The sequence below is a fragment of the Salmo trutta genome, chromosome 8 (genome assembly GCF_901001165.1).
Source record: "Salmo trutta chromosome 8, fSalTru1.1, whole genome shotgun sequence".
NCBI classification, from domain to species: domain Eukaryota; kingdom Metazoa; phylum Chordata; class Actinopteri; order Salmoniformes; family Salmonidae; genus Salmo; species Salmo trutta.
The window spans coordinates 44994251-45066339 of NC_042964.1; the positions used below are offsets into that span (position 1 = coordinate 44994251).

Consider the following 72089-nt stretch of genomic DNA (forward strand, 5'->3'; position numbering starts at 1 on the left):
AGACCATTCATTACAGAGCAGGTGTGAGCTTACTTTTTTTCAGCCCAAAATAAACTTCCTTGAATTTTAATTGCAGCAATTTTATTTTTGGCTACTGAAGCAGGGCCAAATCTGCCTCTGAATGTTCTGTTCATCATAAATGTATTCATTGCATACAGTTAGGGTTTTACCTGTTACTTCATTCTCTTTCCCTCTATATGTTACTTCCATCTAGTGGTCAAACATCCAAACACATTCCCCAGATCTGTGCCTCGACACAATCCTGTGTCAGAGCTCATGGCTTGGTTTTTGCTCTGACATGCTCTGTCAACTGTAGACCTTATATAGACAGGTGTGTGCCTTTCCAAATCATGTCCAATCAATTGAATTTACCACAGGTGGACTCCAATCAAGTTGTAGAAACATCTCAAGGATGATCAATGGAAACAGGACGCAACTGAGCTCGAGTCTCATAGCAAAGGGTCTGAATTCAGTTTTTTATTTGTAATACATTTGCAAAAATGTCTAAAAACTTGTTTTCACTCTGTTATTATGGGATATTGTGTGTAGATTGTTGAGGAAAATAATGAATTGAATCAATTTTAGAATAAGGCTTTAATGTAACAAAATGTGGAAAAAGTCAAGGGGTCTGAATACTTTCTCGAATGCACTGTATCAACATCCAATCATGGATACATTTGCAATGTACAGCAGTTATCCATCATTGCTACAGGGTAAAACATTACCTAATCAAGAAACTCTGACTTGAATGTGGTGTTCACCCAGGAAGGTTGATAATTTTGGTGCAGTTAATCACCAGACATGGCTGTAAACACATTTTATATAAAAAACATCTCTTATTAACTTGTTTACAGGAAGTGGAGAGAACGCTTTATAATGGAAACACTTGGACTGGAGAGGTCATTATGAGGCATGAGAAAAACAAGTGGTGCCCTTGAAAAATGGCTGCCAAAGTTTGAAAACATGTTTCTATCCAACAATAACCAGCAGCCAAGCCAAGGATTTGGTGTACAGCACTGCCAAGCTCTTACCCAGAAAATAAACTTGCCTTCAGATAAACACATTTCAGCTTAAATAACGATAGGCAATCAAATATTACCCCTGCCCTCTTATGAAAAGTATCTGGAGGTGGTTTTGGAAATTAATAAAGGGCTTTTGGAGAATAATTTTGCAGCAGGCAGACATTTTTCCTAGACTGTGCTATTGTTTCTTGCCTGTATTAGGCCAACGTGAGTTGAAATGGAGTTGCTTTTGTTGAAAAGGCTTTGCCATTTACTCGCCAATTCACACTCTTCCAGAAAAGAGACTCATCCAGACCACTAATGGCACTTTAATTTAAATCACATGACAACATTAAATAGAAACACATTTAGCTAACAATTGTTCCAATGATAAGATTGCTAAGATACAGCTGACAGTCACATAAAGTTGAAGTTGGAAGTTACGTACACTTAGGTTGTAGTCATTTTCAGCCACTCCACAAATTTCTTGTTAACAAACTATAGTTTTGGCAAGTCGGTTAGGGCATCTACTTTGTGCATGACACAAGTCATTTTTCCAACAATTGTTTACAGAAAGATTATTTCACTTATAATTCACTGTATCGCAATTCCAGTGGGTCAGACGTTTACATACACTAAGTTGACTGTGCCTTTAAACAACTTGAAAATTCCAGAAAATGTCATGGTTTTAGAAGCTTCTGATAATTTGAGTCAATTGGAGGTGTAGCTGTGGATGTATTTCAAGGCCTACCTTCAAACTCAGTGCCTCTTTGCTTGACATCATGGGAAAATCAAAATAAATCAGCCAAGACCTCAGAAAAATAATTGTAGACCTCCACAAGTCTGGTTCATCCTTGGGAGCAATTTCCAAACGCCTGAAGGTATCACGTTCATCTGTACAAACAATAGTACGCAAGTATAAACACCATGGGACCACACAGCGATCATACCGCTCAGGAAAGAGACGCGTTCTGTCTCCTAGAGATGAACGTACTTTGGTGCAAAAAGTGCAAATCAATCCCAGAACAACAGCAAAGGACCTTGTGAAGATGCTGTAGGAAACAGGTACAAAAGTATCTATATCCACTGTAAAACGAGTCCTATATCGACATAACCTGAATGGCCACTCAGCAAGGAAGTAGCCACTGCTCCAAAACTGCCATAAAAAAGCCAGACTACGGCTTGCAACTGCACATTGGGACCAAGATCATACTTTTTGGAGAAATGTCCTTTGGTCCGATGAAACAAAAATAGAACTGTTTGGCCACAATGACCATCGTTATGTTTGGAGGAAAAAGGGGGAGGCTTGCAAGCCGAAGAACACCATCCCAACTGTGAAGAACGGGGGTGGCAGCAGGGAAATTATGTGGATATATTGAAGCAACATCTCAAGACATCGGTCAGGAAGTTAAAGCTTGGTCGCTAATGGGTCTTCCAAATGGACAATGACCCCAAGCATACTTCCAAAGTTGTGGCAAAATGGCTTAAGGACAACAAAGTCAAGGTGTTGGAGTGGCCACAAAGCCCTGACCTCAATCCCATAGAAAATTTGTCTGCAGAACTGAAAAGGTGTGTGCGAGCAAGGAGGCCTACAAACCTGACTCAGTTACACCAGCTCTGTCAGGAGGAATGGGCCAAAATTCACCCAATTTATTGTGGGAAGCTTGTGAAAGGCTACCTGAAACGTTTGCCCCAAGTTAAACAATTTAAAGGCAATGCTATCAAATACTAATTGAGTGTATGTAAACTTCTGATCCACTGAGAATGTGATGAAAGAAATAAAAGCTGAAATAAATCATTCTCTCTATGGATTATTCTGACGTTTCACATTCTTAAAATAGTGGTGATCCTAACTGACCTAAGACAGAGAATTTTTACTAGGATTAAATGTCATGAATTGTGAAAAACTGAGTTTAAATGTATTTGGCTAAGGTGCATGTAAACTTCCGACTTCAACTGTATGTGGCATCATTGACCTTTAAGTAGGCCATAGTCTTTCAACACAGACTTCATGGGAGCGGTTCAAATAAGTATTTTCTCGGAACACTTATCACGGCTTCCATCAATCACAGCTTTACCCAAAGCAACGACATACAGTACAGTATAGCTATCCACATTGAGATCCAAGTTCACTCAACTGGCCATCTTGCATTGTTATCTTGTAATGTTGAATCAAAATCAGCTTCCGACATGATGTCGGTTTCTCTATGTGTATTGCAGATCATTTTACCGCCATGTTGGAGCCCAACAGACTTTCAGGTTGAGCAGAAAAAACACTGCAATTGGTTTCAGTTGTGGGATTGTCTATAATCTATATTTGCAGTATGACTGTCCTGCAGGATTCTATAGACTGCAGCTCAGTAGAAGTGTACCACCTGGAAGCCTCTGAGGCAGTGGAAGGCTTTTGCGTCCAGGTGGCCCAGGTCTATGAGGTTGTGCTCCAGCTGCACCAGCACCAGGCTGCTGAGGCCGGGGTCTGAACCCCCCCAGCAGAAGGCATCGCGGGGCACTGAGTGGATCTTGTTGTGTGTGAGTGCCACTGAGTGTAGCCCCCGGGGCAGCTGCCTGGGTACCTGGCTCAGGGCGTTGTGACACAGGTCCAGTTGGTGCAGGACGGGCAGCACCCTGAAGGCCCCCGAGGCCACCCTTGCTATCTTGTTCCTGGCCAGGCCCAGGTGCTCCAAGTGGGGGAGGTGGAGGAAGGAGGCTTTGCCCACGGAGGAGATGAGGTTGCCCTCCAGGTTGAGGGTTTTGAGGGAAGAGGGGAGGTGGCGGGGTACCTTCTTGAGCTGGTTGCCCTCTAAGTTGAGGCTCTCCAGGTGGGTGGCGTTGACGAGGGACTCCCTGAGCAGGCCATGGTTGGTTAGCCGGTTAACGCTCAGATCCAGAATCACCAGCTCTGAGGTACCCATAAAGGCCTCCCCTGGGAACTTCTGGATAAGGTTGCCACGGAGGTACAACTCCCTGATAGATAGCGGTAAGCCCAGAGGCACCGAGGCCAGCCGGTTGCGGTCCAGGCTGAGGGTGCGCAGGCTGCCCAGAGGTGAGAGCACACTGGTGGGGAGAGTATTGTTCCCATTCCCCAGGCTGTTGTTGCTGAGGCTGAGGACCAGCAGGCTGGGGCAGTGGGCCCAGGCCCCCTCCGACATCACGTTCAGCCGGTTGTTATCCAGACGCAACTCTTCCAGGGAGGCAGGCAGGTCTGTGGGCACACTCTCCAGTAGGTTCCAGTCCAGGTAGAGCCGCCTCAGGGCCAGGATGCCCTCGAAGGCCCCCTCGATGGAGCCGTCTGTCAGCCGGTTGTTGCTGAGCACCAGGAACTCCATGGACAGGTACTCATTGAGCAGGTCCAGCTGAATGCTGTCGATGCGGTTGTTCATCAGGAGGACGTAGCGGGAGTTATAAGGGATGCCGTACGGAACCTTCTCCACCCCCTTGTCGGAACACTGGACCACTCTGGGAAAGGGGACAATAGAAAACATTGGAGTAATGAATGTGGACCTGTAAAGATGCATTCATTATGCACGCAACAAACATTACTGTACAAAATGGTTTGGGTGATTAAATAAGACTGTGACAATATGGAAATAGCATAATGATCAAATATAATTAATTACAAATGGGCAATAGTACGCCTGATTTAGTCAGAGAACATCTCACCGTCCATAGCAGGCACACTCCGGGGGACAGTAGTTGTCTTTGAAGTAGGGGAAGTACGCCGGATTTGTGCCCTCCTTCTTCTCCTGTTTTGTCTCTTTGGTTTTGTTGTCCTTTTTCAGAGGTTTACCTTTCCTCTCATTTATTTTGTCTTTCTTTTGATGTTTCCCTGTCTTTGTCTTGAAACTCTTGGTGGTCTGTGTCAGCTTCATTGTGTGTTTTGGCACGGCTGGTTTGGCTGTAGGTTTTGTCTGTTGTGTTTTGGGTGTACGTTTTGTCTGTAGTGTTTTGTGTGTAGGTTTTGCCTGTAGTGTTTGGGGTGTAGGTTTTGTCAGTTGTGTTTCAAGTGTAGGTTTGGTCTGTTGTGTTTTGGGTGTATGGTTTGTCTGTTGTGTTTTGGGTGTGGAGTTTGTCTGTACCGTCACTTTGAGTTTGGCTGTTGGTTTTGTCATCTCTTTTGGTTTGGCTGTAGGTTGCGGTTCCTTGGCTGTAGGTTTTGTCCTCTCTTTTGGTTTGGCTGTAGGTTGCAGTTCCTTTGCTGTAGGTTTTGTCCTCTCTTTTGGTTTGGCTGTAGGTTGCAGTTCCTTGGCTGTTGGTTTTGCTTGTTTTGGTTTGGCTGTAGACTTTAGCTGCTTGACTGTATTTTTTGTCTCTTTGAGAAAGACAATGCTGGTCCTCTCAGTCTGATTGTGGTTGATTGAAACCTTGATAATTGGGACAACATTGACCTCCATTGCCTGCGAAATAAAACTCTCCCACTCCCTGAGGTTGGTCTGGGGGCTGTCAGTCACACTCTGAACCATAATGAGCTCACTGTCCACCAATAAGATGGCCTCTTCTGCCTCTGGAGCCGGGTCTTGGATATGACTGGCAGGTTGAGCGAGAGCATGAGTGGCAGACTCTGGAACTTGAGAGGGGGTAGAGGGTGTAACTGGTGGAGGGCCATGTTGAGTGGCAGGTGGAGGAGTGACATCATAAAGTGGAACAGGCATAGCTGCAGGGGGAGGGGACATGGGTTCGTTGATAGCTTGATTGACAGGTTGAGTGTCCATTGCTTTTTCTACAGGAGAGGAGGAAGTGCTGGTTGGAGAGGGGAGGTCTATGTGTGTAACGACTAAGTAGTCTCCCTCGCTTTGATCTACACTGGGTTCTTTAACTTCCCCAACTATCAGGTCTTCCTCTCGTTTATCCTCTCCTCCATATACTCTCTGTTCCTTACCATCTCTCTCCTCATCATCTGATCTAATCCCTTCTTCATGTCTCCCCTCTCCATTATCTCTTCTCTCCTCCTCCTTTTCATCTTCCTCATCAGCTTCTATCTCCCAATTTTCAAATCTCTTTTTCTCTCTGTAATCAAGCCCTCCAACCAGCGTTCTCTCTTCCTCCATCCCTTGCTCTTCCTCATGGCCCTCCTGCTCTGCTGCCCCCTTCTCCTCCTCTATTCTCCACTTCTCAGAGTCAGTCTCTGGAGTTAGTCCTTCCTCGCTCCTCCCCTCTTCCTCCCTCCTCTCTTCAGGGTGGGTTGCAGTGAGTTCTTCACCCTCCTCTTTGTCTGCTGTTGGGGTCTCCCTCAGTCTCTCAGGTCTCCAGTCTGACCAGGGATCTGTTTCTCTGACCGAGTCTTCTATGCGGATCATTTCCACTCCTAGACACACACAGCACTATCTTAGTATTGACACTCAAGATTAGGCATCGCTACAAAATTACAGACAATGTGGGCCATATTGACAGAGATTTTACAAAGTTTGCAGTTGTTATTTTCATAAAAGAATAGAAGCATAATAAAATAAAACCACTTCTTACAGTACTTTGAATGAATTACCAAAATTTGGCAAATGTCTCCGGTTCTATTCAAACCTGTGACTAGGTTGCCTGAATAAGTCTGGGATATGACTTGGTTTGTTTAAAAAAAACATTATTCCTATGCAGTGTGGAAACATCTGAATTCAAGTGTACTTAGGTTCCTTTGCTGCACACATACATACATACATACATACATACATACATACATACATACATACATACATACATACATATGATGCATTTTCCAAACTGATCAGACAATTAGGAGGATCAGAAAATTAAGCTATTGTAAATTAGAAATTGTTGAATTAGTTTTTCAAGTTTGTGAATGTAAAATCAGTGTGTAGATCCTGTGGATGATGAAAGTTCATAGGCACTTACTGGGCTGAAGTACAAATGATTGAAGAGGAACTATCAGGAGCCAGAGTAGCAGAGTGAGTTCTTCCATGGTCTTCTATCTTAAAGACAAGAACCTTAGTCCAACAACTTAAGAGACAGTATCATGTATAACAACAACAGTTTCTAATTGAGTCTCTCCTATTTTGTTATCAAAAGCAGCAAAAAAATAAACTATCTGAAATTAACTTTATAGATCTTCCCACTAGCACAAGTGAGTTTTCAAAAATGATTTTCATGGGCCTTTTCTGTCTAGAATGCATTGCAAGAGCAAAAGGTAACTACTATAGATAAGGCAGGTGTCCTCTTAATGTCCAACATAGATCTCGAGTAATAGAGCAGGTAGTATCTGAAGTTCTATCTATTAGATGTATGGGTGTCAGTCTTGCTTACCTGCTGTGCCCTTAGACGTCAGAGCCAATATCATGCATCTGTGTATGTTGTCCAGTGGGAGTCATACCAAACTCTCTCAATGCAAGGAGAAAAGCTGCTGAACCAAGCAGTCTTCTAGGAATGAGGACCCCCAAATAGTATGACATGACACACACACACACACACACACACACACACACACACACACACACACACACACACACACACACACACACACACACACACACACACACACACACACACACACACACCGACTAAACTGGGGGCTAATGGGTGACTTTAATGACCTATTTAAGAGTCCCCTCTCTGTGGGGAGTTTTCACACACACACTCCGGGCCGGGAGCCGGCAGCGGGTAATGACTCTGAATACTCATATCTCAAAGGGAATTTTCACACCGACCCTCCAGGATAGTGGAATCTGGGAAGATCAATAGCAGGAAAGGTTAAAAAAAAAACGTGAGATGAGGGGGTCAATGTATGGATGGGAGGTCAAAGGGGAGAGGTGGTTTTAGAGGGGATTCTGTTTGCCCTTGTTCCAGAGGGGCATTAGCAGCCCGGCGGATGACACCGTGGTGGCAAGTGGCTCCGGGGGAATTGCCTGACCTTTGACCCATAGCGGTTGCATTGATAGTACATTGGGTTAGGGGAGAGGGGGGTAGGTTGAGTCATTTGTTAAATTTAACTTGGCAAGTCAGTTAGGAACAAATTCTTATTTACAATGACGGCCTACACCGGCCAACCCTGGACAACGCTGGGCCAACAGTATTCTTTCTACAAAGATACAGGTATCTACATATATTTCAGGATGTTGTGTTTCCCTGGAAATAATCAGATTTCATGTAAACATAACAGGTTTGAAAACATAGCTTGTCCAACCAAAGTGGTCTCTTGGCACAACTTATCCCAGATATAAAGTAAGTTGAGCATAGGGACGGGGTAAGTTGAGCAGCCTTGGGGTAAGTGGGTGATGGTGTCCTGTGACAGTGGGTGATAGTTGAATTCATGGAATGGGGTTGTGGTATATTGTAGATCTTAAATGTATGCCTACATTCAGATATAGATTTTTCTGTTCAATATAACTTACCCTTCTATTTCTTGACCAGTTGTCTGGGACAGGGGTGTTATTTCGATGTACCAATTCGTAGGCAAGCTCTCTGCATTTGAGGCTACTTAGTGAGATGTTTGATATGTTTATCAAGCTCAGACTCCATGTCATCAGATAAGACCTTGTGTGGCTCTGTTAATCTGTCATAGCCTCTCTTTCACACAGGTTCATGTTTTGTTTTCTTTTTAGTCAATGTACCTCTTCAATGTAATTCAGTCTATTTTTCATCTCTTGCTGCTGCTCAAATGGACTTCTTCCCTTCTCTCACTTCCTTGGCTGCTCTCTCAAGAACCTCAAGGGGGGGCTAGACCCCTGCTTGTTTTACGTTTGTATACACAGGGCATGATGATGTCTGCTCTGTAACAAGAAACATGCACTCAAGTCCACATGCATGACACATTGCATACTGGGCATAAAACTGACTAAATGTAATCATTATTTATATGGGATATGGTGGCCATTGGCTCAACTTACTCCAAGGCAAACATTTTGACTATATTAGCCCACACAGCTACAAGGATGCAATTTCGTGCTAGGTTTAAGACATCCTATTGCAGCTTATAGAGACCCTAACTGATGTACAAAACAATCTTAAAAATATCTACTTTGGTTTAGATACAAGCATCGTGAAACCCATAACACAGGGATCATCAGCTAGATTCAGCAGTGGGCATATTTTTTATTGAGCGGATTGTCGGTGGGCCGGAACATAATTACAAATAATTTGCAGACTGCAAATTGACTGCAAGAAGCCCAAGCAGATATAATGTTTGACTAAAACATAATCATTTCAAACCTTGCTTACATTTGCATACGACCACGTCATTCTATTGTGCATGGGAATAATTGGGAACAGACTTCTTACATTAAAATCACTTGGATCTGATTTCCTGGGGGGGAAAACATTTTTATGCTCAGAAAACTTGGGGTGCCAAATAAAACCACAGCCATTTGGGGAACCCTGCTATAACACAATCAATTAATTAGACTTTGTGAAAAACAGTTTTTTGGAGCTAACTTTTCTATGTGGTTTCTTCCTTCACAGACTCCATGAAATGATGAACTCTTCCTACATTTTTGGTCACATGATTCATTTTGTTTTTGTTTTCCCAGAAAAAAGGGGTTGCTCAACTTACCCTTTGGATCAACTTACCCCACTTTCCCCTACAGTGTTCTTTTGTTCCACAATGTTCAGACTTCAAAGTAGGGCCTACCCTGGTCTCCATACATTGGTTAGTGTTTTAAGTTTGATGTCTGGCCAAAATGTATACTGTATCTTCCTTTAAAACCTATATTTGGACGCCATGTTTTCAGCAAAGACTCGTCAAAATAGATATTTCCCATTAAATGTACATCTCATGTTGTGTGGCATTCAAAACATCTAATGTCTTGAGAAAACAGGATTTATCCGATGTCTACATTTTTCTGTTTGGAAGAGAACAGCTGTACTGTAGTAAAAAACAGGAAGTAAAATAGAGACATTCTGCTGGGTCTTATTCATTGGGGCACACCGAAGTAAAACATTTTGCAACGGACAATGAAAACGGCTTCTTATTGCAGTGTTTCACTCCTCTCTTTTAGCCACTCCTTATTCTCGGCGTTCGTAACCTTGGTGTTTCTCATCTATCATCTACAGTGTAGTAAACGGAGCCAAACATTCCCGAAGGATTTATCGGAATAGTTTGTTTTCAACACGATATGGGTTGGGAAAGGTTTATGAACGTTGAACAATTTCACAATTCAGTTCAGTATAACTTGTGTACAGATTTGTGATCGTACAGCACAAACAATGGCCTGTTGTTTACAAGCAACAGAGCTGGGGATGGTTAGAAACACACATTCATACACGTACATAGACGTGCGCCACACACACACTTGTTACAGCATTACATCACTACCTAGTGATGAACTCTTGCTACATTTTTGGTCACATGATTCATTTTGTTTTTGGTTTCCCAGAAAAAAGGGGTTGCTCAACTTATCCTTTGGATCAACTTACCCCACTTTCCCCTACAGTGTTCTACCTAGTGATGTAATGTGTGTTAATAAACTGCTAGCCCACACAGTGTTAATAAACTGTGTTAATAAACTGCTTTCTAGTCTGATCACTTGTCTAATCGCCTGAGTATCACACAGTAAAGTAAAGAGAATCCTGTTAATTCACTGTTTAGGAGTTACTGTAAGACCCTGGGACCAGTGGCCTGTCCTTGCATTGCTGACGTGCTCCTTCAGAGACTCCAAATAAAACCCAGCTGTCACCGTCTAACTAGAGAATTACAATACCCACTGTCCCAATAAATAACACAGAGACACAGTAACAGAGACTGATAGATAAACAAAACAGTATTATATGAAGGATTAGATGGATGGAGGGAGGGAGGGAGGGAAAATGGCATGCTGGGATATGGACTGTATAGACAGTGTGTAAGGTCACCTAGACTACCTGGCCTAATGACTCCTTGCTGTCCACCTGGTCGTGCTGCTGCTCCAGTTTCAAATGTTCTGCCTGTGGCTATGGAACCCTAATCTGTTCACCGGACGTGCTACCTGTCCCAGACCTGCTGTTTTCAACTCTCTTGAGTTGATCCGCTATGAAAAGCCAACTGACATTTACTCCTGAGGTGCTGACCTGTTGCACCCTCGACAACCACTGTGATTATTATTATTTGACCCTGTTGGTCATCTATGAACATTTGAACATCTTGGCCATGTTCTGTTATAATCTCCATCCGGCACAGCCAGAAGAGGACTGGCCACACCTCATAGCCAAATCAAATCAAATCAAATTGTATTGGTCAAATACACATGGTTAGCAGATGTTAATGCGAGTGTAGCGAAATGCTTCTAGTTTCGACTGTGCAGTAATATCTAACAAGTAATCTAACAATTTCACAACTACCTTATACACACAAGTGTAAAGGAGTTAATAACAATATGTACATATAAATAGATGGATGACAAATGCCGGTTTGCCTGAGGCTGATGCCGTGCAGGTGTTTGTACACATGCATATACACACACTCTCATTCAAATAAACACATACAAGAACACACACATACATGTAATAGTGCCAGACATGCACACAAACATATACGGTTGGCATTGCTGTTATGATTTCAGTTGTCCTTGATGTCCTTTGTTTTAAATGTATTATATATATATATATATATATATATATAAAAAATGGCATTGTTGTTTGCTGTTTTCTTCTATCTTTTCCTTTTTTCTCTTTAGTTCATTCTCTTGGTTGTTAGTGCATTGGGGGGTTCTTGGGGGTGGGGAATGGATAATTCTTTTTTATTCCGGGGGGGACTGTGGGCGGGGTCTCGAATGGTTGAGGGACAGCTATTTGGGAACTGTGGGGGGGATCTTGGAGAGTTCGGGTTTCACAAGATTGTGATCATGAAAAAGGAAACTATGACATATATTTTATATCACTATCATGCACACGCACCCTCAGGATGGCTCTGTTGCGGAAAGACTGATACATGTTTGATTGTGTCTTGATGCTGTATTTGTCCTTCATGTTCTAATACTTTAATGTTACCCCTTCCTTGTGTTTTTTGTAATAAATAATTATTTAAAAAAAATGTTTTAACTAAAAATATATGGATGATGACTATATGGATGGCCGTGCGGCATAGGCAAGGTATAGGTATAGAGTACAGTATATACATATGAAATGAGTAATGTAGGGTATGTAAACATTATATAAAGTGGCATTGTTTAAAGTCACTAGTGATTTATTACATCCAATTTTTAATTATTAAGTGGCTAGAGATTTGAGTCAGTATGTTGGCAGCAGCCACTTAATGTTAGTGATGGCTGTTTAACAGTCTGATGGCCTTGAGATAGAAGCTGTTTTTCAGTCTCTCGGTCCCAGCTTTGATGCACCTGTACTGACCTCACCTTCTGGATGATAGCGAGGTGAACAGGCAGTGGCTCGGGTGGTTGTTGTCCTTGATGATCTTTTTGGCCTTCCTGTGACATCGGGTGGTGTAGGTGTCCTGGAGGGCAGGTGGTTTGCCCCCAGTGATGCGTTGTGCAGACCTCACTACCCTCTGGAGAGCCCTGCGGTTATGGGCGGAGCAGCTGCCGTACCAGGCGGTGATACAGCCTGACAGGATGCTCTCGATTGTGCATCTGTAAAAGTTTGTGAGTGTTTTTGGTGACAAGCCATATTTCTTCAGCCTGCTGAGGTTGAAGAGGCGCTGTTGTGCCTTCTTCACCACGCTGTCTGTGTGGGTGGACCATTTCAGTTTGTCTGTGATGTGTACGCCGAGGAACTTAAAACTTTCTACCTTCTCCACTGCTGCCCCGATGTGGATAGGGGGTTTCGTTGACGTTGTTTTGTTGACGTTGAGTGTGAGGTTATTTTCCTGACACCACACTCCGAGAGCCCTCACCTACTCCCTGTCGGCTGTCTCGTCGTTGTTGGTAATCAAGCCTACCACTGTAGTGTCGTCTGCAAACTTGATGATTGAATTGGAGGCGTGCATGGCCATGCAGTCGTGGGTGAACAGGGAGTACAGGAGAAGGCTGAGAACGCACCCTTGTGGGGCCCCAGTGTTGAGGATCAGAGTGAAGATGTTGTTTCCTACCCTCACCACCTGGGGGCGGCCCGTCAGAAAGTCCAGGATCCAGTTGCACAGGGTGGGGTCGAGACCCAGTTACATCATGTACATCTCCAGTGATAACTGTGACAGTCTGGATTACATCATGTACATCTCCAGTGATAACTGTGACAGTCTGAGTTACATCATGTATGTCTCCAGTGATAACTGTGACAGTCTGAGTTACATCATGTACATCTCCAATGATAACTGTGACAGTCTGAGTTACATCATGTACATCTACAATGATAACTGTGACAGTCTGGCTTACATCATGTACATCTCCAGTGATAACTGTGACAGTCTGAGTTACATCATGTACATCTCCAGTGATAACTGTGACAGTCTGAGTTACATCATGTACATCTCCAGTGATAACTGTGACAGTCTGGCTTACATCATGTATGTCTCCAGTGATAACTGTGACAGTCTGAGTTACATCATGTACATCTCCAGTGATAACTGTGACAGTCTGAGTTACATCATGTACATCTCCAGTGATAACTGTGACAGTCTGAGTTACATCATGTACATCTCCAGTGATAACTGTGACAGTCTGAGTTACATCATGTACATCTCCAGTGATAACTGTGACAGTCTGAGTTACATCATGTACATCTCCAGTGATAACTGTGACAGTCTGAGTTACATCATGTAAGTCTCCCGTTAGGATTCAGACCTCAATATAGACCAGGGCTGTTCAACCCTGGTCCTGGAGGGCCAAAACACTTCTGGTTTTTGTTTCTACCTGGTATTTAATTGCACTCACTTGGTGTCCCAGGTCTGAATTAGTCCCTGATTGGAAGGAGAGGAGGAAAACCAGAAGTTTGACAGCCCTGATATATAAATTCAAATGAATTTATTGGCGCCATCTGGTGGTCAAGGTACACATTTGACCTTTGACCTCATGGTTTACAATAATAGACCGATGATCACGTGGGAATGGAATATGACAATGAAATGAGCCCAAACAAAATGTATTTAAAGTTTCACTGAGGATAGAAAATGATCAATGAATCAGACACAGCATTTCAAACGGCAACAACAAGGCCTTATCCAGAGCTGTACATGTACAAAAAAAACACGTGGGGGCGCTAAAGGACCACAAACGAGACCACAGGTTGCCTTGATAACAGTCTGTGTTGCATAATATTACATAAGCATAAAAATCACTGCTGAGAATTAATAGATTGTTTACCACATCATATGTCCTGAAAGATGAAACTGAGGAATACATTAAAATATGAATAACTAATTACACCATCTGGAACCAAATCATAACCGAGCTGTTTGAAATACAGTGTGAGTGTGTGTGTGCGTGAGTGTGTGTGTGCGTGAGTGTGTGTGTGCGTGCGTGCGTGTGCATGAGTATGTGTGTGTGAGAGAGTGTGTGCGGACCATAATCAAACAACATAACAGAGATTGCCGTCTGTCGTTGGCACTTTTGGCTGTACTCCTTGTTTCCCCACGGCGGTGACGTAATGCCGCGGACCTGTGAGGGTGACTGGTAGATGAGTAAAAAGCGACAGAGTGGTGGAGGAGGAGAGACCTGTGAGGGTGAGTGGTAGATGAGTAAAAAGCGACAGAGTGGTGGAGGAGGAGAGACCTCTGAGGTTGAGTGGTAGATGAGTAAAAAGCGACAGAGTGTGGTGGAGGAGGAGAGACCTGTGAGGGTGAGTGGTAGATGAGTAAAAAGCGACAGAGTGGTGGAGGAGGAGAGACCTGTGAGGGTGAGTGGTAGATGAGTAAAAAGCGACAGAGTGGTGGAGGAGGAGAGACCTGTGAGGGTGACTGGTAGATGAGTAAAAAGCGACAGAGTGGTGGAGGAGGAGAGACCTGTGAGGGTGAGTGGTAGATGAGTAAAAATCGACAGAGTGGTGGAGGAGGAGAGACCTGTGAGGGTGAGTGGTAGATGAGTAAAAGCGACAGAGTGGTGGAGGAGGAGAGACCTGTGAGGGTGAGTGGTAGATGAGTAAAAAGCGACAGAGTGGTGGAGGAGGAGAGACCTGTGAGGTTGAGTGGTAGATGAGTAAAAAGCGACAGAGTGGTGGAGGAGGAGAGACCTGTGAGGGTTAGTGGTAGATGAGTAAAAAGCGACAGAGTGGTGGAGGAGGAGAGACCTGTGAGGTTGAGTGGTAGATGAGTAAAAAGCGACAGAGTGGTGGAGGAGGAGAGACCTGTGAGGGTGAGTGGTAGATGAGTAAAAAGCGACAGAGTGGTGGAGGAGGAGAGACCTGTGAGGGTGAGTGGTAGATGAGTAAAAAGCGACAGAGTGTGGTGGAGGAGGAGAGACCTGTGAGGGTGAGTGGTAGATGAGTAAAAAGCGACAGAGTGGTGGAGGAGGAGAGACCTGTGAGGGTGAGTGGTAGCTGAGTAAAAAGCGACAGAGTGGTGGAGGAGGAGAGACCTGTGAGGGTGACTGGTAGATGAGTAAAAAGCGACAGAGTGGTGGAGGAGGAGAGACCTGTGAGGGTGAGTGGTAGATGAGTAAAAATCGACAGAGTGGTGGAGGAGGAGAGACCTGTGAGGGTGAGTGGTAGATGAGTAAAAAGCGACAGAGTGGTGGAGGAGGAGAGACCTGTGAGGGTGAGTGGTAGATGAGTAAAAAGCGACAGAGTGTGGTGGAGGAGGAGAGACCTGTGAGGGTGAGTGGTAGATGAGTAAAAAGCGACAGAGTGGTGGAGGAGGAGAGACCTGTGAGGGTTAGTGGTAGATGAGTAAAAAGCGACAGAGTGGTGGAGGAGGAGAGACCTGTGAGGTTGAGTGGTAGATGAGTAAAAAGCGACAGAGTGGTGGAGGAGGAGAGACCTGTGAGGGTGAGTGGTAGATGAGTAAAAAGCGACAGAGTGGTGGAGGAGGAGAGACCTGTGAGGGTGAGTGGTAGATGAGTAAAAAGCGACAGAGTGTGGTGGAGGAGGAGAGACCTGTGAGGGTGAGTGGTAGATGAGTAAAAAGCGACAGAGTGTGGTGGAGGAGGAGAGACCTGTGAGGGTGAGTGGTAGATGAGTAAAAAGCGACAGAGTGGTGGAGGAGGAGAGACCCGTGAGGGTGAGTGGTAGATGAGTAAAAAGCGACAGAGTGGTGGAGGAGGAGAGACCTGTGAGGTTGAGTGGTAGATGAGTAAAAAGCGACAGAGTTGTGGAGGAGGAGAGACCTGTGAGGGTGAGTGGTAGATGAGTAAAAAGCGACAGAGTGGTGGAGGAGGAGAGACCCGTGAGGGTGAGTGGTAGATGAGTAAAAAGCGACAGAGTGTGGTGGAGGAGGAGAGACCTCTGAGGTTGAGTGGTAGATGAGTAAAAAGCGACAGAGTGTGGTGGAGGAGGAGAGACCTGTGAGTTTGAGTGGTAGATGAGTAAAAAGCGACAGAGTGTGGTGGAGGAGGAGAGACCTGTGAGGGTGAGTGGTAGATGAGTAAAAAGCGACAGAGTGGTGGAGGAGGAGAGACCTGTGAGGTTGAGTGGTAGATGAGTAAAAAGCGACAGTGTGGTGGAGGAGGAGAGACCTGTGAGGGTGAGTGGTAGATGAGTAAAAAGCGACAGAGTGGTGGAGGAGGAGAGACCTGTGAGGGTGAGTGGTAGATGAGTAAAAAGCGACAGAGTGGTGGAGGAGGAGAGACCTGTGAGGGTGAGTGGTAGGTGAGTAAAAAGCGACAGAGTGGTGGAGGAGGAGAGACCTGTGAGGGTGAGTGGTAGATGAGTAAAAAGCGACAGAGTGGTGGAGGAGGAGAGACCTGTGAGGGTGAGTGGTAGATGAGTAAAAAGCGACAGAGTGGTGGAGGAGGAGAGTCAGTAGGACACAGCACGGTGTCTCAGAGGGCACCTGTTTATTATCATGAGGAAAAGTTACAATAAACAGCTCAGAATGTGTGTGCACTGTGTTTGTGCGTGTGTGTGTGTTTGTGTGTGTGTGTGTGTGTGTAACTCAAGGTTAGATGTTTCACACACACAAATCCATCTAGTGTGAACACTGACAGTGTCTCTCTTGTTCTTATGGTTTGACTGTCTGTCCCACTCCCATATCTGTCCCAATCTTCCCCACAGTCCTGCTATTGTTCCTCAGTATGCCCAGTTGCCTTGGCAGATGGCCACTAGTCATGCTAGTTGTCTGGTCTCTCACCCACGTCCCAAAGACCTCTCCAGTGGATCTCTGTGAGATGTGATATCTCTGGTGAGACCACTCTAGTGGATCTCTGTGAGATATGATATCTCTGGTGAGACATCTACTCCTGGAAGATATGCGTTGTGTGCTTTTCACCAAGAGAGCTGGGTCGGGGTTAGGTGAGTGGCTTCGCAGAGCGGTGCAGAAATTGGAGCCCTGATCAATCATTTCACACTGTGGGGGCTAAGTGTGTGAGAGTGAGAGTGTATGTGTGTGTGTCTGTGTTTGTGTCTGTGTCTGTGTGTCTGTGTGCCAAGTGCACATTAGGTGTGCACTGTGTGTGGGTGCTTCACGCAGGTAAACCCAATCAATCATGCTGTAATAGCCTCTCTCTCTCTCTCTCTGTGTGTGTGTGTGTGTGTGTGTGTGTGTGTGTGTGTGTGTGTGTGTGTGTGTGTGTGTGTGTGTGTGTGTGTGTGTGTGTGTGTGTGTGTGTGTGTGTGTGTGTGTGTGTGTGTGTGTGTGTGTGTGTGTGTGTGTGTGTGTGTGCATGTGCACATTCTTAGCTTGCAGGCAACTAAAAAGTAGACATGTATACTAGGGCACAGTGGCCTCGGTGGTATAAATGTATTGACATCTCCATTGACAGCCCTGCCCTGGGGTTTAGGATTCATACAGTATTCACTTATTCTAACTGGAGCAAACATCAATGTGACCTGTCCTAGGGGCAGAGAGTACAGAAGAGAGACAGTCAGAGAGAGAGAAGAAAGGACAGGAGCATAGAGAGATGACTGAACATAAAGAGAGAAAAATAAAAAATAGAGAGGGGGTAAGAGAGAGACAGAGACACAGAGAGAGAAAGAGCGAGACAGAGAGAGCGAGATAGAGACAAGGAGAGAGAGAGAGGAACAGAGAGAGAGAGAGAGAGAGAGAGAGAGAGAGAGAGAGAGAGAGAGAGAGAGAGCGCTCTCGACACACCCATCTGCTCGTGGTCTCTCTGCTGGTGGAAGCAGTGGCGGGGGGTCATGGGGCAAAGGTTAAAGGTGATAGACAGACGATTGATTTACTGAGGCAGCGTCCTAGTCTAGCTGTATGTAGATCCCTGGCTAACACAGAGTACAAAGCCATATACTTTAAATCAAATCAAATATTATACCCATGAACTGTACTTCCAAATCTCCCACTATCAGGTCCTGTACCAGGGGTTTGTAACTCTATTGAGATAAGACTGGAGAAAAATGACATTTTTTTTATTTTTGACCGTACAGTATGTTTATCTGCAACCCTGAGGAAATCCAAAGTAAATATTGAATAGTTTGTGTTTAGCCCTGCAGTCGGGGAGTACATCAGTTAAGAGCTGTTAATGTGTGACTGAGGTAGTTGGTTATTCTTTGCACAAGTGGTGGAGAAAAATACCAAACTACCCTTAATGATTCTGTGCTACAATAAAACCTATTTCAATACGTTTTAATAACCAAGTTTCAGGGATTAGTCATATAAACCACGTTCTTTTTTTACATCTAAGAATATGAAGTTCAAGAAACAATGGATCCATACTACATCTCAATTCAAACATTCTCTTGATGCGTGAGAAGAACATTTGTTCTGGTTTTTAGATTGAATAGTTTCAAACAGAGTGCTATTTAACCTCTAACACCCACTGCGATGAAAAGAAAACATGTACGCCCTGGAATGACTGTCTCTCTCAGTGTGTGCGCATGTGTGTGTGTACACTGCACTTTGGGGCTCTGACACGATTTAGTTTGTGTGATCATCCAAATATTTCTTCTGATCCATCTTTACAGAGAGAAAGAGAGAGAGAGAGAGGGAGAGAGAGAGAGAGAGAGAGAGAGAGAGAGAGAGAAAGAGAGAGACTGGGACCTAGTAGTACAGAAGACTAGAGCTCTGCTGTCTCTGCCCAGAATATCATAGAGGATATTAAACCAGTGGTTTTGTTTTATTAGGAGGCCCTGTGTCAGAGTTCATTGGCTGAGGGCCTTTGGAAGAGAATGAGGATGGGGCGACGATGGCGGGAGGGGTATGGGAAGAAGACAAGGAGTGGTTAGAGCGTTGGACTAGTAACCGAAAGGTTGCAAGATTGAATCCCCGAGCTGACAAGGTACAAATCGGTCGTTCTGCCACTTAACAAGGCAGTTAATCCACTGTTCCTAGGCCGTCATTGAAAATAAGAATTTGTTCTTAACTGACTTGCCTAGTTAAATAAAGGTAAAATAAAACATTTTATAAAAAGTTGACGCGTAGCGAGTTGACGCGTAGCTAGTTGACGGATAGCTAGTTGACGGATAGCTAGTTGATGTATTGCTAGTAGTATTTTAGATTCTTCAAAGTAGCCACCCTTTGCCTTGATGACAGCTTTGCACACTCTTGGCATTCTCTCAACCAGCATCATGAGGTAGTCACCTGGCATGCACTTCAATTAACAGGTCTGCCTTGTTAAAAGTACATTTGTGGATGTGACGTCTTCGCTGAGTTCTTAAAGGTACCGGCTTTCTTACAAGACCTAAGCTTCATTTGAGGATGACTTCTCATTACCAGCGGGCCAGTCAACTCCATACAAACATCATGTTAACGGGTTAGCATGGAAGAGACACAGAGACAAAAACAAGGTCAGGAGCTCTTTAACAGTGGCCCGGAGAGGACACAAAGATTGGTTGTTGGTGATGATGTAAGAGGTTGTGCAAGAGGATGGAGAAAGAGGTCATTAAGCTGTGGCAGAGTGTACAGGTGGGAACCAAATCGCTTGTAGCATCAACATTCGCTTAAGCATCACCAACTGGGGTACGATGGAGAGTGGAGAGTCAATCTCTCTCTTTTTTTATAGTTTTTCTTTTTATCACACGCTGTCCAACTACAGTATATCTGTCCTTGGTTGTGAGAGGAGCCAGATTCAGTTAAAGTGTGTGTGTGTGTGTGTGCGTGTGTGTGTGTGCGTGACAGACGTGCTGTGAGAGACTTATCTCTCTAATTGAGCGCTCGTGAGGATTAGACACACAGGCGTTGTATTGATTCACCCCCACACTCACACACACACACACACACATTATCACCTTATGGGAAAAAAACAGGACTTGTCACTCAAAGCTGCATAATGGTATTCTTTGTGAGAAGTCTTTATTGACAAAAAAATCCTCAATAACTTACACAATGTTATACAATTAAGCGCAATACAATACTGTAGAAAAACCTGATTAAAAAGCATTCATTTGATGAAGGTCTACATTTTCTTCAATCCATTGTCCCCATGGAAGGCTACTTCTCACGTAACATTAAATGGAACATATGTGGACGTTCCTTTGTGAAAGTGTGTATGTGTGTGTGTTCAGCTGGTTATCGGTAGCCTGACCTTATAAAGCCCAACGTGACGCATTCAGCACAGCACCATCCAATCAATCAACTGCTCCCGGTCCATCCATCCCTCTATCCACCCACAGCTCCCGCTCTCCATCCATCCCTTATCCACCCACACCTCCTGCTCTCCATCCATCCCTCTATTCACCCACTCCTCCCGCTCTCCATCCATCCCTCTATCCACCCACACCTCCCGCTCTCCATCCATCCCTCTATCCACCCACACCTCCCGCTCTCCATCCATCCCTCTATCCACCCATACCTCCCGCTCTCCATCCATCCCTCTATCCACCCACAGCTCCCGCTCTCCATCCATCCCTTATCCACCCACACCTCCTGCTCTCCATCCATCCCTCTATCCACCCACTCCTCCCGCTCTCCATCCATCCCTCTATCCACCCACACCTCCCACTCTCCATCCATCCCTCTATCCACCCACACCTCCCGCTCTCCATCCATCCCTGATCCACCCACAGCTCCCGCTCTCCATCCATCCCTCGATCCACCCACACCTCCCGCTCTCCATCCATCCCTCTATCCACCCACACCTCCCGCTCTCCATCCATCCCTCTATCCACCCACACCTCCCGCTCTCCATCCATCACTCTATCCACCCACTCCTCCCGCTCTCCATCCATCCCTCTATCCACCCACACCTCCCGCTCTCCATCCATCCCTCTATCCACCCACTCCTCCCGCTCTCCATCCATCCCTCTATCCACCCACACCTCCCGCTCTCCATCCATCCCTCTATCCACCCACACCTCCCGCTCTCCATCCATCCCTCTATCCACCCACAGCTCCCGCTCTCCATCCATCCCTGATCCACCCACACCTCCCGCTCTCCATCCATCCCTCTATCCACCCACACCTCCCGCTCTCCATCCATCCCTCTATCCACCCACACCTCCCGCTCTCCATCCATCCCTCTATCCACCCACACCTCCCGCTCTCCATCCATCCCTCTATCCACCCACACCTCCCGCTCTCCATCCATCCCTCTATCCACCCACACCTCCCGCTCTCCATCCATCCCTCTATCCACCCACACCTCCCGATCTCCATCCATCCCTCTATCCACCCACACCTCCCGCTCTCCATCCATCCCTCTATCCACCCACACCTCCCGCTCTCCATCCATCCATCCCTCTATCCACCCACACCTCCCGCTCTCCATCCATCCCTCTATCCACCCACACCTCCCGCTCTCCATCCATCCATCCCTCTATCCACCCACACCTCCCGCTCTCCATCCATCCATCACTCGATCCACCCACACCTCCCGCTCTCCATCCATCCCTCTATCCACCTACACCTCCCGCTCTCCATCCATCCCTCTATCCACCCACACCTCCCGCTCTCCATCCATCCCTCTATCCACCCACTCCTCCCGCTCTCCATCCATCCCTCTATCCACCCACACCTCCCGCTCTCCATCCATCCCTCTATCCACCCACAGCTCCCGCTCTCCATCCATCCCTCTATCCACCCACACCTCCCACTCTCCATCCATTCCTCCCTCCAGCCATCCCTACACATCCCTCTCTTCATCCATCCCTCTATCCACCTACACCTCCCGCTCTCCATCCATTCTTCCATCCCTACACCCTCCCTCTCTCCATCCATCCCTCCATCCATCCCTCCCTCCATCCCTACAACTCCCTCTCTCTATCCATCCCTCCACCTCCCTCTCTCCATCCCTTCCTCCATCCATCTCTACACCCTTCTATCTCCATCCATCCCTCCCTCCATCCCTACAACTCCCTCTCTCTATCCATCCCTCCACCTCCCTCTCTCCATCCCTTCCTCCATCCATCCCTACACCCTTCTATCTCCATCCATCCCTCCCTCCATCCCTCCACCTCCCGCTCTCCATCCATCCCTGATCCACCCACAGCTCCCGCTCTCCATCCATCCCTCTATCCACCCACACCTCCCGCTCTCCATCCATCCCTCTATCCACCCACACCTCCCGCTCTCCATCCATCCCTCTATCCACCCACACCTCCCGCTCTCCATCCATCACTCTATCCACCCACTCCTCCCGCTCTCCATCCATCCCTCTATCCACCCACACCTCCCGCTCTCCATCCATCCCTCTATCCACCCACTCCTCCCGCTCTCCATCCATCCCTCTATCCACCCACACCTCCCGCTCTCCATCCATCCCTCTATCCACCCACACCTCCCGTTCTCCATCCATCACTCTATCCACCCACAGCTCCCGCTCTCCATCCATCCCTGATCCACCCACACCTCCCGCTCTCCATCCATCCCTCTATCCACCCACACCTCCCGCTCTCCATCCATCCCTTTATCCACCCACACCTCCCGCTCTCCATCCATCCCTCTATCCACCCACACCTCCCGCTCTCCATCCATCCCTCTATCCACCCACACCTCCCGATCTCCATCCATCCCTCTATCCACCCACACCTCCCGCTCTCCATCCATCCCTCTATCCACCCACACCTCCCGCTCTCCATCCATCCCTCTATCCACCCACACCTCCCGCTCTCCATCCATCCCTCTATCCACCCACACCTCCCGATCTCCATCCATCCCTCTATCCACCCACACCTCCCGCTCTCCATCCATCCCTCTATCCACCCACACCTCCCGCTCTCCATCCATCCATCCCTCTATCCACCCACACCTCCCGCTCTCCATCCATCCATCCCTCTATCCACCCACACCTCCCGCTCTCCATCCATCCCTCTATCCACCCACACCTCCCGCTCTCCATCCATCCATCCCTCTATCCACCCACACCTCCCGCTCTCCATCCATCCATCCCTCTATCCACCCACACCTCCCGCTCTCCATCCATCCCTCTATCCACCCACACCCTACACCCTCCCTCTCTCCATCCATCCCTCTATCCACCCACACCCTACACCCTCCCTCTCTCCATCCATCCCTCCATCCATCCCTCCCTCCATCCCTACAACTCCCTCTCTCTATCCATCCCTCCACCTCCCTCTCTCCATCCCTTCCTCCATCCATCTCTACACCCTTCTATCTCCATCCATCCCTCCCTCCATCCCTACAACTCCCTCTCTCTATCCATCCCTCCACCTCCCTCTCTCCATCCCTTCCTCCATCCATCCCTACACCCTTCTATCTCCATCCATCCCTCCCTCCATCCCTCCACCTCCCGCTCTCCATCCATCCCTGATCCACCCACAGCTCCCGCTCTCCATCCATCCCTCTATCCACCCACACCTCCCGCTCTCCATCCATCCCTCTATCCACCCACACCTCCCGCTCTCCATCCATCCCTCTATTCACCCACACCTCCCGCTCTCCATCCATCACTCTATCCACCCACTCCTCCCGCTCTCCATCCATCCCTCTATCCACCCACACCTCCCGCTCTCCATCCATCCCTCTATCCACCCACTCCTCCCGCTCTCCATCCATCCCTCTATCCACCCACACCTCCCGCTCTCCATCCATCCCTCTATCCACCCACACCTCCCGCTCTCCATCCATCACTCTATCCACCCACAGCTCCCGCTCTCCATCCATCCCTGATCCACCCACACCTCCCGCTCTCCATCCATCCCTCTATCCACCCACACCTCCCGCTCTCCATCCATCCCTTTATCCACCCACACCTCCCGCTCTCCATCCATCCCTCTATCCACCCACACCTCCCGCTCTCCATCCATCCCTCTATCCACCCACACCTCCCGATCTCCATCCATCCCTCTATCCACCCACACCTCCCGCTCTCCATCCATCCCTCTATCCACCCACACCTCCCGCTCTCCATCCATCCCTCTATCCACCCACACCTCCCGCTCTCCATCCATCCCTCTATCCACCCACACCTCCCGATCTCCATCCATCCCTCTATCCACCCACACCTCCCGCTCTCCATCCATCCCTCTATCCACCCACACCTCCCGCTCTCCATCCATCCATCCCTCTATCCACCCACACCTCCCGCTCTCCATCCATCCATCCCTCTATCCACCCACACCTCCCGCTCTCCATCCATCCCTCTATCCACCCACGTCTCCCGCTCTCCATCCATCCATCCCTCTATCCACCCACACCTCCCGCTCTCCATCCATCCATCCCTCTATCCACCCACACCTCCCGCTCTCCATCCATCCCTCTATCCACCCACACCTCCCGCTCTCCATCCATCCCTCTATCCACCCACACCTCCCGCTCTCCATCCATCCCTCTATCCACCCACTCCTCCCGCTCTCCATCCATCCCTCTATCCACCCACACCTCCCGCTCTCCATCCATCCCTCTATCCACCCACAGCTCCCGCTCTCCATCCATCCCTCTATCCACCCACACCTCCCACTCTCCATCCATTCCTCCCTCCAGCCATCCCTACACATCCCTCTCTTCATCCATCCCTCTATCCACCCACACCTCCCGCTCTCCATCCATCCCTCCCTCCATCCCTACAACTCCCTCTCTCTATCCATCCCTCCACCTCCCTCTCTCCATCCCTTCCTCCATCCATCCCTACACCCTTCTATCTCCATCCATCCCTCCCTCCATCCCTACAACTCCCTCTCTCTATCATCCCTCCACCTCCCTCTCTTCATCCCTTCCTCCATCCATCCCTACACCCTTCTATCTCCATCCATCCCTCCCTCCATCCCTCCACCTCCCGCTCTCCATCCATCCCTGATCCACCCACAGCTCCCGCTCTCCATCCATCCCTCTATCCACCCACACCTCCCGCTCTCCATCCATCCCTCTATCCACCCACACCTCCCGCTCTCCATCCATCCCTCTATCCACCCACACCTCCCGCTCTCCATCCATCACTCTATCCACCCACTCCTCCCGCTCTCCATCCATCCCTCTATCCACCCACACCTCCCGCTCTCCATCCATCCCTCTATCCACCCACTCCTCCCGCTCTCCATCCATCCCTCTATCCACCCACACCTCCCGCTCTCCATCCATCCCTCTATCCACCCACACCTCCCGCTCTCCATCCATCACTCTATCCACCCACTCCTCCCGCTCTCCATCCATCCCTGATCCACCCACACCTCCCGCTCTCCATCCATCCCTCTATCCACCCACACCTCCCGCTCTCCATCCATCCCTCTATCCACCCACACCTCCCGCTCTCCATCCATCCCTCTATCCACCCACACCTCCCGCTCTCCATCCATCCCTCTATCCACCCACACCTCCCGCTCTCCATCCATCCCTCTATCCACCCACACCTCCCGCTCTCCATCCATCCCTCTATCCACCCACACCTCCCGCTCTCCATCCATCCCTCTATCCACCCACACCTCCCGCTCTCCATCCATCCCTCTATCCACCCACACCTCCCGATCTCCATCCATCCCTCTATCCACCCACACCTCCCGCTCTCCATCCATCCCTCTATCCACCCACACCTCCCGCTCTCCATCCATCCATCCCTCTATCCACCCACACCTCCCGCTCTCCATCCATCCATCCCTCTATCCACCCACACCTCCCGCTCTCCATCCATCCCTCTATCCACCCACACCTCCCGCTCTCCATCCATCCATCCCTCTATCCACCCACACCTCCCGCTCTCCATCCATCCATCCCTCTATCCACCCACACCTCCCGCTCTCCATCCATCCCTCTATCCACCCACACCTCCCGCTCTCCATCCATCCCTCTATCCACCCACACCTCCCGCTCTCCATCCATCCCTCTATCCACCCACTCCTCCCGCTCTCCATCCATCCCTCTATCCACCCACACCTCCCGCTCTCCATCCATCCCTCTATCCACCCACAGCTCCCGCTCTCCATCCATCCCTCTATCCACCCACACCTCCCACTCTCCATCCATTCCTCCCTCCAGCCATCCCTACACATCCCTCTCTTCATCCATCCCTCTATCCACCCACACCTCCCGCTCTCCATCCATCCCTCCCTCCATCCCTACAACTCCCTCTCTCTATCCATCCCTCCACCTCCCTCTCTCCATCCCTTCCTCCATCCATCCCTACACCCTTCTATCTCCATCCATCCCTCCCTCCATCCCTACAACTCCCTCTCTCTATCATCCCTCCACCTCCCTCTCTTCATCCCTTCCTCCATCCATCCCTACACCCTTCTATCTCCATGCATCCCTCTATTTTAAGGCCTTTTTAAATGATTGGACTATTAGAAGAGAAAGAATAGAAATAGAATGAATAGACAGGGATAGAGATAATGATAGAATCAACAGACAGGGATAGAGATAATGATCGAATAAACAGACAGGGATAGAGATAATTATGGCTATAGGCCATTGGGGATCACAGGTGGCTGGTGACACCTTAATTGGGGAGGACGGGCTCATAGTAATGGCTGGAACAGAATAAATGGAATGGTGTCAAACACATCAAACACATGGGGTGTTTCTCAAAATGCATACTACTGTGCTCTGAGCATGCAAAAGGGCACTTATCGAATGCGTACTCTGTTTGTACATATTTTAAAGAATGCATCGATGCAAGCTTCAATGGAAAGTTTGCAAAGAATAATGACGCAACCATGTAAAAAATATGCACATTTTCTTGAAATCAATGGCAGACAGTATTTGAGCAGAAGTGAAACAAAATACACTGCGACTTCGGAATGAGATGTTGCCTATTCACATCTTATTTGTGGCCTGATTAGACTATTTGATCTTGATACGTTAATAAATACTTGCTGTGTTCATTTTGGATGTTTACCTGCCTGCGTACCGTAGATCACAAGCCTATAATAAGTAAATTGGGCTAACTGGCTAGTATTGTTAGCTAGCCAGAGAGCCACAAAGAATAGTTAGCTAGCTACCCATGAAGAATTTACATCTATCTTACATAACATTAGTTTTAGGTCATTTTTACCTGTTAAACTATCTGGTTAGCTACATTATTTCAATTCACATACAGTTAGCTGATAGTTATGAAGTAAAACGTTTGCTTTGTGTATATCTTGTTTCATCTCTATTGTTGCCATTGTCCTGGCTGGAAGAAGGTTCAGTGAATGGGGAGGTGCAGCGTGAGGTAATACAGTAGGGGGAGGTGCAGTGTGAGGTAATACAGTAGGGGGAGGTGCAGTGTGAGGTAATACAGTAGGGGGAGGTGCAGCATGAGGTAAAACAGTAGGGGGAGGTGCAGCGTGAGGTAATACAGTAGGGGGAGGTGCAGCGTGAGGTAATACAGTAGGGGGAGGTGCAGCGTGAGGTAATACAGTAGGGGGAGGTGCAGTGTGAGGTAATACAGTAGGGGGAGGTGCAGTGTGAGGTAATACAGTAGGGGGAGGTGCAGCGTGAGGTAATACAGTAGGGGGAGGAGCAGCGTGAGGTAATACAGTAGGGGGAGGTGCAGCGTGAGGTAATACAGTAGAGGGGAGGTGCAGCGTGAGGTAATACAGTAGGGGGAGGTGCAGCGTGAGGTAATACAGTAGGGGGAGGAGCAGCGTGAGGTAATACAGTAGGGGGAGGAGCAGTGTGAGGTAATACAGTAGGGGAGGTGAAGCATGAGGTAAAACAGTAGAGGGGAGTGTGAGTGATTCTCAAATGTAATGTTTTATACATTTCTCCACATTCTCATCCTCACAAGAACGTACTCAAGAGAACATCCTCGGAGAATGCACTTGGAGCATGAGGGTGTGGAGCACGGTAGTATGCATATTGAGAAGCACCCATGGTTTCTATGTGTTTGATACCATTCCATTCACTCCATTCCAGCCATTATTATGAGCTGTCCTCCCCTCACCAGCCTCCTGTAGGCCTGGTTGTTAGTCCCAGCCAGATGGACAGTGTATTGGTTGTTGATATGGGTAATTTTGCTCTGGCTTGCATTGTTTCTAGAGCTATTAGGCAATCCATCACGATTCTAAACATGGCTGTAACTCCCACTGACAAGGGTGTTTGTGTGTGTCTTTCCCGGAAAGCGTTACACCACATAACAAATCACCCCACATCTGACGCAGCACATACACTTACCCTAGTAGTTAGGAGTTATAAATTTACAGTAAGTCCAGGTTTTTAACCAAATCTGAAGTCAGTTTAAGCCCTGATTGGGTGTGTGTGTGTTTATTTATTTATTTAACCTTTATTTAACTAGGCAAGTCAGTTAAGAACAAATTCTTATTTGCAATGACGGCCTACCGGGGAACAGTGGGTTAACTGCCTTGTTCAGGGGCAGAACGACAGATTTTTACCTTTTTACCTTTTACCTTCGGTTACTGGCCCAACACTCTAACCACTAGGCTACCTGCCGCCCCAGGTGTGTGTGTGTGTGTGTGTGTGTGTGTGTGTGTGTGTGTGTGTGTGTGTGTGTGTGTGTGTGTGTGGTGTGTGTGTGTGTGTGTGTGTGTGTGTGTGTGTGTGTGTGTGTGTGTGTGTGTGTGTGTGTGTGTGTGTGTGTGTGTGTGTGTGGTGTGTGTGTGTGTGTGTGTGTGTGTGTGTGTGTGTGTGTGTGTGTGTGTGTGTGTGTGTGTGTGTGTGTGTGTGTGTGTGTGTGTGTGTGTGTATGTGTGTCTCTCTCTCTCTTTCAGTCTCTTTCAGCTCCCATTCCTCTTCTCCACATTGTGACACTTTGGGACCAATGACAACAAATGTTCTCATCCACATAACCTTTTCCTCCTCTTTCCACTACTTACGCAAAATAAAGCGTAAGGGTTCTGTGAGAAATCTGTGAGAAATGTGCCCAGGGGCATTTCTCAACATTATCAACAACATTCACATGTCGCAATACAACTTCTCAACATCAATACTCAAACATATTGTGTGTGAATATGTTCTTCACTTTCCCGACTAATTCCATTCAACTTCCTTCAGTAAAATCAGACAATTGTGGCCTTGAGTAACAGTGTGATGGAGATTTAACTGAGTCTCAACCAGAGGCTTGTGGTGTCTCTGTTCTGATCTTATGTGTCTTCACTTTGTGTGTCTACCTGGCAGGCTGGGACATGGTCCACTGAAACCTTTTGGCCAATGCTAACTAGCTTTAATGCAATGACTGGAAGTCTATGGGTATCTGCTAGCATGCTAGTATCCCTTTAACTGGGATTTCAAGCTCTCCTCTCATGGGGATTATTGATGTTTGTTTTACAGTAGCAGTGACGTGTGTGAAAGTAGAGATGTGTGAAAGTCATTTTGAGAGGGTGTGTGTGTGTGTGTGTGTGTGTGTGTGCGTGTGTGTGTGTGTGTGTGTGTGCGTGTGTGTGTGTGTGTGTGTGTGTGTGTGTAATTGCATGATTGTGTGATTGTGTGGGTGGGCTGTGCACAGACATGTCCTCTAGTTAACAATAAAACCACCCAATGGAACGTTTTCCGTAACATTCAGCGCAACACAGTTTATCTTCACCTGAGGTCACACATCCTGCTAGTAAACTGACATCGCAACAAAGCCTTAGAGAGAGAGAGCGAGAGAGAGAGAGAGAGAGAGAACCATCACATTCACTGTAAGCATATAAACCAGCTGGCTAGGCAGTTTTATGACGTGGTAACCAATGTAGACTGTAAACAGCCCCAAAAGATAACTTAGCAGTCATTCTCATCCAGAATAGATACATTCAGTAGATGGTCTGTATTGAATATGTCTCTGCTTTATTGAATATGTCTGCCGTGGTAAAGTACAAGATGGCTTTATCCAAAATAATGATACTATTAAAAATGACAAAGGGGCTGAGTTTAAATTAGCTGAGTCTTTCCCCGCTGACATCAATCGACATGTCCAGTACTTTGACATTTGAAAATGCAGAATCTCCGGGAGTGGGCATGGTCACATAGTCGCCTAGGGCCCCTGGCCCCTGGTCTCAACTTACTGTTGAGCATCAGAATAGTAGAGTACAGAAGGTGACATTTTGAAATGTGGTTGTGCATCAGCAGTTTTTCTCAAGTTATGTCAGTCACTGATTGTCAGTCAATTAGCCCATGTCAGCTAATATTTTTTTAGATTGGTAAGTTAGTCTACCCAGCTGTCAAAATGTGTAGTTAATATGGCAGAATTAATTTTGTTAGTAACGCTCAATAAGGTATCATATTAACATGGCATAAGTCATGGCAAAATGTGTATAATTTCAGGAATTAGCATTAAAACTGCAAAAAAAATATCTACCCCATGGCAAAATGTGTAGAATTTCAGGAAATTAGCTGTAAAACTGCAAATGTTTCTCTCTGCCGCATGGCAAAACCAGTAGAACTGCATGAAATTTGTTATAAAATTCCTAAATGTTTTCTCCGCTCCATGGAAAAATGTGTAGAACTGCAGGAAATTAACTTTAAAATTTAAAATGTTTCTCACCGCCATTTAGAGGGGGCCACTAAAATGTTTGACCTGTGAGGAGAGGGAACCCACCAACCACATCTCACCTAGGGACCTGTCTCTAGTGATGCACAACCTCTCACTAAAGTACACTTTATCCCTCACATAGATATTGCATTGACCAGAGTACAGAACTCCCTGTAGATATACAATGCTAAAGCAATGAGATATGCTCTATTGGAAAAGGGCAAGGTTGAGAATCCCAGAGTCACCCAGATACACACATCATCCTACAGACATGCACATACTGATCAGGGAACATTATAGTCCAAGTACACACATTAGCTGGGGTTATATCAATGTTAATATTCATCAATGTACAGACCAACCCTAATGGCACAGAGTGCACAAAGACTACACATGGATCATTTTTCAGCCTGGTTTAATATGGAACCGAGACAGAGACACAGGGTCCTTTATGATGATGGGGGTTCCTCTGTAGATTGTTCCAGTCTTTATCACCTGTTGGGACAGAGATAACTAACACAGACAGATAATGTTCCACACAAATCAAATCACTGGGTGTGGAACCTGACCAGAAATGCAGCCGTGCACACACACATATTATGCAAACACACACACACACACCATCTGTGACTACACTACCGCTCTTGTATCACCCCAATCACAGAAGCCTTTTCCATTTAGCTACATCCTGGAAACCTGCTTCCATGTTTAGATTTGATTGGGATCATTCTCCTCCTTATAAGGACTAGTGTGAGGATAAGGATTTGGGAATAGGGGTCAGGGGTTAAATCCTGCTAATGTCACACAACCCCAATTAGACTCATGATCAACTTCACCTTGACAACATGTACCCCCCAAGTTGAAACAAATCAGCATTTACCAATGCAACGGCCACCATTTTAATTTTTGCCCCTTATTGCATCAACTTAATCGGACATCAGCTTTAGAGATTATTTGTTTTTGATAGGAGACCACTTAGAGAAAACAACCCCTCACTGTGTCCACCCCCCAGACAATCTATTGAAAAATGGCTCATCTGAAGAGAAGCAAAGTCCATAACCAGACACTGGGGATGGACAAAGTCTGCTGCTAAATCTGCATCTACATGGCCCTATGTATGGTGGCCTGTCTGTCTGTTTGGGTGAATATAATCTAGGTGGTCATTTCCATAATGCAGGGTAGTGACTGTGGGAGTAGCAAACATGGTAATCTGTGGGTGGGGGTGGATTAGGTGGGATTGTCTGGGACTAGGAGCTGGCAGCACAGTGGAGTGGAGGCCAGTGGAGCCAGATTGGCATCTTTTCTACCCTGGGTTGAAAGACTCCCAGTGGATGTATTGATTAGGCTGCTATTGGCTGGGGTGGGTAACTACCCCTCACCTCTCTGTCCTCACTGTACCTGTACCGACACAGTATTGACATACACAGTGAGGCTGTTCACACAAGCCAGCAAAGACACAGACTGTTTATGAGCCGCCTTGTGTTACTTTGCCAAGACCACAGAAAAACACTCACTAAACGTTAATTTCCTTCATACATATGTGTAGGGGATGGTAGAGTAGCGTGGTAAGATGAAAGCAGTTATTAACTTCTTTGGGATAGGTGGCAGTATTTTCACGGCCGGATAAAAAACATACGCGATTTAATCTGGTTACTACTCCTGCCCAGAAACTAGAATATGCATATAATTAGTAGATTTGGATAGAAAACACTCTAAAGTTTCTAAAACTGTTTGAATGGTGTCTGTGAGTATAACAGAACTCATATGGCAGGCCAAAACCTGAGAAGATTCCATACAGGAAGAGCCCTTTCTGACATTTTCTTGTCCTTCTGTTGCATCTCTATCGAAAATACAGCATCTGTGCTGTAACGTGACACTCTCTAAAGCCGCCAGAAAGTGGAATGGGGTGTCTGCTGTCTCTGGGCGAAGAACAGCAGGAGAGTTTGTAAGTGGTCAGCCTGGGGACAGTGAGACTGGACATGCGCAGTCACAAGACTACTCCATTTTTTTCTTTCAGCCTTTGAATGAATACAACGTTGCCCGGTTGGAATATTATCGCTATTTTACGAGAAAAATAGCATAAAAATTGATTTTAAACAGCGTTTGACATGCTTCGAAGTACGGTAATGGAATATTTTGAATTTTTTTGTCACGAAATGCGCTTGCGCGTCACCCTTCGGATAGTGACCTGAACGCATGAACAAAACGGAGCTATTTGAATATAACTATGGATTATTTGGAACCAAAACAACATTTGTTGTTGAAGTAGAAGTCCTGGGAGTGCATTCTGATGAAGAACAGCAAAGGTAATTCAATTTTTCTAATAGTAATTCTGAGTTTAGTGAGCCCCAAACTTGGTGGGTGTCAAAATAGCTAGCCGTGATGGCCGAGCTATGTACTCAGAATATTGCAAAATGTGCTTCTGCCGAAAAGCTATTTTAAAATCTGACACCGCGATTGCATAAAGGATTTCTGTATGTATAATTCTTAAAATAATTGTTATGTATTTTGTGAACGTTTATCATGAGTAATTTAGTAAATTCACCAGAAGTTTTTGGTGTGTATGCTAGTTCTGAACATCACATGCTAATGTAAAAAGCAGTTTTTTTTATATAAATATGAACTTGATTGAACAAAACATGCATGTATTGTATAACATAATGTCCTAGGAGTGTCATCTGATGAAGATCATCAAAGGTTAGTGCTGCATTTAGCTGTGGTTTGGGTTTATGTGACATATATGCTTGCTTGGAAAATGGCTGTGTGATTATTTGTGTCTATGTACTCTCCTAACATAATCTAATGTTTTGCTTTCGCTGTAAAGCCTTTTTGAAATCGGACAATGTGGTTAGATTAACGAGAGTCTTATCTTTAAAATGGTGTAAAATAGTTGATTGTTTGAGAAAATTGAATTGTGGTAATTTAGTTGGTTTTGTATTTCGCGCTGTGCGATACCATTGGCTGTTGGCTAGGGGTTCCGCAGGCGGAACGGGGTTCCGCTAGCGGAACGTCTGTCCTCAACAGGTTAACCTCTCAACAGCCAGTGAAATAGCAGGGCGGCAAATTAAAAACAACAAAAATCTCATAATTAAAATTTCTCAAACATAAAACTATTATATCCCATTTTAAAGATACACTTCTCATTAATCCAACCACATTGTCCGATTTCAAAAAGGCTTTACGGCGAAGCATAACATTAGATTATGTTAGGACAGCGCCTAAACAAGAAAAACCACACAGCCATTTTCCAAGCAAGGAGAGGCGTCACAAAAACCAGAAATACAGCTAAAATGAATCACTAATCACTTCATCAGATGACACTCCCAGGACTCAATGTTACACAATACATGTATGTTTTGTTCGATAAAGTTCATATTTATATCCATAAACCCCATTTTACATTGGCGCGTGATGTTCAGAAAATGTATTGCCTCCAAAACGTCCGGTGAATGAGCACATCAATTTACAACCATCAAGGCTCACATACTGAATGATCACTTCTTCAAAGAACTGTAGCTAAAGCCTTGTTAAAGCTTTGGAGTACTTACAATGCTGGTTGAATTTATTATAATCACAATTGAAAGCATACACATTCACACTTGACGTATAGGTTATTCAACAGCTTTTCAGAACACTACATTCATTAAAGCTACAGTCTGGGATTTGGGAATCAGTTCAAAGGTCATTTCAATGTTATATTTGACAATTTGGTTGTTGTTTTTTTAATCCCAGATTGTAGCTTTAATACATTGTAGTAATGCTACAATTAATGTTAACATGGGCTATGAAGCTCAGTGTTTATCGGGGGTAATCCATGCTAACGTTAGCCTGTAGTGGCTGTAGCAATGTAGACCTAATGAAAACCTTATTGCAGGTTGCAGTTATTATATATATATTTTTTTATGATACAGCATTTGGATAAACTATTCCTGAACAGTAAATCTGAGAATACCCCAAATAGTTGACAGATAGCCATCTCTCTAGCTGGCTACACCCTGGTGCCAAAACAGACCTTTCCTAATGAAGCAAATTCAATGAACTCACAGATGGCAGGATAGGCTGCAGCACTTTATTAGTTCAATCAAATCCTCTTGTGTGTTTGACAACATATTTTAAAGGCATGTCAATGTCAATATGTCTCTGAATGGAACGCATAGAATTACACAAGCAGACAATTCAAGTCCATTGTCTTATAGTGACGCAGCCAGTGCTTGACTTGGATTGAAATAGGTGCAGTACTTATTTTGGGTGCCGGTACCATTTATATTTAAATACTTTTTAGCTAATATTTTATAAGAGGTACAGGAGCTAAAGCAGTAGAACAATAGAAGTGCCGGTACTCAGCTCTGGTGAGCTCCAACCCAAGTCAAGCACCGGATACAACCCCTCTCTAGACCCTAATACGTTCAACACACACACACACACACACACACACACACACACACACACACACACACACACACACACACACACACAGATATTACCCACACAGAGAAAGAAGCGTGCGCACGCATGCATGTAAGCACCATCACACAATGGGAGGTCAGTGGAGGTGTTCACCACATTGTCTAACCCAAACAGCCATGCAACAGTCCAGAAACCCCAGCTGAGACAGAAATGGTGACCCACTTTCAAAAGCCCTACACACACAAGAATATACGCACACACACATACACACACACACACACACACACACACACACACACACACACACACACACACACACTACACACACAATGGCATATTACACACACACAGAGAAAGAAGCGTGCGCACGCATGCACGTAAGCACCATCACACAATGGGAGGGCAGTGGAGGTGTTCACCACATTGTCTAACCCAAACAGCCATGCAACAGTCCAGAAACCACTTTCAGAAGCCCCATACACACACGAATAAACACACACACACCCCTTTATGGGTGTGTAAACGGGCTGTGTGCATAGTGTGTATTCCTGCCTGCCTCACTGTGGAGATCACCGTGACCAATTAGACTAGGGCACAGGTTAGCTTGTGTGTGTTGAGAGAGAGATGGTTCCTGTGTCTTGAAAGGCACCCTATTCCTTATATAGTGCAATACTTATGACCAGAGCCTTATGTCAAAAGTAGTGCACAAAATAGGCAATAGGCTGTCATTTGTGATGTAGGTCATCTCTGATACAGAGTTCAATGCTGCAATACGTAACAGTTACCTCCCAGCAAAACAAGAACGGTTTGGGACATTACCTAGCGTTTCCACAACGTTCCAATTAGGTTATAATCCAACATAAGCACGGAAACATTCCGTAAACACTCAAACAATGTTCAACTCTGGATATTCGTTGTTAAACAACATGCACCACTGCCTTTCAGATACACACAACCAGTGATGCAAGCTACAACAGTTACTTATGACAATGAACCTTAATATACGTACACTAGGCTAGTTAAAGTGATGACACCTCACTGTAAAACATGAGCATACTAGAATTACCTAAGAGACAAATGTTTGTCAAGTGAATGACTAATGAATGCCAGGTTCCAGAATAGGGAAGCACTATGTTTGACGTAAGAAAGGGGGGTTTGACGTAACTGCCTGGCATCGGGCTCTATTTGTGTCTAGGAGACAAAAAGTTACATTTAGAGACGTGTGTCTTCCATTTTAGCACCCACTCAGACATCACTTTACAAGAGGCTGCCTCTGAAGGGCCCCAGTGCATAGCTCCATGTATTCCATGTCATCCTATCAAACCCGTCCTTCTACTGAAGGCTCCTTGAATCTGAGTTGACTGTACCATCGCTAGCTGGGGTGAATGACTCCTGAATTTATGTGTCTTTTTCCTGACAGAACAGAACATTATCTTCCTTAGGGATTGATTCTCAGTAAAAATGGAAGCATTTGTTTAAAACGGTTGGAACTGGAGAACGTGAAGTGGGAGGAATACTGCAATAACAACTTTGGCTAATTTGAAGTTGCCCCAAAATCACACATCTTAGAAAAAGAGACCAAAAGGTGGTAAAATCATACATTTGAATATTAAATAGTTACTGTTATTTACTTCATTCATTAACCGTAAGGCTCGTTAAGGCTTAATTTGCATATGCTAAACAGATGGGACTAACAACAAGAGGGGGAAATGGGAATGACATGGATCATAGTCAGTGAGGTATGAAGACGGCCACCGCCACTCATCTGGTCCACAGTTGATGGTTGTCATGGGTACACGCACACGCACACACACACGCACACACACACACAAAGAGCTGCTCCTCATCACTGACTTGCTTCTCAGAACTAAATGATCTGATGCTAAGCTCAACGGACACTAAAAGCTCTTCAGTCTTCCTAAACGCTTCCTGCAGTCTGTCCAACTCAAAGGTCACTACTGTTAAATGTTCTGTTTGTTTGTTGTTGTGTTGACTGTTGATGACTTAAAGCTGACGTACTTATCCTCTGTGGACTAAATGACGCTTAATGAAATGAGCGGAGGGAGGGGGGCTGGTGTCAAATCAACATCCCCCTCTTTTGTCTGTGTCCGTGCGTGCACGCTCGTGTGTGTTTCATTCGCCTCTGTGCCTCTCCTTAAAGACACTTCACTAAAGCAGCATTAATAGGGACACGGCCAGGACATCCTATCCCTATGACCAGACCTCCTTTCTGTTGGCCCTAAGTGTGTGTAAGTGTATGTTAGTGTGTGCGCGTGTGTTTTTCCGGCTGTCTGCACACACTCAGTAATGAGACAGACCGTCTGGCAAATCCATAACTCTCTCTACAAATGGGGGAATTATCAAATGAGTGTGGGCACTGATGCGTCAATGGAGAACATTAACCAAGACTCAAAAACAAACAGATGGGAGAAAATGACAAATATAGACAATGAATATGGGATTACTGGAGCCGCTTAGCTAGGTGCACCGTGGGCATAAAGGACTGAAAAACCACAAAACATTTACAAGTAATGTATGACCTGACATTGATATGGCTGGGGGCTTAATAGTACTCCATTACCTTTGACGTTCATTCAAACAGTTAGCCCATCCAGAAATGCTACAGGCGATATTCAAGCCAAACCAATGATGACCACGTTTCCATTATAAACATCCAAATACCATTCTACCTGTGTATGCAGTGCTTAATTAGTTTTGCCAGCATCAGTACCTAAGTACCTCTCTTGGCATGAAACATTATTTCACTGTTTGCAATGTAAAAATGAGAATAAAATCAATCTGAGTTCATTAAAGTTGCCTTCTCTATAATTCTCCTGCCCTGTAAAAAACTGTCTTGCCACCATAACCCAGGATTATGATACACAGATACAGTCAGTCAGTCAACAGACTGTATACCATTGAACTGGCACGAAGACCTGCATTACTCAACAGAGACAGACAGAGGGACTAGTATTTCCCCCCCAGGTCAGAAAAATGGGACTACTGCCAGAGACAAATGTTACACAACCAATCTCCTGGGGTAGCGCGTTCCTATACACACACACCCTTGCACAGACACACACATACACACACACACACACACACACACACACACACACACACACACACACACACACACACACACACACACACACACACACACACACACACACACACACACACACATACCAGCAGTAGGCGTGTGGGATGCCGAGGGCTGTGTAGACCTAGGTACTGTGCACTGAAATTAGGTCACAGTCAGGCAACGATTCAACGTGCCAGCCCACTGGCTTTTGACATGACCTTTTAAGTGTGGTTACGTGTGTTTACCAGTGTGTGTGTGTATGTATGTACTCTTGTGTGTACATTTACGTGTGTCTGTGTGTTTACATGTCTGTGTGTCTGTGTATGTATGCTTGTATGTGTGTTTACGTTAGTGTGTGTGTCTGTGTATGCATGCTTGTGTGTGTGTTTACATTAGTGTGTGTGTGTGTGTGTGTTTGTGTGTGTGTTTGCCCTGCAGGGTTCCCCAGGGAATGCAGACACAGTGAATGCATTGTCATTAATTTAATCAAAGGAAAATCATCTGAGCACATAGGCTTCTAGGTGGAGAGTTGTGCATGAGAGCCTTTTTAAAGCTCACCAGCTGTCAGTCTGTTTGCCCCGAAGCATTTTGCACCGGGTGATACCTCGGCCTGCCACTAGGGAGGTGAGTCTGTGCTATGGTAACCACCTCAAAGCTCTTCTCTTTGTTTGAGCTTCTACAAGTGGCAGGTCTAAACTTTCTCAATAAGGCAACAGTGGAAGAGCATACCTCTCTTTCTATTGTTTAGAACTCTCCCTTTCTCTCTCTCTCTCTTTCTACTGTTTAGAACTCTCTCTCCCTTTCTCTCTCTCTCTCTTTCTACTGTTTAGAACTCTCTCTCCCTTTCTCTCTCTCTCTCTTTCTACTGTTTAGAACTCTCTCTCTCTTTCTCTCTCTTTCTACTGTTTAGAACTCTCTCTCCCTTTCTCGCTCTCTCTTTCTACTGTTTAGAACTCTCTCTCTCTTTCTCTCTCTTTCTACTGTTTAGAACTCTCTCTTTCGCTCTCTTTCTACTGTTTAGAACTCTCTCTTTCGCTCTCTTTCTACTGTTTAGAACTCTCTCTTTCGCTCTCTTTCTACTGTTTAGAACTCTCTCTTTCTCTCTCTTTCTACTGTTTAGAACTCTCTCTCTCTCGCTCTCTTTCTATTGTTTAGAACTCTCTCTCTCTCTCTCTTTCTATTGTTTAGAACTCTCGCTCTCCCTTTCTCTCCCTCCCTTTCTCTCCCTCTCTCTCTCTCTTTTGTTTAGAACTCTCTCTCTCCCTTTCTCTCTCTCCCTTTCTCTCTTTCTCGTAAACATATGTAAACACACTTAAAAGGTCATGTCAAAAGCCAGTGGGCTGGCACGTTGAATCGTTGCCTGACTGTGACCTAATTTCAGTGCACAGTACCTAGGTCTACACAGCGATGCATACAAAGCCCTCCCTAGCCCTCCTTTTGGAAAATCTGACCACGACTCCATTTTGTTGCTCCCAGCCTATAGACAGAAACTAAAACAGGAAATGTCCCTGCTCAGGTCTGTTCAACGCTGGTCTGACCAATCGGATTCCATGCTTAAAGATTGCTTCAATCACGTGGACTGGGATATGTTCCGGATAGCGTCGAACAACAACATTGATGTTTTCGCTGATTCGGTGAGTGAGTTTATTAGCAAGTGCATCGGTGATGTTGTACCAACAGCGACTATTAAAACCTTCCCCAACCAGAAACCGTGGATTGATGGCAGCATTCGCGCTAAACTGAAAGCGCAAACCACTGCTTTTAATCAAGGCAAGGTGACTGGAAACATGACCAAATACAAACAGTGTAGCTATTCCCTACGCAAGGCAATCAAACAAACTAAGCGTCAGTATAGAGACAAAGTAGAGTCGCAATTCAACGGCTCAGACACGAGAGGTATGTGGCAGGGTCTACAGTCAATCACGGACTACAAAAAGAAAACCAGCCCCGTCACAGACCCCGATGTCTTGCTCCCAGACAAACTAAACAGCTTCTTTGCTCACTTTATGGACAATACAGTGCCACCGACACCGCCCGCTACCAAAACCTGCGGACTCTCCTTTACCGCAGCCAACGTGAGTAAAACATTTAAATGTGTTAACCCTCGCAAGGCCGCCGGCCCAGACGGCATCCCTAGCCGCGTCCTCAGAGCATGCGCAGACCAGCTGGCTGGTGTGTTTGCGGACATATTCAATCAATTCCTATCCCAGTCTGCTGTTCCCACATGCTTCAAGAGGGCCACCATTGTTCCTGTTCTCAAGAAAGTGAAGGTAGCTGAGCTAAACAACTTCCGTCATCATGAAGTGCTTTGAGAGACTAGTCAAGGATCATATCACCTCCACCCTACCTGACAACCTACACCCACTCCAATTTACTTACCGCCCCAATAAGTCCACAGACGGCGCAATCACAATCACACTGCACACTGCCCTAACCCATCTGGACAAGAGGAATACCTATGTAAGATTGCTGTTCATCGACTACAGCTCAGCATTTAACCTCTCTAGGGTAGGGGCAGTATTTTCACATCCGGATAAAAAAACGTACCCGATTTAATCTGGTTATTACTCCTGCCCAGAAACTAGAATATGCATATAATTGTTTGATTTGGATAGAAAACACCCTAAAGTTTCTAAAACTGTTTGAATGGTGTCTGTGAGTATAACAGAACTCATATGGCAGGCCAAAACCTGAGAAGAATCTGTACAGGAAGTGCCCTCTCTGACCATTTCTTGGCCTTCTATAGCCTCTTTATCGAATACAGAGGATCTCTGCTGTAACGTGACATTTTCTAAGACTCCCATAGGCTCTCAGAAGGCGCCAGAACGTTGAATGATGACTCTGCAGTCCCTGGCTGAAAAACAGTAGCGCATTTGGATAATGGTCGATCTGAGAAACGGGGGGGCGCGTGCACGTGAAGAGTCCATTTTCTTCTTTGAGTCTTTGAACGAAAACGACGTCTCCCGGTCGGAATATTATCGCTATTTTACGAGAAAAATCACATAAAAATTGATTTTAAACAGCGTTTGACATGCTTCGAAGTACGGTAATGGAATATTTCAATTTTTTTTGTCACGACATGCGTCCGCGCATCACCGTTCGGATAGTGTCTTGAACGCAAGAACAAAACAGAGGATATTTGAACATAACTATGGATTATTTTGAACCAAAACAACATTTGTGGATGAAGTAGAAGTCCTGGGAGTGCATTCTGACGAAGAACAGCAAAGGTAATCCAGTTTTTCTTATAGTAATTCTGAGTTTAGTGAACGCCAAACTTGGTGGGTGTCAAATTAGCTAGCCCGTGATGGCGAGCTATCTACTCAGAATATTGCAAATGTGCTTTTGCCGAAAAGCTATTTTAAAATCTGACACCGCGATTGCATAAAGGAGTTCTGTACCTATAATTCTTAAAATAATTGTTATGTTTTTTGTGAACGTTTATCGTGAGTAATTTAGTAAATTCACCGGAAGTTTTCGGTATGTTTGCTAGTTCTGAACGTCACATGCTAATGTAAAAAGCTGGTTTTTGATATAAATATGAACTTGATTGAACAAAACATGCATGTATTGTATAACATAATGTCCTAGAAGTGTCATCTGATGAAGATCATCAAAGGTTAGTGCTGCATTTAGCTGTGGTTTTGGTTTTTGTGACATTATATGCTAGCTTGAAAAATGGGTGTGTGATTATTTCTGGCTGGGTACTCTCCTGACATAATCTAATGTTTTGCTTTCGTTGTAAAGCCTTTTTGAAATCGGACAATGTGGTTAGATTAACGAGAGTCTTGTCTTTAAAATGGTGTAAAATAGTCATATGTTTGAGAAATTTAAGTAATAGCATTTTTAAGGTTTTTGAATATCGCGCCACTCGATTCCACTGGCTGTTGACTAGGTGGGACGATTTCGTCCCACATACCCTAGAGAGGTTTTAACACCATAGTACCCTCCAAACTCATCATTAAGCTCAAAACCCTGGGTCTCGACCCCGCCCTGTGCAACTGGGTCCTGGACTTTCTGATGGGCCGCCCCCAGGTGGTGAGGGTAGGAAACAACATCTCCACCCCGCTGATCCTCAACACTGGGGTCCCACAAGGGTGCATTCTCAGCCCTCTCCTGTACTCCCTGTTCACCCATGACTGCATGGCCATGCACGCCTCCAACTCAATCATCAAGTTTGCAGACGACACTACAGTGGTAGGCTTGATTACCAACAATGACGAGACGGCCTACAGGGAGGAGGTGAGGGCCCTCGGAGGGTGGTGTCAGGAAAATAACCTCACACTCAACGTCAACAAAACAAAGGAGATGATAGTGGATTTCAGGAAACAGCAGAGGGAGCACCCCCCTATCCACATCGACGGGACAGTAGTGGAGAAGGTGGAAAGTTTTAAGTTCCTCGGCGTACACATCACGGACAATCTGAAATGGTCCACCCACACAGACAGCATGGTGAAGAAGGCGCAACAGCGCCTCTTCAATCTCAGGAGGCTGAAGAAATTTGGCTTGTCACCAAAAACACTCACAAACTTTTACAGATGCACAATCGAGAGCATCCTGTCGGGCTGTATCACTGCCTGGTACGGCAACTGCTCCGCCCACAACTTTAAGGCTCTCCAGAGGGTAGTGAGGTCTGCACAACGCATCACTGTGGGCAAACTACCTGCCCTCCAGGACACCTACACTACCCGATGTCACAGGAAGGCCAAAAAGATCATCAAGGACATCAACCACCCGAGCCACTGCCTGTTCACCTCGCTATCATCCAGAAGGTGAGGTCAGTACAGGTGCATCAAAGCTGGGACCGAGAGACTGAAAAACAGCTTCTATCTCAAGGCCATCAGACTGTTAAACAGCCATCACTAACATTGAGTGGCTGCTGCCAACATACTGACTCAAATCTCTAGCCACTTAATAATTAAAAATTGGATGTAATAAATGTATCACTAGTGACTTTAAACAACACCACTTTATATAATGTTTACATACCCTACATTACTCATCTCATATGTATATACTGTACTCTATACCATCTACTGCATCTTGCCTATGCCGTTTGGCGTATGCTCATCCATATATTTATATGTACATATTCTTATTCATTCCTTTACACTTGTGTGTATAAGGTAGTTGTTGTGAAATTGTTAGATTACTTGTTAGATATTACTGCATGGTCGGAACTAGAAGCACAAGCATTTCGGTACACTCGCATGAACTTCTACTGACCATGTGTATGTGACCAATAACATTTTTGATTTGATTTGAATTATTGTTTAGAGCTCTCTCTCCCTTTCTCTCTCTCTTTCTATTGTTTAGAACTCTCTCTCCCTTTCTCTCTCTCTCTTTCTACTGTTTAGAACTCTCTCCCTTTCTCTCTCCCCCTTTCTCTCGCTCTCTTTCTCTCTCCCCCTTTCTCTCTCTCCCTTTCTCTCTCTCTCTTTCTATTGTTTAGAACTCTCTCTCTCCATTTCTCTCTCTCTCTACTGTTTAGAACTCTCTCTCTCCCTTTCTCTCTCCCCTTTTCTCTCTCTCCCTTTCTCTCTCTCTATATTGTTTAGAACTCTCTCTCTCCCTTTCTCTCCCCCTTTCTCTTTCTCCTGTTATCTCTCTCCCTTTCTCTCTCTCTATATTGTTTAGAACTCTCTCTCCCTTTCTCTCTCCCCCTTTCTCTCTCTCCCTTTCTCTTTCTCTCTCTCTCTCTACTGTTTAGAATTCTCTCTCTCCCTTTCTCTCCCCCTTTCTCTTTCTCCTGTTATCTCTCTCCCTTTCTCTCTCTCTATATTGTTTAGAACTCTCTCTCCCTTTCTCTCTCCCCATTTCTCTCTCCCCCTTTCTCTCTCTCCATTTCTCTCTCTCTCTTTCTATTGTTTAGAACTCTCTCTCTCCCTTTCTCTCCCCCTTTCTCTCTCTCCCTTTCTCTCACTCTCTCTTTCTATTGTTTAGATCTCTCTCCCTTTCTCTCCCCATTTCTCTTTCTCTCTCTCTCTTTCTCTATCTCTGTTTCTATTGTTTAGAATTCTCTCTCCCTTTCTCTCTCTCTCTTTCTGTTGTTTAGAACTCTCACTCTCTCTTTCTCTCCCCCTTTCTCTCTCCCCCTTTCTCTCTCTCCCTATTGTTTAGAACTCTCTCTTTCCCTATCTCTCTCTCTACTGTTTAGAACTCTCTCTCACTTTCTCTCTCCCCCTTTCTCTCCCCCTTTCTCTCTCCCTTTCTCTTTCTCTCTCTCTACTGTTTAGAATTCTCTCTCTCCCTTTCTCTCTCTCCCTTTCTCTCTCTCTCTCTCTCTCTCTCTCTCTCTCCATTGTTTAGAACTCTCTCTCTCCCTTTCTCTCTCTCCCTTTCTCTCTCTCTCTCTCTCTTTCTATTGTTTATAACTCTCTCTCTCTTTCTCTAACAACCCCTGGTATGGTAAAAACTTTAGCAGAGGTGATGTCATCATGCTACAGACTGAATATTCTGCACAGTTTGTATGTATGTATGTTTGTGTGTATATTTGACTTGTCGCGGACAGGCATCTGTGAGTGTGTGTATGTTTCATTCATCGCTAGGCATGTGTGTTTGTATTCAGTCCCACCCCCTGGTGGAAAGAGCTTTAGTGCCGTTCTATGGTTTAGTGGTGTGTCACATTTAGCCAGTGAAGAAGTGATTCTAGTATTTTTACCCAGAATACCAATGTGGGACAATAATAGTAGCAAGCAAATGGATTCAGATGTTAAATGCCCATTGCCTAGACATTGTGCACTTAGCTTGAGATGCAGTGACTTCTATAAAACCCCACAAGGTTTCTCAGAAATGACTGTGTATTTACTGTCTTTCATGTTTCATTTTTCTGAGCGGTTTATTGTAGGCTTGGATCTCTGGTTGTCATGACATCTGGAATTCTTATGAAGCTCCTTTGTGCAACACATCAAATGAGAACAAGCTCATTGGAAAGAGATGAAAAAATGTACTCAAAAGTCCTTCTGATTGCAGATTTTGTTTATCATGCATCACATTGAACAATTCCTTAGCTGGTTTCATCAAAACATACTGAGTGATTAGTCAATATTACACCAGGCTCTCAGGTGACCAGATCAGATCCATCCCAAATCTGATGACTGCTATAGGGCTTAAGACCCAACTGCACATCCAAACACATTAATTCCCAACCGGGGCCGGTGAGCCACCATCCTAGAAACTCTTTCCAAAGGAATCTGTCCCTCACTTAGGAATATTACATCCTCATCCTCGGGGGGGGGGGGGGGGGGGGGGGGGGGGACATGACACAATGGTTACATAAACACACTTCAAAAAGCACTAGGCCCTCGAAGACCAGCTTCAAAGCGCTTTCGGTGTGAAGGCCCCAGAGAGAGAGAGAGAGAGAGAAGCCCCCAATGTGCCTGATCATAAATGAGTGATGAGGAGTAGTGTGGCACATTTCAATGCATCCTAAAGCCCTTAATGGGTTAATGGCATTTTGTTCCATGTTTTATGAGACTGGTTGCCAGGCGGGCAGACACTTCATGTTACAGAGTGGGAGATCGCTTGAGCAGCCTCGTAGTTTTAAACGAGTACCCTAGCCATGCAACTCCTGCTCAACAGAAAGTATAAGAATTTACTTTAAGTTTGGGAATTTACTCTTAGAATTATTCTATGGTTATCAAAAATATACAGTGCAAAGTAACATATCTAATGTTATCCATAGGTATGGGATGTGTTGTGAAAATGACCCCTTACCCACAAAATTCAGAGGTAGAAGTAACGAGCCAAAGTCAAAAAAGCGATTCATTATTTGGATTGAAAATATTCTCAGAAAGGAGGAGAGAGAGAAAAAACGTAGGAAAACTAAAAAGGGTAATGCGGCATACTTCATGATTCTGAGGATTAAAAGGAAAAACAATGACCCTCCCTTTTCCACCAACGCCAAACCAAACGTAAACAACTTTCTGAACACCAAGCCTGATCTCTGCTTCCGTAACCATGGTGAACTGGGTGAACAGGTTTGCCTTGGCAGAGTGCTCGGACTGACACCTTTGAGAGTTGTGGTGGTATGGTGCCCACCCCTGAGTCACATGTTTGCTGTCCAAGCAAATGGGACTACTGGGCAGACGATTGCTTCAAGACCAGCCAATCTAGCATAGTCGCACTGTTTGCTAGGGCAAGAATCTAACCAAAGGGAAGTTAATTGAGTTACTGCCCTGTTATGCAGCAAGGTCTGACACTTTGGTCATTCTGGTCACTTGACACAGACTGACGCTTGTGATCGTGGCAGCTTGTTCTTATGCAGTTTCCATGCCACCTCTCTTGACCCTTTCTGTAGTTCCATGCAACTGTCTGGTCGTGTTTTTCTTATAATGTTGTGTTTATATGACATTATCCTTGCTAGTTCTGGGGTAGAGGAATGCAGCGCACCAACAGTAGCCGTTTAGCCACTTTAACAATGGCTGCTAATAACAAGAGTTGGACATATTTAGACGCTGTCAAAGGTAACATTGTGTCTACTGCCTTGATGTTTCCACAGCAAATAAATACAGTGTTCTGGTGTCACAGGTCTATTGTGCTACCGAACAAACATGGCGGGACACATGCTCAATTCAACGTCCTTACACCTAAATGGTCAAATCGATTTAGCACAATTCCTACCATATGACTATGTTACCGTAGCAGCTATTGGGGTCAGACACCAGAAACGTTTATTTTCCAGAAAGACCTAGATTTTCTCTTAAGCGTTAGGCAATGTACAATTCCATTCTGCTTCCAACCTTTTCCCTGCTGCTTTGGACAAGGAAAAGGGCTCACGTCAACGCCAGAGACTTTCCTCTAATTTGTCTTTTATGTAAGTGTCATTATTTCAAATCCCCCCCCCACCCCCCCAATGCCTGACTCAGTCATAAACAGAGCAGGAAGTCAAGCCCTCGGAAAACTGTTTTCTCTTCCAAGATTACATTGCAGCTGATTTGTGGACACATAAATAACGCTAAACACGCGTAAATCTTGCAAATGCATAAAAAAGGAAAACAAGTCATCTCAGAAATATTGTTCAAGCAACCATGTGCATGATAAGGATACCACTCATACACATGAATATGCTGTAGCTCTGAACTGGTCAATCCCTCAGTCTTCTAACTCAAGTTTCCATTTCCAAAGATTTGGGCATTGTTCATCATTATATTTTTGAACAATACAAATTGTATTCCTCTTACATGACTATCCATGCTACAGTGTTAGCACTGACATGTAGATTGGATGACGACCTATGCTGAAGCAGTAATGTTGATGTAGAGTGTAGGTTTGGATTCAAATCTATGTTATAGCATTAGAATTAAACCAATCTATTGGAAGGAAGCGGATGCTAGCATCCCGCAGTTGAAACTTTCAGTTGCGTGGATATTATGTTATTTACTATCTGTCAAATCATGTTTAGCATTTTTATTTCCCATGTCATTACGGCCCATATTTCATTAGCTAACCCAATCAAAATATTACAGAGCTGCCCTAAGAGCAGACTTGACGAGAAAAAAAGAAAAAGCTTATATATAATAAGTTGTCCCTGGTGAAAAAAAATGATAAACGTATCAGTATATTGTGTAATCCTGAAATAGTCCAGCGTATCTTTAATGAGACTGTGTTCCCTCTTATCGGCGACCTTTGACCTGCTATAGTCTAGAGAGCACGCATGCAGAGTTATGTCTGCAAGACGCTGCACAGGAGTCGCACCTCAACTTTTCCATATGGAAACGTACAGGGTTGGCATCCTTTAGTGTCAATAAAGTCTGATTAGATTCAAACGTCTTAACGACATGTTTTTTAATTTATGTTAAGGATTCTATGGACCTATCTTACTGAACATTTTCTCCAGTGGAAGGTTTGCACCCGGGGAGAGTTAAAAAATAAATCTAATCTGCAATGTTGTTTTATTTCTTCTCTTAGCCCTTGTTTAGCTTCTTGTTCAACCTTTTATGTTGGGCGGGATCCCTTTTGAAATGGCCGGGTGCTAAATTTGCACCGTGTGCAGTACAGTGGGTATAGAAAGTCACCACCCCCTTTCAGAATGTTCACCTTTTGCTGACTTACAGCCTGAAATGAAAACACATAAAATACACATTTTCCGGCTTTATTTACACACAGTAACCTACAATATCCAAGTGAAAAACAAATTCTAAAAAACTTGGTTCCACCAATTGTAATACTTGTGCCTGTCCACAATTTTATCTCGTAGATCTTTTGAAAGTACCTTTCCGCCCATAGTGGATTCTTTGCTTTGAATTGCGTTACTAAGCAGTGGAGTCCTCTATGAACAACTGCTTTTATTCTGAACTAATCAAAGTCACTATAATTGATCACAGATGGAAGCCAATTAGCTTGATTTGTGATCTGGAAGGTTATTGGTTATACCTCAGCAAGTTTGCAATTGCAATTTTAGTTCCACTTTTCCAAATAGGCTATTTTATTGTTTCATTTTAAAATAATTTTCAGAATATAACGGGTTTTTTAAAACTTGGATATTGTGTGTTACAGTGTGTAAATGAAGCCTGAAAAAGTCACATTTGATGTGTTTTCATTGCAGGCTGTAAGGCAACAAAAGGTGAACATTTTGAAAGGGGGTGGTGAGTGTCTAATCCCACTGTATAAAATTGCCCATGTATTAGCATATTTTAGCATATATGTTACAGTATACATTCGACTACAACCCACTATAATTTCCATGGACCTGTTTTTCTGACTCAAAGCTTAAAGATGAAAGATTACCCACTCTGCAAGGATTTAGTGTGTTTGTGCCCCGTGGCGGGTAGATTCATGGCTAACCTACTTTTCCCCCAGGTGTGTTCTGTTGGCCTGGTGAAGCTCCTTGGGTAGAGAGAGAGGGAGGAGCTCTTCATGGGGGTAAACCTCCCATCCCTTAGGGAACGGGTCCATAGGGAGAAAGGGAGAGAGGAGACACAGGAAGTTTCCCAAACATGACAGGAAAAGTCCAAACTAATCAGCAAATGCTCATTTTGGCTCTGCGCCAAACTCGGTCACCGCTGCGCAGGCAAATGCCAGGAACGTGTGGAACTAATCCTTGGGTATTAGCATCCTTCTCTCCTTCTCTCCATTACTCTATCTTTAAGTCCCCCTCTATCACACACTGTTTATGCCTCAACCTCTCTCCCTAGCTGTTTCTCTGCATTTCCCCATCTCTCCAGCCCTCTCTTTCACTTTTCACTCATTTGATCAATATCCCTTGTCTCTGTCTCACTACAGGGATAGCAGCCTGGTACCAGTTCTTATTTCTACCTCCTCTCTCCCCTTCTCTCTCACTCCCCAGGCAGTAACACTAGCCTCCTCATCCCAGTCCTCCCCCCTCCTCTACCCCTCACACTCTCCCTCTTTTCTCTCCCTCTCTCTCTCATTCCCCAGACAGTAACACTAGCCTCCTCATCCCAGTCTTCCCCCTCCTCTACCCCCCACACTCTCCCTCTTTTCTCTCCCTCTCTCTCTCACTCCCCAGACAGTAACACTAGCCTCCTCATCCCAGTCTTCCCCCTCCTCTACCCCTCACACTCTCCCTCTTTTCTCTCCCTCTCTCTCTCACTCCCCAGACAGTAACACTAGCCTCCTCATCCCAGTCTTCCCCCTCCTCTACCCCCCACACTCTCTCTCTTTTCTCTCCCTCTCTCTCTCTCATTCCCCAGACAGTAACACTAGCCTCCTCATCCCAGTCCTTCCCCTCCTCTACCATCCTCTCTTCCTTCCCTCTCTCTCCCCAGACAGTATCTGAACTCCAGTGGAGGTTTCCCTGTCCCAGTGGGTGTAGAGCAGAGCAGTGTCTGTGCTGCTGATACCGGGGCTTGGATTAAACCCCTGATATGGCTGATCTAGAGTTTGCATTTCCCACACGAATGGTTACGGTTAGGATTAGGATTAGGGGAGGGGAAGCTGATCCTAGATCTGTACCTAGGGGGAACCTCACCTTGGAGCTGGCATGGCTCACAGGTTCATTAGCACCTCTCCAGCAGGCCACATGATGCTTCGCATAGGTCATGTGAGTGACCTTGTAGCTACTGTGCTGCTAGGCTAAGGTACAACGGTTAAGGATGGCTGAGAATGGAAAGCTACCTTGTCCACAAAATGACCTGATATTCAGAGTTAGCATATAGCTCCTGTCCAAAATGAGGTCAGAACACAACATTTCTAATACAATTAAAAATGACCTAAAAAAGCATTATCTTCAACATAACCACTGAGGAGATTGAACAGTTAGATTATTATTGCACAACATGCTGTAATTTAAGAACAGAAGTGAGAGAAAAAATATATATATATTAGAAAAAAGAGCAGGAGTGAGAATCGAAGGCCACTTTGGAAATACTTACAGGTCCTCTTTGGCTGAGCGTGTAATGACTGACTCAGGGTTGTGTAATATAAGGACTTCCTGTTTTTCTACAAAATAACAGTCTGTTTCTCCCCTGTTTCTCCACCACAAAGCCAAATCATTTGATGGGTCTGCATGTTTGTCAATGTGTGTGTGAGTGTGTGTGCGATAGGGAAGGTGAGATTTTGTGTGCAAGAGAGAGTGTGTGTTTGTGTGTGTGTGTCCCCGTCTGTACACAGTGTGATCAAGAGCAAGAGAGACAGAGAGAGAAGGAAATAGACAATGGTAGAGAATGGGAGAGTAAGATAAAGTGTTTAATGTCCTGTACAATGTCTGTCACCTTGACTGAATCCCATACATGCATATCATTCACAGCTCTGACTTCAGTTTATTATCTCCTGATCAGTTTCCACTCGCTCTGTTTTTTGTTACAACAGCTGGCTGAGAAATGTGGGGGATACCAGTCAGACTGTGTTACCTACACGTCAATCCAGGTGGCATTTTAATAGCGGAGCGATCAATGGTGTAATTTGGGGAACTGTTTACCAGATCTACCAAGACCGAGATGGAAGATTCCACATGCTATCACTGCCAGTAATGCTGTATACATGCACCGTGAGGGAGGATATGATTTGTGGATCTGTGCAGAATGAGCACCGGCCAATAGACAGACCAGAAAACCAGGAATACAGACATGTCATTCATGTTGACGGCCAATCAGTCTCCAGTCATGAATCCATATTTTTTTCTCTCCATGTTTTCCTTTCCGGGTTCTCATTTTCCATGGAGGTTTAGTGAAGATGAGATGAGGGATATATTCTTTACTGGTGTTCTGAAGTGGGAGAGGAGAAGGAATAGTAGTGGTTTGCATCACTCACACAGGTGAAGGGAAACACTCAGAATTCATGTATCTTGGAATCTGCAAGGAGCCTGGCTGTGTGGATTGCTGATGCAGAGAGAGGGAGTGTTTTTCATACAGCTCGGAGCGTCAGGCCGTGCCGGCTTCACGAGATGCGGGGGAAAAGCGGGGAGCGGCGTTGAGTCATGGTGAATGAGTCATGGCGACTTAAATCATTTACACTGCCCCCTCACTACGATATACACACGCACACACACACACGCACACACACACACAGTGGTAAACATGCGTCCCCCTCACAAAGATACACTCACACAATCTCATAGAAACGGGAAAATAAATACACAGGCCCCTCACAAGACTACACGAAGCCAATCACATAGCAGTGGTAACTACACCGCCCCCTCATGCAGATATACACAATCACACAAACATCAAAAACACATCTGGATTTAATGACACCCACTGCCAGCTTTGTTAACAAACTACTGCTGCCTACTGCATAGATCTAGGCCTACTTCTGATTCTGAATACTGGCAGGTAGCTGCCTGTCAGGGGAGTCTTCCTGCTTGTCCAACAGTAACCTAAAGCATTCTGCCCACAGCTGAGAAATGCTACTGTCTTCATATGATTCTGCATAAATGATGCTATGTGTGTTTGATTGAATTGTGGCCCAAGTAGAAGAGAATGTTCCTTCTCACATAGATGCACACTCACACATCACACACTCGGAGATAAGCCTAGCCTACTTAACTTAACCAACGTTTCAACCTAACAAGCGTGTAAATAGAGGCACACACACTTAAACACAACAATACACCTTCAAACGTTATAGACCGTTATTCACATCTGCGTAGATGTGAATAACACTCCTCTCTCATTCTGTCTCATGCAAACGCACACTCAAACACCAATACACCCCCTCCAACACACACACACACACACGCACACGCACACACACACACACACACACACACACACACACACACACACACACACACACACACACACACACACACACAGACACACAGACACACACACACATCAACCTAGATACTATATAATGTGTGTGTGTTTGTGAGACTGTCTGGTGCAGGGGTCACAGTCTGTGGGGGGGGTCTGTTCATCCTAACTGAACACAAAGATACGATTAAAACATCCCCTCTAATCATACAGCAGGCGGGGTGACTGACTGTGCCCTCTAGTAACCCTGGACGACCACACAGAGAAGCATAATCCCTGTGACAGCCAGACAGTAGTATAGTATGTAGTTCTGGAGGACAGACAGTGACAGCCTCCTCACACATCCTGACCTCATTCCAGTGTGTTGTGTGTCAGAGAGGAGCGAGACACAGACTCACATATACATTAGTAATAGAGAAGGGCTGCACTCTACACACGCATGCACGCACACACATACACACACACGCACACATACACACACACGCACGCACACACACACACACACACACACACGCACACACACACACACACACACACACACACACACACACGGTTGAAAGGAAGGTTTTTGTATCATAGGATTCCATTACATTTCTGCAACTCTTTTGTCTAAGCCATGTTTTTTTTGTAGAGAGAGACCGAGAGAGACCGAGAGAGACTGAAAGAGACCGACAGACACCGAGAGAGCCCGAGAGAGACCTGAGAAAGACCGAAAGAGACAGAGAACAAGGGAAGGAACACTATAGGATTACATATTGAACTACACTGATTTCTGTGACGGACACACCTGAAAAACCTGGTGTGTTTTCTAGGTGACAGTGTCCATGATGTCCCTGGCACATTTCATATGAATACAGCACATGAATACAGCACATGAATACTGAAAGGCCTTTATTGAACACTGAATTCCATACCCTGATCTGGTTGTAATAAAAATGACGTACAGAGTCTGCTGGGGAGAGAATGGCTACGTCAGGGGCATCATGGACACTGTCACCTAGACAACACACCTATGGTGTCCTTCCCTTGTTTTCTGTCTGTCTCGCTGTCTCTCTGTCCGTCCATCCGTCCCTCTCCCCCTCCCCCACATCTGTCCCAGAGTCTGGGATAGGCTGTTTTTTTCGCACAGAATTACAAGCTGACCAATAGAATAGTCAAACATTTCTACTATGGGAGATAGTAGATAGACATTGGTTACTGATTTTGCTGTTCGCTGCTCATCTTGTTGGCTGAGGAAAAGTAAATGTGGACAGTTATTCTAACATGTTCAAAGTGTACCTCAGAATTCGGTAAGAAGGACCGCATGTCATTGCATCCTCGACTTCAAGTTCTGTTCAGATGAATGACCATAATGTAAACGTGATTTCTGTCATTCTGAGCACCGGCGTGGAGGCCCTAATCACATTACACACCCAATGCATGTGGGTCCGATAAATCTCTCAAATGTCTGGTAAATTAAAATGCTGACAGTCAAATGTCCAGCACCACATTTTCCTAACCAAAACCCTGGTAAGTGTGTGTGTATATGTGTGTGTGTGTGTGTGCGTGTGTATGCACAAGTGTGTAGTCCTATGTTATGTGATTTAGAGATACATTGAGGACATGAAAGGTTGCAGTGGGGTCAGATCCATGTTCAGATGTATAGATAACACAATGTAGATAGATGTATTCAGTAGTCCAATACAGGCATGAATCAGCCTGTTCATGTATTAAACGTATGTCTCTCTCTCTCTCTCTCTCACACACACACACACAGAAGGCTGCGTGTCTATACATCTTCATAAAGTGTACATGGAAATGCATGGAAGGGTCGTCTTATGAATGTGTTGTTCAATATTCATGGTAATGGAGATGGAGAGGGTCACAGAGAGCGCCCCCCATGTCTAACAGACACACACACACACACGCACACACACACTCACACACACACACACTCACACACACACACACACACACTCACACACATGCACGCACGCACGCACACACACACACACGCACACGCACACGCACACACAAACACATGCGCACACACACACACGCACACACACACACGCACACTACAGTATCCCATTTTCAATATAACCCTTTTCCTTATCGCATGTTTATGCATCACAATGCTTTTCCCCTCTATAATTTGGTTTTGGAGGCTCAGGCATTTCGGCAGCAGGTAGCTAGTAGGATTAAAGGAAGATGAAACCCCATGCGGCGTGGTGAGTTGAGGGACATTCCAATCTCCTTGTGTCCAGACAGGGATGAGCAGAGGTGTGCGTGCGGGGCTCAGGGTAAAGAGGGGATTGGGTGTTAGTTGTAGCCCTCTGAACAGCCTCACCAGCTGCCACTGCCAATGCGTGAGCGAGTGTACCACATCCGTCTGGACCCTCCTTTTCTATCTTTCCCACCCCCCTCTTTTTTGTTGTTGTTGAGGTGGTCCCACATCCTCCAGTCCGTTGCATGTATGCATGTATTAGCTCTGTACCTTGAAGTGCAGACGAGCGACCTTCAGACGCCCTCCAGTAACCATGGCAGCGCACGAATAGCAGGGCAAATTAGCATTTGCTTTCGCTAGCGCAGCGTCTTCAACAAAGCCCATCGATTTTGTCTCTGGGATTTATTCAGAAGAGCCTGCATTAGTGAGGCTTCTCTTCACTTAACTAAGATGGGTTTTTTAAAATTAATTCAGTTGCAAAGAGATTGGGAGGGAGGATCGGTTGATGAAAGAGAGAGAAAGAAAGAGAGAGGGAGAGAGAGAGAGAGAGAGAGAAAGATGAGAGAGAGAGGCAAACAGAAATAAATAAAGAGAGAAAGAGAGAAATAGACAACTAGAGAAAGAGAGAAAGTCAGAAAGACAGAAAGACAGAAAGATTGAGAGAAGGGGACCTGTCCTCCGAGTTCTATCTCTGTCTTGTTGTTTCAGGAGAACTTGAAGGGGCTTCAATAGAATAAGGTATTTTGGTCTATTGACTGGTATTGTGGAGGGACCCATTTAACCCTTTAGAGGGAGTTGAAGCATAAGAGAAGGGTGATGACGGGGTCCAGAAGGGTGATGATGGGCTCCAGAAGGGTGATGACGGGGTCCAGAAGGGTGATGACGGGGTCCAGAAGGGTGATGACGGGGTCCAGAAGGGTGATGACGGGGTCCAGAAGGGTGATGACGGGGTCCAGAAGGGTGATGACGGGGTCCAGAAGGGTGATAACGGGGTCCAGAAGGGTGATGACGGGGTCCAGAAGGGTGATGACGGGGTCCAGAAGGGTGATGACGGGGTCCAGAAGGGTGATGACGGGGTCCAGAAGGGTGATGACGGACTCCAGAAGGGTGATGACGGGGTCCAGAAGGGTGATGACGGGGTCCAGAAGGGTGATAACGGGCTCCAGAAGGGTGATGACGGGGTCCAGAAGGGTGATGACGGGGTCCAGAAGGGTGATGACGGGGTCCAGAAGGGTGATGACGGGCTCCAGAAGGGTGATGACGGGGTCCAGAAGGGTGATGACGGGGTCCAGAAGGGTGATGACGGGGTCCAGAAGGGTGATAACGGGCTCCAGAAGGGTGATGACGGGGTCCAGAAGGGTGATGACGGGGTCCAGAAGGGTGATGACGGGGTCCAGAAGGGTGATGACGGGGTCCAGAAGGGTGATGACGGGGTCCACAAGGGGGATAACGGGCTCCAGAAGGGTGATGACGGGCTCCAGAAGGGTGATGACGGGCTCCAGAAGGGTGATGACGGGCTCGAGAAGGGTGATGACGGGGTCCAGGGTCAGTCTGTTATATCTAGTGTAATTCAACTGTCTTATCTGGTGTCCTGTGTGAATTTAAGTATGCTCCCTTAATTCTCTCTCTCTCCCTCTCTCCCACCCCGCCCGGAAGACCTGAGCCCTAGGATCAGACCAGGTAGCCTCAGGACTACCTGGCCTGATGACTCCTGGCTGTCCCCAGTCCACCTGGTCGTGCTGCTGTTCTAGTTTCAACTGTTCTGCCTGCGGCTATGGAACCCTGGCCTGTTCACCGGACATGCTACCTCGTCCCGGATCTGCTGTTTTCGACTCTCTCTACCACACATGCTGTCTCGACCTCTGAACACTCGGCTATGAAAAGCCAACTAACATTTACTCCTGAGGTGCTGACCTGTTGCACCCTTTACAACCACTGATTATTATTTGACCCTGCTGGTCATCTATGAACGTTTGAACATCTTGAAAAACAATCTGGCCTTAAATGACCATGTACTCTTATAATCTCCACCTGGCACAGCCAGAAGAGGACTGGCCACCCCTCAGAGCCTGGTTCCTCTCTAGGTTTCTTCCTAGATTCTGGCCTTTCTAGGGAGTTTTTCCTAGCCACCGTGCTTCTACATCTGCATTGCTTGCTGTTTGGTGTTTTAGGCTGGGTTTCTGTACAGCACTTTGTGACATCGGCTGATGTAAACAGGGCTTCATAAATACATTTGATTGATAGTGTAGCTAAATTGAAGCTAGAAACTATGTGGTGTATATTAAATAGGTGAAATCTGAAATGTACACACACACACACATTTTGAAGTGTGCTGAGCAGAAGGATATGAGATTAGATGTGTGTGGAGTCAGGGGATCAGACAGGCAGTGGGGACAGATAAACAGATACAGGATTAACAGATTTAGACAAAGGACTACGACAAACACAAAGACACAGGACATATAATACATACACATACATACACACACATACACACACTGCTAAATGCATACATATGGGTAAACGCACATTCACTCATGCAGGCACGTTCTCACAGAAATACACATTCTCAGACACACACACACACAACATAACACAACAAAACACAACACAACACACACACACGGAGTTGGAGATTAACGCATTGGCGAGAGAGAGAAAGAGAGACTGTGAGAGAGAGAGTGAGAGTGAGAGAGAGAGTGAGTGACAGAGAGAGCGAGAGACAGAGACAGAGAGAGAGAGAAGAGAGGAGAGTGTTCTCCATAAAGTGGTTTCTTCTTCTCCCCTACACTACCCACTGTCTGGCCTCCCCTTTTAGACACATGACTGGGGGATTTAGCATAACCAATTACACAATGAACCATCCACCCTCCCCCTGCTGCCTCCATCCCTCCTTCCTTCCATCCTCCTCTCCCCTGCTTCCTCCATCCCTCCTTCCATCCACCCTCCCCCTGCTGCCTCCATCCCTCCCTCCTTCCATCCTCCTCTCCCCTGCTTCATCCATCCCTCCTTCCTTCCATCCTCCTCTCCCCTGCTTCCTCCATCCCTCCTTCCATCCACCCTCCCCCTGCTGCCTCCATCCCTCTGAACATCCACCCTCCCCCTGCTGCCTCCATCCCTCCCTCCTTCCATCCTCCTCTCCCCTGCTTCCTCCATCCCTCCTTCCATCCACTCTCCCCCTGCTGCCTCCATCCCTCCCTCCTTCCATCCACCCTCCCCCTGCTGCCTCCATTCCTCTCTCCTTCCATTCTCCTCTCCCCCTGCTGCTTCCATCCCTCCCTCCTTCCATCCTCCACTCCCCCTGCTGCCACCATCCCTCCTTCCTTCCATCCTCCTCTCCCCCTGATGCCTCCCTCCCTCCCTCCCTCCTTCCATCCTCCTCTCCCCCTGCTGCCTCCATCCCTCCTTCCTTCCACCCTCCCCCTGCTGCCTCCATCCCTCCTTCCATCCACCCTCCCCCTGCTGCCTCCATCCCTCCCTCCTTCCATCCACTATCCCACCTGCTGCCTCCATCCATCCATCCCTCCCTCCCTCCCTCCTTCCATCCTCCTCTCCCCCTCCTGAGATCCTCAATGGGTCCTGAGATCCTCAAAAGGTTCTACAGCTGCAACATCGAGAGCATCCTGACCGGTTGCATCCCTGCCTGGTACGGCAATTGCTCGGCCTCCGACCGCAAGGCACTTCAGAGTGTAGTGCGTACGGCCCAGTACATCACTGGGGCAAAGCTGCCTGCCATCCAGGACCTCTACACCAGGCGGTGTCAGAGGAAGGCCCTGAAAATTGTGCATGGCAAGCGGTACCGGAGTGCCAATTCTAGGACAAAAAGGCTTCTCAACAGTTTTTACCCCCAAGCCATAAGACTCCTGAACAGGTAACCAAATGGTTACCTGGACTATTTGCATTGTGTGCCCCCCCAACCCCTCTTTTATGCTGCTGCTTCTCTCTGTTTATCATATATGCATAGTCACTTTAACTATACATTCACATACATTCAGTCACTTTAACTACACAACTATTTGCATGGTGTGTCCTCCCCCTGCCCCCTTGTTTTATTTCTTTACTTTGATTTGCCTCCATCCCTCCATCCCTCCATCCCTCTGTGTCTACTGCGTAGGTGTCTTTCAGAGGAGGAGGATTATTGCATGTCAGCCTCTTTTCATGTGCAAGTCACCATGCTGACGGAATATTGAGACATCCTGGCATTTTGCCCCCCCCTCTTTGTCAGCCTGTCAGTGTGTGGGGAAGATAAAATAACCCCCCCCACCACTCCATCACCACTTCTCACAGAGAGATCAACCTTTGGGGGAGGGGGAGAGGTACTGCTTCAAAAGTCCATCAGAGCAAAGGAGAGAGAGAAAGAGGGAGATGACACCATTAGACCCTGGTTAGTGAGAGTGTATGTACGCGAGAGAGCAAAGAGTGAGTGAGTGAGTGAGTGAGTGAGTGAGTGAGTGAGTGAGTGAGTGAGTGAGTGAGTGAGTGAGTGACAGACAGACAGACAGACAGACAGACAGACAGACAGACAGACAGACAGACAGACAGACAGACAGACAGACAGACAGACAGACAGAAACTGACATAAACAGACAGACAGAAACTGACATAAACAGACAGACAGAAACAGACAGAAATAGGCAGACAGACAGAAACAGACAGACAGACAGACAGAAACAGGCAGACAGACAGAAACAGACAGACAGAAACAGGCAGACAGACAGAAACAGACAGACAGAACACATGTAATCTAATGTGCAGTGAGCCAGTAGCTGTCAGTGGTGCTCTGCAGCCAGACATGCGGACAGTGCTCAGGGTCAGTCTGGTCCATAAGCATGAATAATACACATTAACTACCACAGCCTCTCTCACTGTTCTCCGCTTCAGGGTTAGAGAATAGCAGAGGGCTAATCACAGCAGAGCAGAGTCCATGTCCAAAACAACACTCTATACATTATACAGTATATACCACCCTCTGTACAGACATCAATGTAACATTAACCTGACTGACATGGGATATTATAGAGAAAAGTCCAAGATACATCCAAACATCTCTGAAGACTAGGAGTATTGCCACTTGCAGTATTCACATATTCCACCACTGTGTTGAAGACATGTTTCTAGTACACTGTGGCTCATTGTAGATAAAGATGGTAAAATACCTATATGTTGCTGTGGTGTATTTGAGAGAGCAGCTTTGACAGCAATCTCATGTAATACAAGGTCAGTGTACGGCTGTCTGATTCCTGAAGCTGTGTGTGTGTGCGTGCGTGCGTGTGTGTGTGTGTGCGTGTGTGTACGTGTGTGTGAAAGAGAGAGCGTGCATGTGTGCATGCACTGGTAAACGCGCAGGTGTACATTTAGGTGTGCATGTGCGTGCGTGTGTTCGTATGTGTGTAGCAGACAGTAATTAAACCAATTATCAGAATGAAGCATAACACTGACATCTGGGGCTCTTCCCTTGATGCCCACACAGACCAGATGAGAAAGAACTCAGACCAACAAAATGGCTGCCATGATCACAAGGTAATATCAGTCAGGAGGATTAATGATAAAGCTAAAATACTACCAACAATATTATGCTTTAATATTTTCACGGTTTACCAAATCAACAAAACCACATACATTTGGGCATTCCTCATAACATTGGACTTTAGAATAAGGTTTTCAATGACAGTAGACGAGTTGAGGATTTCTCTCTCTCTCTCTTTCAGTTCAATCCAAAGGGCTTCATTGGTAGGGGAAACATATGTTCACATTGCCAAAGCAAGTGAAATACTGTAGATTATAAGCAAATGTTAAATAATCAATCAGAAATGAACAGTGACCAAACATAAATATGGGTTGTATTTACAATGGTGTTTGTTCTTCTTAGCAGGTCGCCCTTTTCTTGTGGCAACAGGTCACAAATCCTTCGGCTGTGATGGCACACTATGGTATTTCACCTAATAGATAAGGGAGTTTACCAAAATTTGATTTGTTTTCACATTTTCTCTCTCTCTCTGATGTGCTTACGTAATGCTGTCCCCTGGCTAACATGCTGACCACATCGCACGCGTTGCATGTGCGAGCGTTACAAAATATATTTACATTTACAATATACACTGCTCAAAAAAATAAAGGGAACACTTAAACAACACAATGTAACTCCAAGTCAATCACACTTCTGTGAAATCAAACTGTCCACTTAGGAAGCAACACTGATTGACAATACATTTCACATGCTGTTGTGCAAATGGAATAGACAACAGGTGGAAATTATAGGCAATTAGCAAGGCACCCCCAATAAAGGAGTGGTTCGGCAGGTGGTGACCACAGACCACTTCTCAGTTCTTATGCTTCCTGGCTGATGTTTTGGTCACTTTTGAATGCTGGCGGTGCTTTCACTCTAGTGGTAGCATGAGACGGAGTCTACAACCCACACAAGTGGCTCAGGTAGTGCAGCTCATCCGGGATGGCACGTCAATGCGAGCTGTGGCAAGAAGGTTTGCTGTGTCTGTCAGCGTAGTGTCCAGAGCATGGAGGCGCTACCAGGAGACAGGCCAGTACATCAGGAGACGTGGAGGAGGCCGTAGGAGGGCAACAACCCAGCAGCAGGACCGCTACCTCCGCCTTTGTGCAAGGAGGAGCAGGAGGAGCACTGCCAGAGCCCTGCAAAATGACCTCCAGCAGGCCACAAATGTGCATGTGTCTGCTCAAACGGTCAGAAACAGACTCCATGAGGGTGGTATGAGGGCCCGACGTCCACAGGTGGGGGTTGTGCTTACAGCCCAACATTGTGCAGGATGTTTGGCATTTGCCAGAGAACACCAAGATTGGCAAATTCGCCACTGGCGCCCTGTGCTCTTCACAGATGAAGCAGGTTCACACTGAGCACATGTGACAGACGTGACAGAGTCTGGAGACGCCGTGGAGAACGTTCTGCTGCCTGCAACATCTTCCAGCATGACCGGTTTGGCGGTGGGTCAGTCATGGTGTGGGGTGGCATTTCTTTGGGGGGCCGCACAGCCCTCCATGTGCTCGCCAGAGGTAGCCTGACTGCCATTAGGTACCGAGATGAGATCCTCAGACCCCTTGTGGGACCATATGCTGGTGCGGTTGACCCTGGGTTCCTCCTAATGCAAGACAATGCTAGACCTCATGTGGCTGGAGTGTGTCAGCAGTTCCTGCAAGAGGAAGGCATTGATGCTATGGACTGGCCCGCCCGTTCCCCAGACCTGAATCCAATTGAGCACATCTGGGACATCATGTCACGCTCCATCCACCAACGCCACGTTGCACCACAGACTGTCCAGGAGTTGGCGGATGCTTTAGTCCAGGCCTGGGAGGAGATCCCTCAGGAGACCATCCGCCACCTCATCAGGAGCATGCCCAGGCATTGTAGGGAGGTCATACAGGCACGTGGAGGCCACACACACTACTGAGCCTCATTTTGACTTGTTTTAAGGACATTACATCAAAGTTGGATCAGCCTGTAGTGTGGTTTTCCACTTTAATTTTGAGTGTGACTCCAAATCCAGACCTCCATGGGTTGATAAATTCGATTTCCATTGATTATTTTTGTGTGATTTTGTTGTCAGCACATTCAACTATGTAAAGAAAAAAGTATTTAATAAGATTATTTCATTCATTCAGATCTAGGATGTGTTATTTTAGTGTTCCCTTTATTTTTTTTAGCAGTATATTTACAATAACATACATGTTATTCAATCATTGTACCAACACTGCTCACGCGCTTCAATGAGCGTCTGCGTAGCCAGGAGCTAAAATAGAACTTGGTTATATTTGTGATGCTTGATGCGCTGCAAGTCCTTTCTCTCCCATCTCCTCATTGGCTTTTAGGAGCATATACCCTCAAATTCAAGATGTCGCCGGAGGGTAGGGCTGCCGTCGTATGTGCTCTTAACCAACAATGCTATTATTTATTTTTTTTTGCGTTGTTCTTAACTTATTTTGTACATAATGTTGCTGCTACCGTCTCTTATGACCAAAAAGAGCTTAAAACCCACACTCAGTGAGCTGTATTTCGCCATAAGCAAACAGGAAAACGCTCATCCAGAGGCGGTGCTCTTAGTGGCCGGGGACTTTAATGCAGGGAAACCTAAATCAGTTTTACCTCATTTCTATCAGCATGTTAAATATGCAACCAGAAGGAAAACAATTCTAGACCACCTATACTCCACACACAGAGACGCGTACAAAGCTCTCCCTTGCCCTCCATTTGGCAAAGCTGACCATAACACTATCCTCCTGATTCCTGCTTACAAGCAAAAATTAAAGCAGGAAGCACCAGTGACTCGGTCTATAAAAAAGTTGTCAGATGAAGCAGATGCTAAACTACAGGTGTCACATCCTGACCAGGTAAAAGGGTCATTTGCCATAGTAGAATGGTCAGGGCGTGGCAGGGGGGTTGTTTTGTGTGTTTTGGCGTTTGTTGGTTTCTAGGGGAATGTGTTCTAGTTTTCATTTTCTATGTTTCGTTTTCCAGGTTTGGCCGAGTATGGTTTCCAATCAGAGGCAGGTGTCTTTCGTTGTCTCTGATTGGAAGCCATACTTAGGCAGCCTGTTTTCCTTTGGGTTTTGTGGGTGGTTGTTTTCCATATTAGTCTGTGTACCTTACGGAACTGTTTTGTCGTTTGGTTATTTTTGTTTAAGTGTTCTCTCTAAGTAAATGAAGATGATCCCTATACACGCTGCGCCTTGGTCAGTTCAAAACGACGCCTGTGACAGAACCACCCACCAAAAGAAGACCAAGCAGCGTGGGAGGAGGAACATCGAGCCGTGGACCTGGGAGGAAATCCTGGATGGGGCAGGACCGTGGACAAGGCCGGGAGAGTATCGCCGCCCGCCGGAGGAGATAGAGGCAGTGAAGGCGGAACGGCGTTACTGGGAGGAAAGGCTGGAATGGCAGGAGGAGGCTGAGAGGCAACCCCCCCAATCTTTTGGAAGTTACAAGCCTGAAACCTTGAACATAGACTGCTGACACCCTGGGGAAGCCATAAGAATTGCATCCTGGGAGCTAGAATTCAGTATGCCCTTATACTTTCCATTGTAAGAGGATGGTCTCTCAACAACAACAAAAAACTCAGGTTGGTTTTTCTTTGGATTTTCTCCTACCATATCTATTGTGTTATATTCTCCTACATTATTTTAACATTTCTACAAACTTCAAAGTGTTTTCTTTCCAATGGTACCAATTATATGCATATCTTGGCTTCAGGGCCTGACCAACAGGCAGTTTACTTTGGGCATGTCATTCAGGTGGAAATTGAGATAAAAGGGGCCTAGCCCTAATTAATTGTCAGAGTGGAGGACCTTGTGCATTTCAGGTAAAATAACAACCCAATGTTTATATCCCAGGATAAAATAGCTAGCAACAGCAAGCTAGCTAGCTAAATTGCCATAAATGTTACATTTTCAACCTGTCCCCAAATTAAAATAGTTGGTTCAGAGTTTGTTTTGATATTTCAACCTGCGTGTCCTCATCGCGTCTAGTGTCGGTGGACAAAATCAACATGCGCGCGATGGTCGAACACACGAGCGCGAATGGTCTGGTCAGCATGTCAGGCAAACACTAGGGCTGTAACATAAGGGGGGAACATTATAGGAGTGGGACGGGAGAGAGAGGGACCCTATAGATAGACGCACTACAGAAACAGAGCAGTATGACTTGGGCCTTGACGCTAAGTGTCAGTCCACAGTCCTGTTATTCACATTAACAGCTGTGGCCGCAGCCACACCAGCTCACCACGACTCAGACAGAGTAATTACAGTGGCACTGAATAATAAAAGGGAAAGTGTTTAAATCAACCGTGGAGGTAGTGGGGATAGTATGCTCTGTCAGGTGTACGTGTGGAACAGTGGAGGCTGCTGAGGATGGAACCGTGGAGGTAGTGGGGATAGTATGCTCTGTCAGGTGTACGTGTGGAACAGTGGAGGCTGCTGAGGATGGAACGGCATGAAACACATAGAAACCATGTATTTGACACCATTTCCATTAACTCCGCTCTAACCATTACCACGAGCCCGTCCTCCCCAATGAAGGTGCCACCAGCCTCCTGTGGTGTGGAGAGGAGACACAGGCACATGGATACAGAAGAACTGTTAGTTTGATGGGTTTCTGATGGTAGGCGTATACACACAAAAGCTTGCGTGTGCACATACACACACACACACACTCCCATGTAGAAACACACAGCTAAGATCGTCTTGCCATCCCAACGCTCCATCCCATACATCAGTCATTAAAGACTCAAGGTCTCAGCGTCTGAAGTGGCTCCTCTGTTCCACCAGGAGAAACTGCATCACTCTAAATTCATGATATATGCTTGGCTGTAGGTTTCAGTCCTGTGTGTGTGTGTGTGTGTGTGTGTGTGTGTGTGTGTGTGTGTGTGTGTGTGTGTGTGTACAGTACAGTTGGACTGCCATGTGGGAGGCAGGCGGTTCATATTTTACATAATAGTAATCATATACAGTACATGTACATGTCATCTCCTCCTCTCTGTACCATAGCACTCTGCCAACACTCCCATATGACACAATGTTTGAACATGTAGGCACTACCTGAACAGGAAAAGTCAGCACGTATGTGAAAGCAGGGATTGCAGTTAAGACTGAAAAAAACTAAAGCAGAACACGAGCAGAACATAGAATGTGAAACTATTGCTGAAGACAGAACACATATGGAATTCAGACCAAATTCAGCACTGATGAAACACAGACAGTCTGAATTCAATCATCTACTGTGACTGTGGATGTTAACAGAAAATGAGGTCAGTTTTGACAATCTGCCTGACAGAAGCTCAACAAACAGAGGACCAGTGGGATGGCTGTAGCCTACATGTGCAGTCTGCTCTTTGTTAGAAACAAAACCAGCTGACGGATTACAAACTCCTTTCAAATAGAATTCAAATTCCAAACCATATAATGTTTAGAAAATTAAATTCATAACTCGATCTTCACATTGGCTGCAGTTGATGAAATGTGATGAAAAGAGCAACAAATCGCTAGTACTGCTGAACGGCTCATAATAATGTCTGAAATGGAGTGGATGGAATGTCACCAAACACATGGAAACCATGTGTTTGATGTACTTGATACCATTCCACACTCTAGATGTTAAATCAAGCATGTCCTCCCCAATGCCATCAACCTCCTGCGATCGATGACAGCCCCTTCGTCTGTGGACACATTCACAATGTGGACTATACGTTCAAAAAGCCCATGTTTTGCCATGTAGACCTATCCTATGTGGTAGCCTGTTCCTGTGGGTTTTAACAGTGGACATGTCTTCATTCCTCACCCAAGGGTAAGATGGAGGGGGACCAGATTTATGTAGAGATTCCCCCAGTTTCCCCCGTGTATCTACACATAATGGGACCAGCCATCCTATGACCATGACCAGAGGAGCATGAACTGGAGAGAGGAAGGCTGTATGTGTGGCCATCTCTCTTTCACACACATGTACACATATGTACACACACACCATGAAATCCATCTACGTCATGGTCCTGTGTGTGTGTGTGTGTGTGTGTGTGTGTGTGTGTGTGTGTGTGTGTGTGTGTGTGTGTGTGTGTGTGTGTGTGTGTGTGTGTGTGTGTGTGTGTGTGTGTGTGTGTGTGTGTGTGTGTGTGCCTCTTCCTCTTCCCATGCTGGTGTGACATCTGCTGCACAGGAAGTCCTGGGCAGGACAGTAACCTGAGCCAGGCTGGGCAGTGCCCATCTCAGAGACATATGCCCACTCTCAGGACATACACTGCCTGGCACACACTCCAATGCCCTGGCAGGATACAGCGGAACGCTTCATTACCTCACACAGTGACCTGATAACAGTCTGCCCACTGGCCATATGGGCCCAACACGTCAGATACAATAAAGATACAATAAACCAGTAACACACTCTCACACGCTTGGACTTGACACAATACAACTACACCCCATTAGACCAAATGACACACACTCAAACAAAACACACATACACACATGCCTGACACAACACACCAAACCTCACAACATTAAACCAAGTGACACGTAGCTTCTCCGTAACACCATGTAAACAGAAATGTACACATAAACACACACACACACACCAAAGGGGTATACTACATACGTTGCTAGATGTACCCAGGCTTTCTGAAATTAGTGTTGTCTTTCTTTTATTATGTATCATTAATGCCGCTTTTTCCCATAATAATAATTGTATTATGTCACAGAAAACGTTCAGATGCATCCTGTTGTTACTAAATATGTAATGTGATAGGTACTATTTCAGTATGACAATTTTTTTACACAAAAATATATTTGATTAATATATGATTTAATTGGTCGTCTTCCTGAAATTAAGGGGATGATGACACAATCTTTCCAAGAGGGAGGGAATCTGATTTCATTGGTCCTCAACTCGCAGCTCAGTCATTTCATTCAGGGTAAGTGGAGTTAGGCCTGAGTTAGCCTGCCCCGGAGCAGGTTAGTTCTGAAGGATTTGTTGCCATAGAAATGTACCTGGCTAAAAGGTGAGCCACTTTCGCAGTACCTGTTATCCCAGGTTGAACTCAGAGTTGACCTCAAAGTTATCTCGCTAACTTCTCAAACCCGGTACGTAGCATACAAGACACAATGACCTGATCACAATGTTAATGCTTTCCAAATTTCATATTACAACAACTTCTGTTTATCTTTGCCAGGTAACATTCTACTGTCCTGTTCCAGTTAACATTCTACTGTCCTGTTCCAGTTAACATTCTATTGTCCTGTTCCAGGTAACATTCTATTGTCCTGTTCCAGGTAACATTCTATTGTCTTGTTCCAGGTAACATTATATTGTCCTGTTCCAGGTAACATTCTATTGTCCTGTTCCAGGTAACATTCTATTGTCTTGTTCCACGTAACATTCTACTGTCCTGTTCCAGTTAACATTCTACTGTCCTGTTCCAGTTAACATTCTATTGTCTTGTTCCAGGTAACATTCTATTGTCTTGTTCCAGGTAACATTCTATTGTCCTGTTCCAGGTAACATTCTATTGTCTTGTTCCAGGTAACATTCTATTGTCTTGTTCCAGGTAACATTCTACTGTCCTGTGCCAGGTAACATTCTATTGTCTTGTTCCAGGTAACATTCTGTTGTCCTTTTCCAGGTAACATTCTATTGTCTTGTTCCAGGTAATATTCTATTGTCCTGTTCCAGGTAACATTCTATTGTCTTGTTCCAGGTAACATTCTACTGTCCTGTTCCAGGTAACATTCTACTGTCCTGTTCCAGGTAACATTATATTGTCTTGTTCCAGGTAACATTCTATTGTCCTGTTCCAGGTAACATTCTACTGTCTTGTTCCAGGTAACATTCTATTGTCTTGTTCCAGGTAACATCCTACTGTCCTGTTCCAGGTAACATTCTATTGTCTTGTTCCAGGTAACATTCTATTGTCCTGTTCCAGGTAACATTCTATTGTCCTGTTCCAGGTAACATTCTACTGTCCTGTTCCAGGTAACATTCTATTGTCCTGTTCCAGGTAACGTTCTATTGTCCTGTTCCAGGTAACATTCTGTTGTCCTGTTCCAGGTAACATTCTACTGTCCTGTTCCAGGTAACATTCTACTGTCCTGTTCCAGGTAACATTCTATTGTCCTGTACCAGGTAACGTTCTATTGTCCTGTTCCAGGTAACATTCTATTGTCCTGTTCCAGGTAACGTTTTATTGTCCTGTTCCAGGTAACATTCTACTGTCCTGTTCCAGGTAACATTCTATTGTCCTGTTCCAGGTAACATTCTATTGTCCTGTTCCAGGTAACGTTTTATTGTCCTGTTCCAGGTGACGTTCTATTGTCCTGTTCCAGGTAACATTCTATTGTCCTGTTCCAGGTAACATTCTATTGTCCTGTTCCAGGTACATTCTATTGTCCTGTTCCAGGTAACGTTTTATTGTCCTGTTCCAGGTGACGTTCTATTGTCCTGTTCCTGGTAACGTTCTATTGTCTTGTTCCAGGTAACATTCTATTTTCCTCACCTCCACAGACCACTGAAGCAGCAACTTATTATGGTTGGGAGATGGCACCAAATACACACACACACACACACACACACACACACACACACACACACACACACGTGTATTCACACACACACATGCACACGTACACACACGTAAACACATACACACACACATACCCTCTCCCCCACACACACACACACGAGACAGACATTCTGACAAACTAGATCATAAGGCTTGGAAGACAGACGGTGAGACTGAGAATATCATTCACCCGGAGGAAACAGACCTTGATGAAGACAAAATATCCGCTGTCTCCTCCATCGTTCTCCCTCCTCACGCTAATACTCTTGCACGCTAACAGACTGAGCACTACTCACTAGAAGTGGGTCAGCTCTCCTCAGGCCTAAGGGAGAACAACACACAGATCAACACAATGCTAATCATAACGATGTTAATAGAACGTGCTACTGTCTGGAGGAGTGTGCTGTAATTGGGCCAGAGAGAAGAAGCAAGGCATGCACATTGCCCTGGGAGGGAATGGGGGAATTAGGGACTCAGCGACATGTGACAATCGGTGTGTGTGGAGAGTAAATATTTGACTGTCAAGGCCACTGTCCTCTGGCTGTGCCTGATGTCATGACACACATTTCTCTACACATCCATCTCCAGACAACTAGCCATCAGCTAACAACTCAAGACAAACACACATACAGGGGGAAACAATCCTCTACATAGGTAGCCATTGGCTTCCAATGTTTCCAGTGGTGTAAAGTACTTAAGGAAAAATACTTTAAAGTATTTAAGTAGTTTTTGGGGGTATCTGTGCTTTACTTTACTATTTATATTTTAGACAACCTTTACTTTTATTTCACAATATTCCTAATTAGAATAATGTACTTTTTACTCCATACATTTTCCCTGACACCCAAAAGTACTTCTTACATTTTGAATGCTTAGCAGGACAGGAAAATAGTCCAATCTATGCACTTATCAAGAGAACATCCCTGGTCATCCTTACTGCCTCTGATCTGGCAGACTCGCTAAACACACATGCTTAATTTGTAAATTATGCATGAGTGTTGGAGTGTGTCCCTGGCTATAAATAAAAAAAAAACAAGAAAGTGGTGCCGTCAGGTTTGCTTAATATAAGGAATTTAAAATGATTTATACTTTTACTTTTGATTTAAGTATATTTTTGCAATTACATTTAACTTTGACACTTAGATATATTTAAAACCCAATACTTTTAGACTTTTACTCAAGTAGTATTTTACTGGGTGACTTTCACTTTTACTTGAGTCATTTTCTATTAAGGTTTCTTTAATTTTATTACAGTATGACAGTTGGGTACTTTTTTCCACCACTGAATGTTTCAAGTTTTAATGTCACGTGCACAAGTACAGTGAAATGCCTTTCTTGCAGCTCTAACCCCAACAATGAGGTAATCAATAACAATGTAATACTATAAATAACAAGGTAGAACAAAAACATAAGAAAACATCAACAAGAAGAACAATGTGTCTACGTGTGTGAGTCTGTTCATATGACTGACTGAATATCTTCTGAATAGCCTCCCTCTCTTCCTCTAAGGATCACCCACCGTAAAGAAACGAGAGGTGAAAAACAGTAGGCCTAGTTCATGTTGAACTGCTCCCGTGAATTCTGCTCAACACACACACACACACACACACACACACACACACACACACACACACACACACACACACACACACACACACACACACACACACACACACACACACACACACTAGCCCCCCTATTGCGTAATAAGTACTTGACACCTACCTCCTGCATCAGTGTGACACACTACCCCACTTTGTTCTGAGCACTGAGCAGATGAACGTACTGTGTGTCCTTCGGGTACCTTCAGAGGGCTGAGGTGTCCACATAGCTGCCTGTCTGCCCTTGCTCCCCCCTCTTGGTCATGGTTGCTCCCCCCTCTTGGTCATGGTTGCTCCCGAGTGGCGCAGCGGTCTAAGGCACTGCATCTCAGTGCAAGAGGCGTCACCACAGTCCCTGGTTTGAATCCAGGCTGTATCCCATCCGGCCGTGATTGGGAGTCCCATAGGGCAGCGCACAATTCGCCCAGCGTCGTCCGGGTTTAGCCAGGGTAGGCCGTCATTCTAAATAAGAATTTGTTCTTAACTGACTTGCCTAGTTAAATAAAGGTTCAATTGAAAAATATATATATTTTAAAAAATGTGTCATCACAACACAGCTTCACACAAAGCCTATGAGAACATGTTAAAACAACCACAACCTCAGTGGGCCAACACAGTCCTGAATGGTGCAGACGACCCAGGGTTCAATCCCTGGTCAGATATTATCATGAAGTGTGCAGACAGTCCAGTTTGTCCAGTGGGAATAGGGATTACACTATAAAGGCAGTTGCATGCAAAAGACTGCACTACATAACCTTCTCTAATACCATTATACAAGATATACTCAATGTCTGATAAAATGTCTTTAAAACCTGTACTTTAATATAGTCAGTGTGCATGTATGTTTAATCCTCAATCCAGGAAGAACATCACTAAAGCCCTTTTGATCTATGAACTAGAAAAGCCTTTAACTTTAAAAATACTACACACGGTGTTCTGACCATACAAACACACAAATATGAACACATACACACACACACATCAATATACACACACACACATATCAACATACACACACACATATGAACACATACAAGCACACATAAAAGCATTATTCTATGTTTCTACTATCATCTGGGAGGTCATCTTCCTAGTATTATGGCTAGTCATACACAGAGGGGGACAGGAATGTCAGTGCTTCTGTTTTTACACTATAAACTCTTGGGTCTTTCAATACACTGGGTCAGACAGTACAAGACAATACGTCTTAAGAACAATATGTCTCGCGATAATCAATCGATCAAATCAAATGAAGCATTCATACTGCAATCAATAAACTCCTATAAGGAAAGATGGCAGTCTGAAAAATTAATAAATCAGTTTGCTGCTATATGAATGGCGAACAGAAAAACGTTCATGATCCAATATATTATCATTCGAATCAATACATTTATTCATGAGCTAATAATTGATAGTGAAAAAGATCATTTAATCAAGAGTATAAATGTGAACAAGACTAACTGCTGGACTGCTTTAGGTTGAATGAGCTGAGGCAAGAACCGTACAACGGTTGCTTGTGCCAAAACATTTTGGACTGCGTCAGTCTGACACATGCATGCAGGCACGTACACACGCACGGGGACACACACAGCTTGATCTGCCAGAGGCGCCAAGGGGGTAGGGGGTGAATGAACTAATTGTACAGTACAGCTCACAGAACAACATCATCAAAGAGAGAAAGATAAGACAGAGGGGCGATGGGGAAAGAAATGGGTATTGAGAGAGAGGATTAGAGTGGGTATTGAGAGAGGGGAGCAGACTGGGTATTGAGAGAGGGAGCAGACTGGGTATTGAGAGAGGGAGCAGACTGGGTATTGAGAGAGGGAGCAGACTGGGTATTGGGAGAGGGGAGCAGACTGGGTATTGAGAGAGGGAGCAGACTGGGTATT

At 45.6% G+C, this 72089-nt stretch overlaps 2 protein-coding genes across 2 annotated transcripts; both read right to left on the reverse strand.

Moving 5' to 3' along the window:
• Positions 1-3223: 3223 nt before the first annotated feature.
• LOC115199090 (decorin) lies at positions 3224-5389 on the reverse strand. Its single transcript, XM_029761645.1, has 2 exons — positions 4662-5389; positions 3224-4457 (listed from the first exon to the last, which is right to left on the reverse strand). The coding sequence occupies exons 1-2, from the start codon at positions 5108-5110 to the stop codon at positions 3359-3361; spliced, it is 1548 nt and encodes a 515-aa protein (XP_029617505.1). The 5' UTR covers positions 5111-5389; the 3' UTR covers positions 3224-3358.
• Positions 5390-5445: 56 nt separating this feature from the next.
• On the reverse strand, positions 5446-7036 carry LOC115197985 (cilia- and flagella-associated protein 251-like). The gene is made up of 3 exons (XM_029759642.1): positions 6843-7036; positions 5825-6303; positions 5446-5652 (listed from the first exon to the last, which is right to left on the reverse strand). The coding sequence occupies exons 1-3, from the start codon at positions 6907-6909 to the stop codon at positions 5446-5448; spliced, it is 753 nt and encodes a 250-aa protein (XP_029615502.1). The 5' UTR covers positions 6910-7036.
• Positions 7037-72089: the final 65053 nt, after the last annotated feature.

Coding starts and splice junctions, on each gene's coding strand:
- LOC115199090 (XM_029761645.1), bottom strand. CDS start 5,110: ATGACAAAACCAACAGCCAAACTCAAAGTGACGGTACAGACAAACTCC. Junction 4,458..4,661: donor GAGTGTGCCTGCTATGGACG/GTGAGATGTTCT, acceptor CCCCTTTCCCAG/AGTGGTCCAGTGTTCCGACA.
- LOC115197985 (XM_029759642.1), bottom strand. CDS start 6,909: ATGGAAGAACTCACTCTGCTACTCTGGCTCCTGATAGTTCCTCTTCAA. Junction 6,304..6,842: donor ATCATTTGTACTTCAGCCCA/GTAAGTGCCTAT, acceptor GTGTGTGTCTAG/GAGTGGAAATGATCCGCATA. Junction 5,653..5,824: donor AACGAGAGGAAGACCTGATA/GTTGGGGAAGTT, acceptor CTCCCCCTGCAG/CTATGCCTGTTCCACTTTAT.